Source organism: Rhodamnia argentea, chromosome 6, assembly GCF_020921035.1.
Source record: "Rhodamnia argentea isolate NSW1041297 chromosome 6, ASM2092103v1, whole genome shotgun sequence".
Lineage (NCBI taxonomy): Eukaryota > Viridiplantae > Streptophyta > Magnoliopsida > Myrtales > Myrtaceae > Rhodamnia > Rhodamnia argentea.
In genome coordinates, this window is record NC_063155.1 from 29,811,637 (window position 1) to 29,881,890 (window position 70,254).

General features: G+C 39.3%; 5 protein-coding genes, 1 long non-coding RNA gene and 1 pseudogene across 11 annotated transcripts in view; 4 read left to right on the forward strand and 3 right to left on the reverse strand.

Annotated features, from left to right (window-relative positions):
* Positions 1-7,208: 7,208 nt before the first annotated feature.
* Positions 7,209-8,952, forward strand: LOC115730949 (alpha carbonic anhydrase 7-like). The gene is made up of 7 exons (XM_048281363.1): positions 7,209-7,303; positions 7,424-7,641; positions 7,827-7,933; positions 8,054-8,156; positions 8,249-8,416; positions 8,516-8,569; positions 8,661-8,952. The coding sequence occupies exons 1-7, from the start codon at positions 7,228-7,230 to the stop codon at positions 8,757-8,759; spliced, it is 825 nt and encodes a 274-aa protein (XP_048137320.1). The 5' UTR covers positions 7,209-7,227; the 3' UTR covers positions 8,760-8,952.
* Positions 8,953-9,333: 381 nt separating this feature from the next.
* Positions 9,334-11,359, reverse strand: LOC115730950 (lysM domain receptor-like kinase 4). Its single transcript, XM_030661567.2, has one exon. The coding sequence runs from the start codon at positions 11,357-11,359 to the stop codon at positions 9,488-9,490; it is 1,872 nt and encodes a 623-aa protein (XP_030517427.2). The 3' UTR covers positions 9,334-9,487.
* A 7,137-nt stretch (positions 11,360-18,496) lies between these two features.
* Positions 18,497-58,000, forward strand: LOC115730951. The gene is made up of 14 exons (XM_048280775.1): positions 18,497-18,545; positions 21,236-21,772; positions 22,766-22,975; positions 23,079-23,241; positions 23,474-23,593; positions 23,790-25,089; positions 25,339-25,434; positions 25,577-25,696; positions 25,915-26,034; positions 26,600-26,719; positions 26,908-27,474; positions 27,584-27,809; positions 30,449-31,182; positions 57,731-58,000. Exons 1-13 carry the CDS (start codon positions 18,497-18,499, stop codon positions 31,087-31,089), a joined length of 4,269 nt encoding a protein of 1,422 aa, XP_048136732.1. The 3' UTR covers positions 31,090-31,182; positions 57,731-58,000.
* On the forward strand, positions 18,967-58,000 carry LOC115752193 (helicase protein MOM1-like). 5 transcript variants are annotated; one of them, XM_048281357.1, is made up of 25 exons: positions 36,794-36,875; positions 37,383-37,494; positions 39,183-39,719; positions 40,740-40,949; positions 41,137-41,215; positions 41,447-41,572; positions 42,477-42,670; positions 42,804-42,934; positions 43,071-43,358; positions 43,986-44,105; positions 44,721-44,975; positions 45,227-45,367; positions 45,443-45,748; positions 46,506-46,676; positions 48,082-49,000; positions 49,148-49,317; positions 49,976-50,080; positions 51,042-52,688; positions 52,925-53,020; positions 53,163-53,282; positions 53,503-53,622; positions 54,189-54,308; positions 54,497-55,063; positions 55,173-55,398; positions 57,004-58,000. In XM_048281357.1, exons 2-25 carry the CDS (start codon positions 37,476-37,478, stop codon positions 57,642-57,644), a joined length of 7,308 nt encoding a protein of 2,435 aa, XP_048137314.1. In that variant the 5' UTR covers positions 36,794-36,875; positions 37,383-37,475; the 3' UTR covers positions 57,645-58,000. The 5 variants fall into 5 exon arrangements, with proteins under 5 accessions (XP_048137315.1, XP_048137316.1, XP_048137314.1 ...); XM_048281358.1 differs by lacking the exons at positions 36,794-36,875; positions 37,383-37,494 and adding an exon at positions 18,967-19,040; XM_048281359.1 differs by lacking the exon at positions 37,383-37,494 and having other exon boundaries at positions 36,753-36,875.
* Positions 31,197-32,541, reverse strand: LOC115752268 (annotated as a pseudogene).
* An 8,900-nt stretch (positions 58,001-66,900) lies between the features above and the next one.
* The window catches only part of LOC115752186 (E3 ubiquitin-protein ligase WAV3), a 5,138-nt gene continuing 1,784 nt past the window's right edge, over positions 66,901-70,254 (forward strand). For both annotated transcript variants that reach the window (XM_030690241.2, XM_030690242.2), the window contains exons 1-2: positions 66,901-67,409; positions 69,094-70,254. The exon at positions 69,094-70,254 is cut by the window's right edge and continues 779 nt beyond it. In XM_030690241.2, the coding sequence (XP_030546101.1) occupies positions 67,167-67,409; positions 69,094-70,254 (1,404 nt within the window). In that variant the 5' untranslated portion in view covers positions 66,901-67,166. The remainder of the gene's footprint in view (positions 67,410-69,093) is intronic.
* LOC125315418 overlaps positions 67,797-70,254 on the reverse strand; it is a 5,190-nt gene continuing 2,732 nt past the window's right edge. The window contains exon 2 of the long non-coding RNA XR_007198670.1: positions 67,797-68,182. This is a non-coding gene — a long non-coding RNA (uncharacterized LOC125315418). The remainder of the gene's footprint in view (positions 68,183-70,254) is intronic.

The following is a 70,254-nucleotide window of genomic DNA, read 5'->3' on the forward strand; positions in this document are numbered from 1 at the left end:
AGTACTTTAACAAAATCGTAGACACTTCATCTAGTTATTTAAAAAGGGAAAAAATACCAAAAAAATCATAAAACTGTTGCACTTTTTGTCAATTCAATCTTAAACATTTCAATTGAGCTAATCAAGTCTTAAACATTTTCATGTTTTGCCAAGTAAGTCAATCCGGTCAATTTTGGCCAGAAATAGCTAAAGTGGACGCTGAACATCATACGTGGCTCGACCAACGCTGACTTGGACATTTTTAGTAATATTTTTAGAATTTTCGTTTCTTTTTTTCCCCCTTTTCCTTACGTTTTTTTGTTTGTTTTATAGTGAAGGTCGACAACATTTGCTGGATTTGGGCAAGGGCTACGACACCCTCGCCGGCCATTAGGCAAAGGCTCGTGTCGTGGCCCTCTCTGTGACCTGGCCAAGGCTTAGTGGCCCTTGTCGGCCAAAGTGAGGGCGCACGAGCCCCCTACTAGACACGGTTTGGGCCGAGGCCGGCCAAGCCCTCGTCTAGCCCAGATCTAGCGAGGGCTTGCATGCCCTCGCTTTGGCCGATGGGGGTGTCGACGCCTTCACCTAGAAACAAAAGAAAAAGGTCGGGAAAAGGGAAAAATCATTAAAAAAAAAAATTCAAAAAAGATTAAAATATTATTTTAAAATGTTTGCGTCAGCGTCAATCATGCCACACGGAACGGCCAACATTAATGTTAGCGATTTTCCGGCAAAAATTAGCCTAATGGAGTCAATTGGCAAAACGAAAAATGTTTAAAATTCAATTGGCACAATTAAAATGTTTCGACTAAATTGGTAAAAGTATAATAAATTTATGACTTTTTTGATAATTTTTCCATTTAAAAAGTGACAAGATACATTTCCTCATCAATAGCTCCCGTGGTTTCTTTTAATAAAGAGGTGCTAGCATAACAATCACCGATACTATTGAAAGTAACGATGGTATGTGGGCCACTAGTTGTAATGGAAGGGAGACAAATTTTGATCATCACGCTAGCGTAACACCGGTTGTCTTTTCTATGAAGCACATATTGTGACCTGCATCTCACCGCTACTAATGGAGGGGATAAGAAACATTGCCGGGCATCGGTCTAATCTTTTTCTTCACGGAAGCTCGATCCATCACCCTATTTACATAAACGCCTAAGTATAAATGTTGTGACCCTAGAAGCATTTGTGCGAAGAAAAATTCGAAAAAATTGTCCAAAAATTTATCAACCTATCATACTTTTGCCAATTCACTTCTAAACTTTTTAATTTTACTAGCTGAATTCAAAACATTTTCAAGTTTTTTCAATTGAGTCCATTCGAATAATTTTGGTTAGAAATTACTTAAGTAGACGCCGGCCGTCATATGTGCCATGGTCGCCGTTGTCTTGGATAACTTTTAATAATACTTTAATATTTTTTGAATATTTTAGTTTTTGTCTTTTCTTTGTCTTTTTACAATTGTAGTCTGCGATAGTTGTTGGCAAAACATTAAAAGGTTTAGAATCCAATTGGTAAAATTAAAAAGTTTAGAGCTTAATAGGTAAAAGTGCAAAACTGTTACCACGCCACAATACTGCCATAAACAAACATAACAATACTACAACTTTTATTTGTGCCAATTCAATTCTAAAACCTTTATTTTACCTAATTTAATCGTAAACCTTTAAACGATTTGTCAATTTAGTCCTTTCGACTAATTTTGATTGAAAATCTTTGATATGGATATCGACAATACAGTGTAGGATGACCAACACTAAAATTTGTATAATAGATATTATCAACAAGGATCATTTCTATGAGACTACCTCATTGCAGTGGCGGGGCTAAAATAAATATTCCTTTAAGATTATTTTCGCGAGGAATTGAAAGCTAAACATTATATACGTTATTAGATGTAATTGGGGCTTGAAAAACACTAAGAGTGTTTGAGTGACTCAAGTCTAGTTTGTAATCTCCGTGTATCACTTAATCTATAGTGAAATTCGTTGATGTTCTCCCTGTGGACGTAGGTCTCTACGACCGAATCACGTATATGTGGTGTCCGATTTATTTTCTTATTCTATCTATTTATTGATCGATCGCTTGGTTCCGCGCAACAAGGATCAAACTGGCAAAATTAAAAAATTTATGACTGACTTGGTATCCTTCCAATATATATATGATTGATTGGATAACTTTCCCCCATATTTAGTAAATGCCTATGAGTAAACACCTATTATACATAGTAGCGCTCAAATTAATATGTTCATTGAATTTAGTCATGAAATTCAACACGAAGCCTATGCGTAAACTAAGATGTAATTTAGTCAGAAACGCATATCTATCCCCACATGGTCTTCTCTTCCCACAAACTTAGGTGTGGATCAAGTTGAGTTTGATCCTCAGAAGCATTTATGAAGTGTTAGGCTAAATTTTCCAACATGAAGACTTCTTTTACATTCAATTTCGGTGAACCGTTCGCAAGAAATTAGTAAAGCTTAGGGGTGAATTTCCGGCCAATTATGGCCTGCGGATCTTCTAAAGCTCCATGTAACGATTCCTTTTAAGTTTAAAGTTGGTTTTCAATCAATCGGTCGAATTGCTCGTATCGTTTGCATTCCAATCGGCTTTTGTGTTGAATACTAAAATCTCTCGCTTCTTCTCCATGTGTTATTGTGGCGTGAGGCGATGCGAGCGGCGCGATTTATGAGTTTGACTAATGAACAAGTGAATGTCAAGTAAATTATTCTTGTTTTATTTTTTTGGTCGAAAAGTAAATTATTCTTGTCAGTGAAGTCCATTTTGGGTGGGTAGAGAATGAATACGCTGTAGTTGGGTAAATATCTAAGCACGTTTAAGTTATAATCAAAAGCATAATTATGATGATAATGACCTCATCAGAGCTTCCATTCCTCAAAATGATATTGCCCTTTTCTACAAAATGAAATATCGTGATGTAGGAAAATACATTCAACATCTAATGTGGTAAATTCAAACCAATTAAATGGTAAAACAAATGTGCAACGCCCGGGATGCACTAAATTCTTGATCGATTGATCGGGTCAAATTGAAATATGGTCTTGACCGAGGGAGTCAAATTGAATTACTTTTTGCACTAAACCCTCATTAAGATTTTACAGGTAAATGTGAAGATGGTGACTCGCATGGTGACTGGGCCACAAGGAAGTGGGTCCATATCTTTCGTTCTTAAATTAAGGTTTTCCTAAAGCTTGAAATTCCGCTCGGACTCGCGAGTTTTCTACGAAGTAGCCTTTTCTAGGCTATTGACATTTCCCATTACGCAATGACGGAGTAATACAGAAGTTTAATGAAGCAAAACAAATGCTCTCTTTTGGCATCTCATTCCCCAAAAAAATATAACAAATTTGTATAGGGTCTATCCAATCACTTACGATTTAAGAATTCATTTGTTTCATGGAAAATGAATGATTTAGAAAATATATTTTTAGAAATTGATCGATTATATCACTTGTAAAAATAAATGAACGAAAAAATATTTTCATCGTTCATGAAAATATTTAGACATAAAATTATTTTCAGATAATGAAAACATTTTTCATTAGCTAATTATTTTGAGCGATACAAGCAATTATTTTCAGGAATTTTTTTTTTCAAATAAGTCATTTTCCAAGTGTGAAAGAGTTCTAAAAAAACTCGTCAAACACATTGACTATCTTCTTCATCGTTTGCAGAGAGAAGCCAAACCTCCTTATGTGACTGTGAGATAATAGTGGCAGAGTATGAATAATTCATCGTAGATTGGCGAGTCAAATTTGCATGTCCTTCATTAATTTAAATTAGAGGCGTTTCTTTCAGATTCGCCACTCAACTATATGGGCATCGATGTGCGAAGAGACGATGCTAGTCTTGGCCCGCGCAAATCACGAATAGATATAACGAAACAAGAAATTTTCAGCTGTAAATTCCCTTCACAGAGTTCAGGTTTAGGCAAGTGCCTTCAACATCCCTTATTGTGTGTGATCCTCAAGTGCTTCTAACTCAATTTTGTACAAGAGGAGGAAAAACAAACACGATTTACGGCTGCGACGCTGCGTTTATTTGGGGGAAAATTTCATAAAAAAGGAAAATACTTCGGGGAATCATTTTTCAGAAAAATGGTTATTTTCTTTTGTTTGGTGATACTCGATCGAAAACATTTTACGGTGTTTGGATATCATTTGAAAAATAATTTCAATCTCATGACTTCGGTTTAGCTAAAGAAAATTCAAAATTTTAAATTTTTTTATTATTTTTTTTCTTTTTCCTTCTTGCTCCACGGGTCATCGGGCCTTGGCGACCATCCACATGAGGTCGAGCCTCACTCCTGGCGAGGCTTGCGAGCTCGAGCTCCGCTGTGATTTGGTAAGCTCAAGCCTCACCAATTAGTGGTGATCAATTCCCAGTCCAACCGAATTCACGAGCAATCCAATCATTAGTAATTAGTCCTGTCCGGTCGATCGTGTTCCCCCCGGAATCAGGAACCAAACTAATCGTAACCGGTTTCAATTTTATGAAATCGGGAATCGGATCGACCTAACGGGTCCAATCGGTTCCCAATTTGGTCAGTCCATTATACTCAGCCCTATCGTCGACCTCGAGCAAGCTCTAGCTCGCTAGATATGGCAAGGCTAGGCTCAACCTCATGTGGCTGTTGCCAAGGCCTGGTGACTAGCTGAGCAAGAAAGAAAAAAGAAAAATATAACATTAAAAAATTTGAGATTAGCAATTGCGGAAAGTGTTTTCATTTCTTTAGATTTAGCAATTCATTTATCTAATTTTATACTTTAATTTTTCATTGACTAAGTCATTTTCGGCGAACCAAATAAGAGAAAGTCCTCAAATATAATCCTAAAAGGCATTTTTATTACCAAAAAAATCCTAAAACAATTACAAATTTGTCAATTTAGTCCAAAATATTTTTTTTGTCAATGAGTCCTAAATCATTTTGTATTTGTGTCAATTCGGTGCATCCAATCAATTTTGGCCAAAAATCGTTGATGTGGCATGATCGGCATTGATATGAATAATTTTTAATAATATTTTGGTATTTTTTGAAAGGTTTACTCTTGTATTTTATATTATTCTATTTTTTTTGCTTTCTCTTTCTTTCTTTTTTCTTTTTTCTGGTGGAGGAAGAAGAAAGGAAAGAGAAAAATAAGAAAAGAAAAGAAAAAATACATAAAAAATACAAGAGAAAACAAAAAAATTATCAAAATATCATTAAAAATTATTTATGTCGGCATCGGTCATGCCACATTAGTGATTTCTGGTCAAAATTGATCAAATGGACAGAATTGGCATAAATGTAAAAGATTTAAAATTCAATTGATAAAAAATAAAACTGAATTGGCATAATTATTTATGTCGGCATCGGTCATGCCACATTAAAACTGAATTGGCATAATTATAATAAATTAAGTATTTGATGGATAATTTCCTCCAAACTGAGCGGCCCTACATTTGCATCTTCCGTATGATTGAAAAAAAAAATGTGTGGAGTTCTTGGCATTTTTATGTAGCGGGCCGTGGAAAGGGATCTCCTTTTCTTTGTCTGACACAACGTCACCTTACTCAAAGTCCTTTCTTTGACTTTGGTTGCCTGTTGAACACAGCATTTGACCCGAAGTTCAACGAGTCTCATCTTTGGCCTATTTACATGTTCAAACCGGCTGCTTTTGGGTAAGAAATCTGGGAAATTTTTTCTTGTCTTTACTGCTGATTCCAAAATGACCCGCGCCGCCTCGAGCCACATCACATGTTAGATTCATGTCCATATAGAAACTGAAATTCAGTTTAAGAATTCTAAGATGGGTCCGGTGAAATCGTGTGCTGTTAAACACGACCGATTTTCGCCACAAATTATGCACAACTTGTGTGTATTGGATGCTTGTAAGAAGAAAAAAGCAAGATGTCCCAAGAGAGAAGAATGAAATCTTTCATTGAAGTCGAGTCGATCTTGTTTGCCGACGGACTTTAACTGTGGACTCTCCAGTTTCTATTGATTCATTTGATTCTCCAAGTCGTAACTCTATTAGACCGGATTGTTTCACACTTTTATAACTCGACAGAGAATTCGATAAATGTAAAAATTCGAATCTGCACCATCAAATCTGACGAGATTCACGTAGAATTGACCTGGATTATCGCTTACCTGCACATGGATTGTTTCATCATTGTTCGCATTCTGCATCAATCCCTGTAAAATAATCGATCCAAAAAATGACAAGAAAGAAACAGGTTCCAATTAAATTAGAATAAGAACATTCGTATTCAGTTGCCCCTGAAGTCGTCACCAGAGACGTTATTGATCAGATGGACACATCCCCAGTACGTTCAAGAAGGAAAAAGAAGAAGAACAAGAAGCAACCTCAAATGCGTTCTCTTTTTCTCCTCCTCCTAAAAATCTTCATGGTGACGAAATGTTGACCGACAATTTCAACCGTCTCCTGCGCTCATCTGTGCATTCAGACCGCCAAGTCCTCTCAACGTCATATGTTCAAGGACTCCTTCCACCTAAACAGCCCCCTAACTTTAGGTTCAATCTCAATTTTACCCCAAATTTTCTTTGGCTCAAAAAAAAAAATTCGCAACTTTAGGTCAAGTCCTAAATTTGTCTGGAACCTTTTTTGTCTCAGAAAAAACTCCAAACTTTAGGTCTAATCTCGAATATACCCCTAACTTTTTTTGCTGTCCAAGAGAAAAATCACCAATTTTTGCTCTAATATCAAATTTCTCCCCATTGGCCTTTTGTCTAAAAATCATCGTTAGTCGTCCCTGATTTTCATATCCTAGCTCGGTTTCATTTTGGAGAATTTCAATAATTTTTATCGGGATGGATTTGTTATCCATGTGAAAATGCCGTATCGGTATGTACCTATCGCTTCATTAGTTTGCTAATGTGGATATTTTATCCAAGTGAAAATTCCACGTCAAGTTAGGCAAAAAAAAAAAAAAAAACCAATGGCAGTTTTGGGATTGGATCTAACGTTCATTTTTTTTTCTGAGATAAAAAAAATTGGGCGTAGATTGGGACTGAACCTAAGTCGAAGGCTTTTTGAGACCAGAAAAGATTGAGATAAAATTGGGATTGGAACTAGAGTCAGTTTTTTTTTTTATTTTATGGAATTCGTCCCCTTACGCTGTGACGAGTTTTCCATTTCACCCTTTTGAGTCCTATATAAAGAAGCATTACTCCCGCATCGGACGACACGCAGCATTACAAAAAGAAGAGAAAAGATGAAACTCTTGGTGCTTTGCGCTATCTCCCTCGTTCTTGCTCTTCATGCTGGTCTCGCAGCATCAGAAGAAGTTGGTGGGTGTCGGCCTGCAAAAGCGGGCGGAAACCTACTTAGGCTTCAACTCTTGCTCAGTTTTATGACTTGTGTAGCGTAATGCGGGTTTTAGTTACATTTGGTCTCTTTGATGTTTGCAGAGGACGAGAGCGAATTCAACTACGATGCGGGGAGCAAGAGAGGTCCGGCTAGGTGGGGAGACATCAGGAAGGAATGGGGGATGTGCAGGAATGGATCGATGCAGTCGCCAGTCGATCTCTCAAGCGAGAAGGTTCAAGTGGTGGCCCATTTGGGAAGACTGAACAGGAGCTATGAAGCCTCCAATGCCACGCTTAAGAACAGGGGACATGACATCATGGTAGGACTAGGCTCACTGTCACCATGTTCCATTTCTGTTTTGAGTTTGATCAAAGAGCAAGAAAGGCTTCGAAGCCTTTTTTGATCTGCAACCATAAAATGTTAATGTTATGGTGACATTCTTCAAAAGACAAGTTTCATGGATGGGACCATGATGAGCATGGCTTGTTCTGTGAGTTTATGCAGTTGAGGTGGGAAGGAGGTGCAGGATCCATTTATGTGAACGGAACCCAGTATTTGCTGAAGCAATGCCATTGGCACTCACCCTCCGAGCATGCCGTTAATGGCAGAAGGTGGTCTCTTCTCTTCTTTCTTCCACTAATTGGCCACTATTCCTTTACAAAGGTCAAAGACACCCATGATTGCATAACTGCGGAAAGTTCAAACTTTTTTCTCACTAACTCAATTCACAGGTTCGATCTTGAGCTACACATGGTTCACGAAAGCCCCAAAGGCGAAGTTGCTGTGATAGGAGCCATGTACAAGTTGGGCCAACCCGATACTTTCCTGTCATCAGTAGGCTCAGGATCTTCTTGTTGTCGAATTCAGTACTTGGTTTCGCGTTCAAAACAAAAAACAAACTCTTACCATAGTCTCTTAATATGTAGATGGCGAACCATGTAGAATGGATCTCTGGTACCCATGAAGTCCAGAGAGCCATCGGTATAGTGAACCCGAACCGCATAAAGATTGGATGCAGGAAGTACTACAGATACGTGGGCTCTCTTACGGTGCCTCCCTGCACTCAAAATGTTATCTGGACCATTGTTCAAAAGGTTTGCAGTTTCATTTTCTTTTACTCGAGATTTTGGTCCTTGGGGTGGAAATATTTATACATGTTCATAACATTTTCTTCTGTTTTGTTGTGTCATCAGGTGAGAACTGTTTCAAGAAAGCAAGTGAAGTTACTGCGTGAAGCTGTCCACGACGTGAGTTTCTTCTGTCTTCATCTAACTTTCCAAATATAAGCAACAAGGCTGAATTCTTGTGGAAGCAACGATTTATTTGTTGCTTTTGCAGGACTCTGAATTCAACGCCAGGCCATTGCAACCCATGAACAGGCGGCCAGTGCAGCTATTTAGTCCAACCGACAGCAAACTAGAAAGTGAGAATCCGTGATTTCGCTGTTTATGCCCTCACTAGTGGACGACGCAGAGCTTTGAGTGACAGCATGATGTAATTGACGGAGGATAAAATAGTTGCAGAAGTTGGTTAATGGATTCTTAATAATATATGAGAGTGACCGGAGATCTTGTTCCCCTAGTGTATGCTCATCGGTTTCTCGGTTTATCATTACCCCCATTTACCATGATCCGGATTATCACTCTGATTTCATGACAGTTATATGCTCTAGAGATAAGAAAAGAACCTGCAGGCTTCTACTGCAATGATGGAGCGAGAAAGAGTTAATTGAGGATTAAAATTTGGTAGCATACTAATGAAGATCCACACTAAATCGCCAGTCATGTGTTCTCCTGATTACATGGTAATCTCAATAGTTCTGATCCTAATACAGCATGAACAATTTAACTTCTACAGGGCAGGTTTAGACAAATAACCTGTACATGTACATAACCTTTGATAGACAGAACAGTGCAAGTACTTGAATGAAACATCAATGGAATCGCGAAACATCAGAAAACTAACTGCGTTTCGCGAAGAACAGAAATTGAACGCGGAGATGGTGCTTAACTACTTAACCTTAGTCAAGTCTCTAATATTGTACTTTATCTCCCAATTGACAATTTATACAGCACTTACAGTTAAACTTACTAATGAATATATCGTGCAAATGAGACATATTGCGCACCTGGACTTTAAGATCGGAATGTGCATGCTGTCTACGATCACACCATCCTCGCAAGCACTTTCATCACATCGTCCATGGACGGCCTATGCAGGGGGTCATCTTCCACACAAGCCTTGGCCAAAACTGCTAAGCACAAGGCCTCGGTGAGCGAATAATTGTCCTTCAGACACGGATCCATGAAGCCCCTCAGTTGCTCCAAACACCTGCCTTCGTTCCCTCCCCCTGCCAAAAACCTGATGGACTCCTTCAACTGTTTGCCGTCGATGTCCTCTAGACCCGAAATCAGCTCTAGCAAGACCACTCCAAAAGCAAAAACATCCACTTTCTCAGAGACCAATCCGTTTAGCATGTGCTCCGGTGCGATCCCTCCATTGAAACTGATCGAAGTGTCGCGGTCGTTTCCTTTCGAGGAGGCAATAGTAGTAGTCGGGGCTATATTCCCTATCTTCGCTCTCCAGTTGGACACAATGAAAATGTTCCTGCTATTGACATTCATGTGAAGATAAGAAGGAAATATGCAGTGCTGTAGATAATGAAGCCCTGTTGCGACGTCAAAAGCGATTTGGGTCCGGCGGTGCCAATGGAGAGTGTTTCCCTGCCGAGACAAGCAGTCCCTTAAGCTTCCATTGCTCAAGTACTCAAAGATTAGGTATGACTGAGAATCATCACTTGTTTCGTCGGAACAGATGCCGAGCAAAGTCAAGATATTGATGTGGTTGATCTTGGAGTGCACGTTGATGACCCGATGGGTCTCTTTGAGGTTGCTTCCTTTGATCATCACTTCGACAGTATCAATCAACCCCTTGTAGACTGATCTGTCTATCCTGGTGTCTTCACTAAAATTCCTGGTCGCCTTCCTGAGCTCCTCAATGCTGTATTGGTTCAATGAGTATTTGATCCCGACGAGAAGATCTGGGGACAAACAGGATGTCCTGGAGCTTCTACCCATTTGGGGCGACCTCGGAGAGCTTAGCGTGGACAAATACGAGAACTGCGAGCTTCTTGTTTTGAAAGACTGCAATTTCTGGCCTTTCCATCTCTTCAAGGCTTTCAAGTACAGACCGTAAGCAATCAATGCTACAAGTACTAATGACAGGCCAACCACGGATCCTGCAATATACAAGTTCCTGAGTTGCTCACTATCTGTTGCCTTCTCCACCGGAACCGTAGGAAGAAAACCTGGAGAGGGAGGTGGCGAATATGGTAATGTGAAAGTGAGAGACGGCTCTTTTGTTAAAGGGACAACAATCGTGGTGTTCGTATAAACTGTTGACCTGTAGTCTAGATGGTTAGCTGCCCAAATGTCACTAGCAGGAACGCCGAACTTCTGGGCGACTTTATTAATGTCGTCTCCTTCCATAATGGGGTATGTCGTCAGGGATTGTACTGTCCCATTGCTTAGGGAAAGATTACCAGGACAAGCGCATTTCAGGGGCACGACAAGCTCGGACCCGGCTTTCGTGAAATTCCCATGAAAGGGATAGTTATCTTCGACCAGTGTGATGGATTTCACTAGGCCTCCAAAGACTCCGCACGCAATCTCAGAGAACTCTGTGCTTCCACTGACGAGGTAAGTCACGTTTTTCTGGAATAACTGGTCAGCACAAGAGCAATGGATAGGAATGAGAATTTCTTTACCCGGTCGGAGATTCTCAGTGGGGAATCCGAGTTCATTCAAACTAAGTACCGCATCGAGATCAGCCCCAAACAGCTTGGTAATGTTGGAGATCGTTGGGTAGTCCCAGTTCGCCCGGTACAGCAAGAATGCCCCACAATTCTCTTGGGGATCAGCACAGCTGTATCTCGAGCCAGGATAAGTTTCTTCTGAAGAGCAGGTTGAGGGGTCATAGTATTGCTGGCCCTGGCTTGTGACAAAGAACGCCCAGATGAGAACCAACAGATGAATCATGGTTCACAGGATCAGACGCACAACGCTACTCATCTCCGCTCGAGTATTCCTAAACAGAAAAGTTAAGACTTCTTTAATCACTTGAATGGCTTGATCTGAGTCCTGAAGCAGCCAGCTAGAATATCAGTGTCATCAGGGACAAGCGACATATCCAACGACATTGAATATGATCAACATATATGCCGTCCGAGCGAAATCGACGGTCCGAAATGCAGCTGACACCATCTTGAGGGCCAGGAGAAAACGAAATGTGGTGCCGCGTTGAACTTGGAAACTTTAGAAAGCATCGATGGCCGGCCGAAGAGCGGATTGGCCCCAGAGATTCTACTGTCGACATTCTTTAGAATTGGTTTCCGTTTGTTATCTTGTGACTCGGAGCTTTTCAATAGACCCCACCAATTGTCACATTGCCAGATCATCTCCTACTAACCAGGCAAAACAAACAACAAATAAATAAATAGAAAACGACCCAAAATTTGTTACAATATGTAATGTAGTCCCGAGAAAGATTATCAAAAAAGTCATAAAGCTATTATATTTTTATCAATTCAGTCATAAACTTTTTAATCATGTGAATTGTATTCTAAATTTTCTTAAGGTTTGATAATTGAGTCTATCAAGCCAATTTTGGATGGAAATCGCCGACATGGATGCCGGGCATCCCATGTGGCACGATCGGCTCTGACGTGGATAATTTTTAATAATATTAAGTTGTTTTAAAATATTTTATTTATTTTGTCTTTTCTTTTTTCCTTTATGTTTCTTCTCTTTTACTTCTTTGCTTTGTTTTTTTTTTTTTTTTATCGTGGTCGCCGAGTCCTCACCAGTCACAAGCAAGGCTCGTCGGGCCCTCCCGGCCGCCGGCAAGGCCATTGCGGCCTCACCCACAGTAGCAATGGTCTAGGCAAGGCCAATCATGTCGACCGCGAGCAAGGCAGCCTTGCTCAAACCATCGAGGCTGCGGGCGAGGGACGTGACCCTCGCGGTCGTAGTAAAAAAAAAAAAAGAAATGAAGGAAAAGAGCATAAAAGAAAAAAAAAAGGAAAATTAACTATGTTTAAAAAATTAATAAAAAACATTCAAAAATTTTATTAAAAATTATCCACGTCAGCCTCGATAGTGCCACATGACGATCGGGGCCATGTTAGTGATTTTCAACCAAAATTAGTCGGATAGACACATTAGCACAATTAAAAGGTTTATGGCTGAATTGGCAAAAAGCAATAGGTTTTTGACTTTTTTGGTAATTTTCCTAGTCCCTAGACTTTTAATTTGTTCAAAATGGTCCATAAGCAATTAGTGAATGTTAAGTATCATCGTTCTCTTGACTCAAAATTCAAATGACAAATCAGACTTTATTTGATGACGTAGATTTTCATTTTTGAGTTAGATTGTTGAAAATAATGATGTCAATATGTCTATCTTTTCATCCATCTACTTTGGAAAAGGAAAAATAGTCATGGTATTAATACATCCATAGTTATTTTTTATGATATGAATTATTATATCGTGATTTGAGATGAATAGCTTACTTAGATAATCCTCATGTAATTTTTTTTTTGTTATCTACAGTTCCAACTTACAAATTGGGCCAATGAGGAGTCAAACGAGTTGATGAGACGCCCGAGCCTTGGACAGTTAAATTGATGAGGTCCCAAGTTCGACTCCCGGAGACCATGTCTTGGGGGACTTACTTGGTGGTACAGGCAAAAACCCCCCACCATCCCGAGGAATAGTCTATTGCACGTGGAAAACTTCGGTTATAAAAAAAAACTTACAAATTGGAGTAATATCAGTAAATTCCGTTAACTTGAATTTATGGGAGGACAACATTGATCATTTTCACATAGTTTAGCGACTAGATTGAACATTTATTAGTAGTTGAGGGACTATCTTGAGTAAATGAAAAGTTTAATGACGATATTGCATGTTTAATCGAAATGCAACGATGATTTGTGTTATTTTCTCGTTAATGAATGAAACGTTGCCCACCCATCTTGGAATTTAAGAGCTTGCTGAGCCTAGAGGAGTGTTTTGGCAGGGCTTGCTCGGCTCACTCATCAATGATAGGCCATCATAGACAAGCTTGGACGTAAGCTTTCAGCTCAATGTAGAGCCGGAAATGCTTCTCTAAAGCCCAACTTGAGCCTTGAGCCTGTTCGAGCCTCACCCATGCACGGGTTAGAGCCTACGTGGCAACGATTCTAATTCTCTGATTCCGTTCTCTAGAATAAAAAATAATGAGAATCTTGTTTGGTAACGTAGATAATTCTGATTCTGATTTTGCTTTCCGGAACAGTTTTGGACCATAAACAAGAACAAAAAAAATTTGATTTTGAAAAAAGAATCACTTTTGAGAATCATAAATCATAATGAAGTCCCATTGTCTCTCACTTTTTCTTTTCAATTCTCTCATCAATTTTCACTTGACTTAGAACATAACAAGGTCTCATTTTCAAAGAAAAATATATAATATAATAAAAAAATAAAAAATTCTAAAAAAATTCTAAAAAAATTCTAAAAAAATTCTGAAAATTAGAAAAATTTTAGAAAATCCCTAAAAATAGAAGAAACTTAGATTAGGCTAGTTTGACATTATTGTCATAAATTTGGGCCTAGATTCTCTAGATTTTATTCTTTTTTAGAAAAATCATAAATACATCTAAAATTAAACTTCAACCACATTTCTCTAAGCTCTTAAACCTTCATTAAGGTTTTATAATGCAATTTATCATTGTCTTGATTCCTTGACTCTACACTTGATTTCATTGGTTGTGAGTTGTCTAGGTTTAAGTACTTTAGACTTAGTCTAGTTTTAGAAAATTTGGAAAAAGACAAAAAATAACATACATGAACATTTAGCATTGGCTTACCTTATAAGTTTAAAAATAAATTAAAAATCTGCATGAAACACGTTTAGAAAACACTCAACTTTGGTGTCGGAATTGCATCGGTGGAAACACAAACGTAACCAAGTTCTCGGACCATAGATTTTTCTGGTTGCATAAAATCAAATGGTTTCTCCCGACCATTCAATAAGTTTCCCAATCTACCTTCTTTAAAGATTGGTGGCGACTCCATTTACATGTATAGATACATATGCCATTGATCACACTAAGATCGAATTTGGTATTCCTTCATTGCGATTTGGTATAGGCCTGCGATGGCCATAACTAATCTGAAATTACACACTAACCCAACATGTTCTATCATTTTTTAAGCTTAAAATGACTCGTTATGACATGACAATTAGACGGAATAACACGAAAAAATATTATATGTAATATGTCATATAAGAGAATCAATATGAATTAAAATATAATTAATTTGAAATGTAGGATGAAATTTCACAAAATAACTACGTAATTATTTGAATTAAATGACAAAAATTGAGAAGAGAAATTATTTTTGGGAACAAAAATTTGTGTGCAGTTACCAATCAAGTTTATGTTCTAGGAATAGAAATTTTGCACAGTTATCAAACATATTATAATTATCTAAAACTCATCCAGAGAGCAAAATCAGAAAAAATAATTCTAATCAGAATCACTTTTTCGAATCGGAATCGTTGCCATGCAGACCCTTAAATGTCCCATCCCACCCTCCAAACCTCTACGATCCTTCGAAAAATGAACTGCTAGAAATTTTAGAACATAATTTTAAGTACCTAAAACATGACTCGGTGATAACTATAACAAAAAGATCGCTAAATATTATCAATTTCTTATCACGCATGAAATTGTGATCGCTAGATTCTAATTGTTATAGTCACTTTCTTGACGTAATTAACTTAGTAAGCTCTTTCCTTACTTATTCCATTGAGTCGTGGTTTTCACTTGATCATATTTTTTATGTTGTCATGAGATGAGCTTAATCTCAGCAAATGTTGAATGCGTTAATTCTCAGCACTTAATTTAATAATGAAATAAGCCCCAAATATTCTTGAATTTCAATCTACCATGATACTTGGGTGCCCACCTGGTCAACAAGGTAGGGACAGCGACGCCAAGACTTTGATCCCCTCAAGTGCTTGGTGCATCTAGGTTAGGGTTGAAAAGACCAAAAAAAAAAAAATCAATGAAATAATTGAAGAATGCATAACAATTAAAGCGACCACCATGTCGCTGCCACTTGGGGGCCATTGACCACCGCCGTATTCCCTTGTGAGACCAAAATTAGAGATAAAGAGTTCGAAATTATTGCGAGTTTGCACGAAAAATTCAAAGGATGCCGACCTCTTGACTTTCACGCAACCACCTCTACTGCAGTGGTCATACGATCTCTAAAAATTTGAAAAGATACTCAAGTGACATTGGTGCTGCAGTCACCGACAGTGCCACCATCTACATCAACGATGGTGCAGATGTCGCGCAAAGGAGATGGATCCCAATGGGGGCGTTCTGTTTTTTCTTTTGCTATATTTAAAGAAAGATTCTTATCCATTTAGCATTTATCAAGTGGATTTTAGCACATACACATCCAAGGCATCATAACATAACATTAATAAAACTATCCGAATTACCAGTCAAGATATGATATGATATAATATAGAATCTATGAATTTTGCATTAACCTATTCACTGTTTGGTGAATTGCAATAATAATATTGGATATGTTTCGCATCATTTTATGTCCATTATTTGGTATTAATGGCACATATTTGTTTGAGTAAACTTAAAAATTGCACAAATAAAGATAGTAAGAATCTCTCGTAACATTCTTGCCTATTTCATCTTTACGTGCTTATATTTTTATCATTTATGCCTCTATTTTTTATTTCCTTTTTTCTCCTTCCATCATTCTCTAATAAAATTTTATTACATGGTAAACTATGCTAACATACCTAAATTATTAAATAGTAAACTTTGCTATGTAGTAAATATAAATACTAAAAATTATGTATTTATGTACTAAATTGATATTATATGATAAAAAAATCTTTGAAAATACAAATAAAAAATAAAATTAGAATGTGAATATTATTTTAATTTCAATAATTTAATAAGTTTGTTCTTCGAGAAAAACAATTTTTTGTATTATGAATATTAAAAATCGCATACACATTTATCTCACCTCCTCCGCTATGAGATAATTTTATTCGAGCTAATCCCTTTTATATATGACTTTTGTCGCAACCTTCTATTCCCCCCACCTAAAGAAAAACAGATTAAATCTTATCGTGACCGACAATATCAGGTGTCAACAACTTTATTCTATTTTGAGCACGCATCAAATGCACGGTTAGATGATTTTTATCTCGACTACAAAAGGTAGCCAAAAAGCATGTCAGAGATAAAAGATCCAATTGTTGAGTTGGCTTTTATTTGTTTGGACCTTGCGCTTAGCTACCTAGGGCGCGCATGACAATATTTCTACTTCAAAAATCAACTTCTTATCAGAAGTTGATTTTTCTACTTTTCTTCAAAAGCATAAGTTAATTTTTTTACTTCTGCTCAAGAAGTTGATTTCTGATAAGAGAAATTCATTTAACAAAAGTTGAAAATTTCTATTTTTGAAACATTATTAACACAAAATCTTTTATGAAAAATTATTATCCGCGGCCGAAAAATGTCTACTTCATTTATAGGCTTTTTAAATTTTTTTGAAAAATAATTTTTATTACTAAAGAATATTATTTACTTTTTACAAATAAAAATTTGTTATTTATTTTTTACTCCGGCGGCCGAAGACGGCAACTCGACCGGGCGATGGTGGTCGGCGGGGGTGGCGATCGGCGGTGGTTGACGATTGATGGTGGCCGGCGGAGGTCGGCAAGTAGCGGTGGCAACAGGGGGTGGTGGGCGGGTGGCTGCGGTCGACGGTCGGTGGAGGCCTGCCGTGGGTGGTAGCGGGTAATGGTCGACGGTTGGCGGTTGGCGGTGGTCACGGGCAGTGGCCAATGGAGGTCGGCGGCCCGCAGCGGTCAACAACGGCAGTGGTCCGCAAGTGGTGGTGGTCGCGGGCGATTGTGGGCGATGGGCAACAGCGAAAGTCGGTGGGAGGCGAGCGTGATCGAAAAGAGGGAGAGGGCGAGGACATAATGAAAAGTGGGTGAGGCGATAAATACTTCTTGAGTTGAGAAATAATTTTTTTTAACTTCTCAAATTGGGAGAAAAACAATTTCGAGAGTGAATTTTCACTTTAGAAGTGAAAATTTCTTTCATAAGTAAAAAGTTTCGACAAACGGATTTCTACTTAAGAAGTTAATTTTGCCAAATGGATTTCTGCTCCAAAAGTACTTTTGAAGTAGAAATCTACTTCCGTAAGTATTAGCATGCGCACCACTAAAATCCACAATTGTGTCAAGTCTCCCTAGAGCAATGGGCAACGGTGGGTGATGGTCGGCGGTGGTCGCGAGCATCAATAGGCAGAGACGAGGTCCACGATAGCGGTGGTCAATGGTAGGCGATGGGAAGTGGTGGGTGGCGGTGGTAGCGGGCGAAGGAAGTCGGCGAAGATGGGCGTGGTCGAAAAGAAGATGAGGGCGTAATGAAAAGAAGGTGAGATGAGAAGTACTTCTTAATTTTTTTTTTTGTCCCTAAAGTGCTTCTTGAATTGAGAAGTAATTTTTTTTTAACTTCTCAAATTAAGAAAAAACCAACTTAAAAAATGAAAATTCACTTCAGAAGTAGAAATTTTACTAAATGAATTTCTGCTTCGAAAGTTACATTATCATATGATTTTTACTTTAGAATTACTTCTTGAGCAGAAATTTACCTTTACCTCGAGAAGTTACTTTTTGGTCTGAGCGTCATTCATTTATCCTATTGTTAGGAAAGCAAAACGGTAGATATTCCACTCAAAACCGCCTTAATTCCAATCGAAGTTGAAATGACTTAGAGCGCACATGGTAACACTTCTGGTTTAGAAATTAACTTTTAGTCAGAAGTTCATTTTTTTACTTTTCCTTAAAATCAGAAGTTGATTTTTCTACTTTTACTCCACAAGTTATTTCTAATCGGAGAAATTCGTTTGGTGACGATTGAAAATTTCTACTTCTGAAATATTACTAACATAAAATATCGAATGAAAAATTATTATCGACGGCCAAAAAATTTCTAATTCATTTTTGAACTTTTTAAATTTCTTTAAAAATAATTTTTATTAATAAAAATTTATTATTTATTTTTTACTCCGATGGCCAGAGATGGCGACTCAATGGCGGTGGCCAACACGATGGTCCATGGTTGGCGGCCGGCCGAGCTCACTTGTGGGTTGGGATAGGCAATGATTGGCAATTGGCGATGGTCTTGGGCGGCGGCCAGTGGAGGATGGCGATGGGCGGCACCCGGCGACGGACGGCGGCACCCGGCGACGGACCGCGACGGTGGAGGTTGCGAATGTGGGTAAAAATAACTTCTCAAATTTGAAGAAGCTATTTTTGCGTAATAAAAAAAGAGTGAGGCCAGAAGTATTTCTTCAGTTGAAGAAGCTATTTTTTTACTTCTCAGATTGTGGGAAAAATAACTTCAAAAGTGAAAAAAAATTTTAGAAGTAAAAATTTTTAACAAACATTTCTATTTTAGAAATTAGTTACCAAATAAAATTTTGCTCTAAAAATAATTTTGAAAGCAGAAATTCACGTCCAAAAGTATTATCACGCGCACCCTTGGTCTCTCTCCCTCCTGAGCGCGCTCTCTTCCTCGTTCTGCAGCAGTCCCACTCCTTCTGTCTTATGCAGGTAATGCCACTCTCTCTCTCTCTCGTCGTTCCTCCATTGGGTCTGTGCATTGTAGCGTCGCAAGTCTGCGGGATCGCGGGGTGGGTTCGAATTTCTTCGCTGTGCTGCAATTAGGGTTGGGCCACGCCGCGGTCGCGGAGATGAATTTGGCTTGTGCATGTAGGTTTTTGTGGGTTGATGACGAATTTGGCGTGAGTTTCGACTGACATTGATGAATTGACGTGGGGATTTAGGGATTTTGTTGTGTTTTTTTTTTTCCCCTCGGTGAACTGATGGTTGTGACCGGAGATTCTTGCATGCAAATCTTTAAGTTTGTGTCTGACAGTTCCTTTAGAGAACACACTTTGGGTTGATTAACTCTTTCTTTTTATGCCCATAGATACTCTTGTCTCTTAGTGGATCCTGCGATTGCAATACCTTCGACCATCACGTTGCGAGTAAATTTTTTCATAGTTGATATAACTCCAAGGGAAGAAGTTAGTGGACGGATGATCAAAACACCTAGAGGTTCCTTTCATTCCTTCATTTCTTTGCTTTGAGTTGAGTAAGTGCATTATGTTTTTTTCTGATTACCTTGGCTCATGTGCTTTGTGTTTGTCTTTAACTGTCTAAAGTCCAATCCATGCCTTATCAAAGCACATGCAAGTCGACCTTGGACATGTTAACTGGTTGGAAGAGCAGCTGTACTTCCTTGTCTTTGAAACCAAAGCCTTGTTAAATCCCATGCTTTAAATATAGTGGGCATGAGGTTTTGATGCCGAAATAAATTTGAATGTCTCTTAGTATGACTGCTTATACCATCCGAGACCCTGCTTTTCAACCTTCAAACAATCAAGTTTTCTTTTCCTATCAAGACATGACCAAGCAGGAAGCAACAGAGGAAGCCTAATTACTTCAATTTCTGCAGTTGAATCCACAAGAAAGGCTTGTAAGTGGTCAAGCATTGCATATCTTGCTGTGTTTTCTCCCAGGATCTTACCTCCAAGGTTGATTTGTAAGCCAGGGTATGAATGATACCGTGTTCTTGTACCAATAGACTCCAGGTATTGCTTGATGTAAAACACAGCTCATTGGAGGCCTTTTCTCATTCGCAAAATCATCGTGTCCATATGTCCGTCCACATTTGCGTCAGTCCTATGTGACAAACTGAAAGAACTGAAAAGATTTGAGCGTCAAAATTCTTGGAAGTTGAACGGCTAGTTGCCACTTGATTACAAAATATCTCTCTTGCATCTGCTGCTGGTTTGGGTGGGATACTTTCCTTACTTTTAAACCAAGGGTGCGATTGTTCTGTCCTATTTAAAGCACTTTCCAAACAAAACTCTTGACTGTTATTAAACTCTACAAAATTATGCATAAAGCACATCGGAATCTACATGTTAATATTTGTATGTTTTGAAATGTTTCAGGTGTTCCATGCTAGATTAGAGTCAAATTGCACTAGCTGGAATTTTGAAAAGAATTATAAAGAAGGTCAAAAGTAAATAATAAAAGCTCACTCCAAACTGACCCTTTATTTGGATCTAAAAAGAATTTTTGCATGTGAAGGTTCAAGTTTTATCTGGGTATGTTTTTTATAGTAAAGGGTTTACAGCTGAATCTAGAGAATGCTTTTGTATGTGTCTATCATATCAGAAGTGACTGTGCCATATCATGCTTTTGGTAGCCTAGAGAATCAAGGAGAAAGAAAAGATAGCAGTGGATCTATATGTTTCCTTTTGTTGCCGGGGTGTGACAATTAAAACAAAAGAACAAGATTTTGAAAAGTGGGGAAGCTTTTGTGTTTCATGAAGCAGTATTGATTCTCTTGTTTTGACAGTACAAGTGTCACTGTTCAACTCTCTAGGGATTCGACCAAGAAAACTCTTTAGGGCTGCTTGTTTTTGAATTCACAGCTATATATGTTGTAAATATTCATGCAGCGGAGTCCAATACCATAAGAACAGTTAAGCTCTGTGTATATTCGGGGTTGTCTGTCTAATATACTTCCGTAGTTTGAACTTTGAGGCGCTCTTCATTGATTATCTTGGGGATTGGAAACTCTGTAATTAGCTATATGCTTTAGATAAAAACTTTCAAACAGTTTTCCTAAGGACATTGAAGCATCTATTACGCACAGATAATTTATGATAAGTGTTTGATCGAAGTTTTCGTGAAAGTATAAGAGGATTGTTGTGATGTCAGGTGATTTGCAGATAAAAATATGGTAAATCAAACTCGATCTAGTTGTAAAATTGGGGATGAATGTACAAACAAGTTGCATAGTGGTGGTAAGGGATCCAGTACATCAGACTCTGCATCAGATTCATATGGACTGAGAAGGTCAACCAGGGAGTCATCATCCAAGAAACCAATGATTCCAAGCTTTCCGACTAGTGTAAAGTCGGAGCGTCTTGAGAAGCAAATACCACCCACTTCAGTTTCTATGGATCCCAAGAAGGTCAAGAGACAAAGGACGCCAAGTCCAGTGAGGAGGTCCAAGAGATGCAAGAAGCTGCAGCATTCCTCAGATTCTGCAATATCAAATAAGTCTACTAGAAGGTCTGAGTCATCTGATAGGCAAAACCAAATGGACGAGAAAGAGAACAAGGCAAAACAATTGGAGGTGGAAGATAAGGAATCTAGCAAAAGTAATGAAGAAGAACCAGCCTCTACCCAGGTGAAGAGAGGGCAATTGAGTGCTCGTGCTTATAGAGCACAATTCTGGAAGGGAAACAAGGATAAAACATCAGGTAAATGATTATTTGTTTTGCTAAAATTTTCCCCTTCTGCTGGAAGTAGTAGATTTATGAATGCCTGCTAAATGAAAAAGGCAAGTTAATAGATCGTCGCGTGTTTTATGAAGGTTATATTTATGGATGTGGTGAGACTGTTAGAATACAATGACCCTGTGATACTATCTGTTTGAAGGTTTCTCATAGGTACTTTGGTTGGGGTCGTTATGCATGCTCAAATAATTTATTAAAATATTTTTTGGACAATCTGTTGAACAAGATCTTCTTGTTGTCATGCCACATTTCCTTCAATGACGTGCTAAATATTCATGAAATATTGTGCATTGGTCAACTTCCTATCATTTTTTTTAAAATCATAAAATTGTAAAATTTCTGAGAGTAGTCGTTGCGGGAATTATTGTAGGTTAAATGCCCTAAATTAGGCATTTCTTACATTTGTTACTTTTTATATGTTGAGCTTCAAAATTGGTGTATATGATCACAATGGGCAAGTTTTTCGAGTTCAGATTTCTCTTTTCCAGCGGGTCACGTTGCAGAAACTAACAGGGGTTGAGGACTTTTCTAGTTTAAACTTTACATTTGGCGCGGTACCGGTATCCAAAACCAGGGCACAATATCCTGTCGTTACCAAGCAAAGATTCGAATTTTCGAAGCAGATATGATGAATCGGTTGGAGTCTGGGGGAAACTCTTCGGCCTTAAAAAATTATTGGGAGGAGTGGGACATGAACTTCCTGCTCGAGACTACATCATCAGATCTTTCTTTGTCTCGAACCGCATGCCCCTATAATAATGGTAGAGTATGGTGGAATTTGCATTTCTCATTCTCAGCCTTGTTTAACTGGACAGATATTTCTTTTAAGAAGTAAGTTTAATTGTTTCGACATAGTTACCTGTGGAATGCATGTGCATGTGCAACAGTAGCGGTGTGTTTTATTTGTGCATCTATGGAACTTAATAATTTACTTGACCGTGATCATTGGGCTTGTAGATTGCCGTGAGGAGTTGAGTTGTCCAAATGAGTCCTTTCAGCAGGAACACAACAATTCTGGGGCTGGTCCAGAGGAAGTTGATGCAGTCAATGGATGTAGTGCTTGTAATCAAAAGATTAAAGAGGGTGTGGAGTCCATGACACAAACAGTGGAAAAACAAAATGAGGAAAACACTTGCCTCAAGCAAAACAACCATTCTACTCAACAAGGTAAGTAGTCTAAAGATGCAAACATGGTTTTCCTCCAGATCATGATGTCTCTGTATTTTCAACTCATAACTAGTATTGGCAGATGCAAATTATGTCTCTTTAGATGGTTATGTTTGTTTAGAAAATGGTCAAGAAGACGTCCATGATAAACGGAGCGACTCAGTTTACTTGATTTCGAATGTCTCAGCCATGGCAGGATGTCAAAATGTTACCTCTGCAAAGCGCAATTTCGTCCAAATAGATGGTATAAATTCAAAGAGAAAAAGGTATTGGAGTCCACTATATTTTACATCTGGTTCCTTTCCTTGGAGTAATAACATGATAAGCCTGCGGTATATCTGGGTTATCGCGACAAATCGCCTTTAAACTGTATCATTTCTGTTCTTTTCACCAAGTGGTTGTGTTGGTCTTTTGGCTGTTTTATCTATATATCTTCTCTAGATGTCAGTGACCTTGGCATGATGTATGCCTGTCTTTGTTAGTGTTATGTTAGGATAGTGGGGAGCCTGAAGCCACTGTTAACTTGGAACTTGGTGAAAAGCAGAACTTGCATGTGTTGGTAAATATTGATGAAGAAAGTGGACAGAGTACATGCTTTATCCGCAAGCTTGGCGGAAAACTCTCATGAGAAATCCTTTGCATTTTGCTATATTTTTTGCCCTTTCTTCCTAGTAATATTTGCCTACTGTGCATTTGGTAACAGAATCACTTTTCGCTGTTTCTTCTTTCGTGCTTCTCGTCCCTCTTCTTTAATGTCATGAGCTTGTTTTAGGTTATCTGGTTATACCCCCTGTATATCATGAGCTTGTTTTAGGTTATCTGTTCATGACCTTATTCTTTCTGAAAGAGGCAGAGAAATTCAGAACCAGAAACAGAAACTGCAGGAGCTAGAAGCAAGGAAGAACGGAATATATAGAGAATATGAGGCACAGAAGGTGTTGCTGGAGAGTAATCATAAATTGGAGGCTGCAATTGTCCGTTTGCATTATGGTGGTTCAACAAAAATGGACAGGATGAAGAGATTGGACAGGGAATACTCTACACAAATTGAAGAATGCTCACGTGCGATGGCCATGCACCTTAAAGAAATTGATGCTGAACATCTAGCCTTAGCAAGTGCAGTTCAGCAGGAGCCTTCTGTAGTAGAGGGAGACAGGCGCTCAACGCACACGCAATTGCTGAATAAGCTGCCTGAAGACAGGAGGGGCCAGGAAAGTTCCAATTGTCATGATCAGCTTGATAATGCGGACCCTTTCTCGAGGCCCTCGGTTGACCAAAGTGCTGATGCAATTGTCCATGCTGAAAAGGACTGCCTTCCAGTTAAGATTGGCAGTGACAAGGATGAGATGGGTATTGTGGCTTCAGGAACAGCTTCTACAGATGTGGGGCCATGTGCTAATGGAACACCAATAGACAACCAAGGGAATGCTGTTTCTCTCAATCCCTGTCCTAAGGAGAATCTTCCTTTTAATTCACAAGGTGATTTTATCAGTAACCATGCTCTAGAGAATGATAGCACTATGGATGCTTGCACATGGGTGGATCAGATTCCTGATGGTTCAAGAAAGGAAGCAATTGATAAGCTGGGTCCAGTGGAGGTGCAAGAGAGTGTTCATTTAACGAATATACTGGAGAGATCGAGTTCTCCAGATCCACAAGCATCAGAAACGGAACGACCTAATGGATCTGAATCTGGGGTGGTTGATAGTGAGGGACCTCATAAAGCTTCCTTGGTTAATCAATCAATATCAAGGATGCCTAATGGCAGAGACAAAGTCGGAGCTACTGATCATACTCTGGAGAATATTAGCTCTCTGAATGCTTGCTCCTTGGATGATCAGATTCGTGACGGTTCAAGAATGGAAGCACTTGATGAACTAGCTGCGGTGGAGGTGCAAGAGAATATTTGTATATCAGGTGAACCGGAGGAGATGATCTCTCCAGATCCACATATACCAGAAACGGAAATATGCAATGGATCTGAATCTGAAGTACTTGAGAATGTCCATCCCCGTGATGGACCTCGAGAAGTTGCCTTGGTTAATCAATCAAAGTCAACTACAGTGCTGCCATCACGGACCTTTGCTGAGGGAGCTACTGCATCATCTTACTGTGTATGTTTATCTATGCTCTCTACAGTGTTTATATCATCCTTGTTAAGAGTTAACTCAATTCTTGAAAACATTAGTCCATATGCCCCGTAAAGAGTAGAGTTGGCATAGGACAAATATTGTCTCCTAAATACTGGAGTGTAAATTGAAAATTGGTAAATGACATGATTTCTCGTTGAACAAATAGTGTCTCGCAAATGCTGGAGGGCACATGTAAATTTGGTAAATGACTTTTTCGTTTGATTGTTACAGACCCTACCTGACCAGGAGTTGAGAGACGATTGTAATGCCACATCTACCAGCAGGCAAGAGAGAAATGCACCCAATGAAGAGCAACATAATGATGAGGTTGCTTCTACGTCATCTCATCATGTTTGTTGTCTATGCTCTTGACAAAGTTGATAAACATCCTTGTTTCCTTTGTATGTCTGTTCTTGACATGAATAAATTCAGAACCATTATTGGACATTTTTCTATTTTATTATTGCAGACCCTACCTGAGGAGGAGTCAAGAGATGATTGTAATGTCACATCCATCAGCATGCAAGAAAAACATGCACCTGGGAAACAGCAGCATGATTCTGAGGTTGCTTCTATGACATCTCATCATGTATGTTAATCTATGCTCTTTTCAAAAGTGATATTCATCCTTCGTTCCTTGGCATGACAGTTCTTGATATGAATGCCTGAGAACCATGATGTGGACATATGCCTTTGCTGCATTATTAGTATGCATAAAGAGTGGAGTTTTCCCTCTTTTTTGGACTAGAAAATATTTTTTCTCCTAATTGCTGCAGTGTATAAATGACTCTTTTATGTCTATCATAGAGCGCGCCTCACCAGGATTTGAGAGATGATTGTAACCCCACACCAGCCATCATGCAAGAGGGAAATACACCTGATGAAGAGCAACAAAATGCTGAGGGTGCTTCCATGCCATCTTATCTTGTATGATTTTCTATGCTTCCGACCATGTTTATTACGCCCTACTTTGAATGCTTAATTCTTGTCATGAATGCCTGGAAAGTGGAAACAATTATTGGGTGTATGACGTCTCTGTTTTGTCAGCATTATAAAGGGCAGAGTAATTTTTCTCAGAACAAACATTTTCCCATAGAGGCTTGAGGGTATGTTAAAATTTGGCATATTCTATGATTTTCTATATATCTATGATGGAACTTACCAGGCCGGGAGTTGAGAGATGATTGTAATGTCGCATCCAGCGGCATGGAAGAGGCAAATGCACCCAATGAATAGCAGCTTAATGCTGAGGTTGCTTCTTATGTAGTCTCCTCATGTATTTTTATTAATGCTCTTGGCGATGTTAACATCCATCCTTTTTCCCTTTGAATACTCGATTCTCGATATGATTGCCTGAACACCAGGAGGTGAACACATGCCTTCTCTGCATCATCAGCATTCATAAAGAGCAGAACGTGTTCATTGTACAAACATTCTCTCTTTAAGGCATCAGGTAGAAATGACAAGACTTTTCTGTATCTCTCTATCACAGACCTTATCTGAAGAGGAGTTGAGAGTTAATTGTAAGGCAGCATCCACAGGCATGCAAGAGAGAAATGCACCCCAAGAAGAGCAGCATAATGCTGAGGGTGCTTCCATATCATCTTGTCATGTATGTCTTTCTATGATCTCCATAATGTCGATAGCCACCCTCCTTTACCTCTAAATACTCAAGTCTTCATATGAATGCATGGGAAACACGTTTGGATCTATGCCCTCTCTGCTTCATCAACATTTTTAAAGAGTAGAGGGATGCTGTAGTTTTATAAGTGTCACGATTTTACTTTTTGGTCATTACAGATGTTATCTGACCAGGAGGTGGGAGATGATTTTAATGCCCCGTTCAGCAGCATGCAAGAGAGAAATGCACCCAACGAAGAGCAGCATAATGCTTCTCAACAAACTGAATTTCTATCATCTAGTACTGGTAATGCTGCATCATCTTTCTCTGGAGCAGCAGATATGGAGCCTCCAGTGCTTCTGCAGCTACAAGATCAGCCTCTTAACCACAGTTCACATGATTTTGCTCTCGTCAGTGGAACGGCAACTCCACTCCAGGGGGTGGGAGGGACTTCTAATCTAACTGTTCGCTCTCAGTCAACACAACTTGCTGAAAACCCTGCTGTGCCTCCTAATCAAGCAATGTCGGAATCTGCAGTCAGCATTCCTCGTGGTGGGATGGTGGCACAGGTCTCAGGCAATTCAACTGCATCCATTTCTGTGGAAAGTAGCACTCAGCTATTACAGAGTCCCTTTCCAATGGCACAACCCAGAATGCCTTTGAAATTGCACTTGGACCCTCTTCAGAATGAGCTGGACAGAATACAAAGGGAAATGGAGCAGATGGACAAATCACATGAAGATGCGGTGAGTTACTTTTTGACATTATGTTTAGCTCATGAGAGATTCCGCTAGTCCTTTATGGAATTTAACATTTAATATTCTAATTATCGTAAATTCGCATTTCTTTGAGCAGAAATTGCTACTGGTATCTGATTGTGGGAAGGAGATAGAGGAAATTGTCGCACAAATTCGCCGGAAGTACGATTTGAAACTTAAGGAGATTGAGGCAGAATATCTTGCTAAAAACAAGGAACTCGACATGAATCAGGGCAAAGTTCTGATGAATAGGATGCTAGCTGAGGCATTCAAATCCAAGTGTTCCGATATCAGGGTGTCTGGCGCAAATGGAATCCAACAAGGTGCGTGGTCTTGGATACGTGTGCACACTTTGTCTTTCCATTTGCTAGTCGTCATGCTATTTAAGAGAGCTATTAGGTAAATACATGCCTTGCACTTGATAGATTTTTAGTACGTAAATGTACCTTTCATATTCACGAGCATGTTAGAAGCATCCCATTCTTGCTTGTCCGCTTCTTAGCACGTGCATACAAGCACGCCACACGTGCTATAGAATCATCTGATCTCTGGAAGAAATTTGCAATGACTTTATATGTTGCTCCCATCCTGTTGTATAAAAGGGGCAAGATCCTACTTGCTTTGGGAAATTGAGGTTTAGACATAAGTAATCCCCTGCTTCATTAAGTCTCACATCCCGCGAGGGAGACTTTTCAGCTTACTCTGCTACAGCGAACCGTTAGCAGGGTCCCACGCTTTTTTGTTTGCAGTATTAAATCATTGGCTAATAAAGAAATATCTATGCGGTATTCTGACCTTAAGAGCAAGTAATATGTTATGTAGTGACAATCACCATTAGATAAGGCTTAATTAACATAAGGATTTTGTTAACGAGTGCATCAGGGAACTTATTAATAATCTATAGAGAAAGTTTGATGTTTCCAATGCTCAATTTTTCTCGTGTTATATGTGATCAACGTATTGGGATTTGAACGATTCTTTATTTGGATAATAACAAAGAAAAGGCTTTACTTCTGTGAACATGTCAGATCAGTGTGGTCGCAGCCATAATAATTGATTTATATTTGATGTACGAGCTAACCAGAATTTCATGTAATATAATTAGATGAAACTAATGTTCCTATAAGCAATGCAAGGCCTGCATGTGCTTGATAGTTGCACTTGGAAAATGAATTACCTAATTATGAAGCAATCAAATTAATACTGTGCACCATGCGATCTTTAAAAAAATTGATGCAAGTAGAAAAAGATCCGAGTATATGAAAATCCAGATGATGTGAGAGTAATAGTGGGCTACTTCGTTGAGACTACATGTCTATCACTGAAGTGCTATTGGCACCAGAAGCATAGTTAATAATCATTTGCCCCTCCTTAATCTCTTCAAGCTTTTAATGGTTAGTGCTCACTGTGAATACTATATTATCTCGAACCCCAAGATTGTTGAATTTCGCCATTGGAGATCAAACAATTGTTACTTTGGTTGTTGAACCACATCAGATTTGTATGCGTCACATCAGGCAAGATCAGCATAGCAAATACCCATCTCTCTGACAAATTTTGGGTCTCTGACTGTCAAATTACATCTTAGTAATATGACCTAATTTATCTTCTGTTGGTCAAAGTGATTGGCTTTCTTTATGTGAAGGTGCGTGAGAAAATGAAAACATTTATAACAGAGTGCAGTTGTGATTGCAATGGCTGGGCAGCGAGAGCTAGATGAATTAACTACAGAAGTGTTTTAAAGTATTGCTAAACGAGGAGAAGTGAAGTGTTTATTAGTCTTATGTTGAGATAAATTGCACACGAAATTTAAGTACGGACTGAAAGCACTTTGAAATCTGGTCAAAACACAGTCTGATGAGTTTATATGTAGGCGTCAATGGGTTTTTAACTCGGATATTTAGAACAATCTGGTTTCATTATGTTCCGTCCTTTTCTTCCTTGCATTGAGAAACCAATATTTTTACAAAAATCGGAATGAAAATGTGACCTGTGGCAATGGGTTGGTTTTCTGCCAAATACTTTCAGCTCAGAGATCCATTACATTGTGGTTTGATTTTGCTGTCTCTTTCTACAGTGCATTGAGAAACAAGTATTTTGATATTTCATCCATTGGGAATTACTTTCTAATTTGTGAAACAAGAATTTCACGAATTATTGGCTGCATCTTCTAGGAAAATAAAGAAGTTGGTTTGGTTGACGTTACTTTTGCTTCAACCAGTTAAGTTTGGCTCGCTAGAGATTCCAACTTCGTTCACAGCATAAAAGTTCACATCTGCCTTGACCCTAAATACTTCTTGATAATAGTCAAAGGATTAATGTCTTTTGATGCTTGCAAATTGCCAGATATTTACTTTTCTGGAAGCACCTATCAAGTTTTGCCCTTCTGATTCGATAGTAGTGTGAGTTGCATCACATCATCCCATGAATGGTCTTTGATGATCTTTTCTGAAATTATTTGAACTAATTTTTTTCATTCACTAAGCCGTTTCATTGTTCCGTCTCTAGAAAATTGTGGCCTTATGATACATGGAACAGTAAAATACAACGTGAATACAACGTGGAACGCAATTTGCAATAATGCTTTAACAGATTGTTGTCCATATCAAGACTCAATGCCAAGTGAGAGCTGAATATGTATTCCAGCAGCTTTATTTCCCTCTATACTGTTGTGAACCAGATGCAATTTTCTCTATTGTGGCCTGTGTCACTGGTTCGTTTTGCAAAAATAGCCTTTTGGAAAAATCAGGGATAAGGCTGTGTGCATCAACCATTCCCACTGTGTGGGCAGCCTTGCACACTGGGACACTGGTTTTTGTGCAATTTCTCCGTAAAACTGCAAAATAGTCATCATCATGCATACTATCATCATATTAGCACTTCGGATTTTGAACATGTTGATAGGCCTGGGTTTGCGTTCACTTTTGATGCCAAATTGCTCATGGCAACCATTTTCATGCAGATGTAGCTTCTGGTTCCATGCAGCAGTTGCTACAGTTATCATCACAGCGTAATGCACATCAGCCTTTGCCAGTTCGTGGCCCTTCTGCTGGCCTTCAATCGGACGGGGTTCGCACTGTTGCCACTCCATTCACAGGCTCGGAGAATTTTCCTCCCAATGTGGCAAGCTTGCGGATTGTGGGCCCGTCTGGAGTTACCATCCTCGATAGTTTGGCTGTTTCCTCTTTTATAGCATCCAGAATGGCCCAGGTCAGCCTCAGCATGCTGCCACCATCTGCAAACATTCAAGCTCCCAGTGATCTTCGTTCTCCTGCCCCATATCTCCAAACTTTCAGACCGTCGATTGCATCTTCAGGCACCCCTTCGCTAGGCTTGCCTAATCAGCAGTCACCTAGCAGCCCACCTCCAACTTCTGCCCCTCTTCAGCAGCTTCCATTGGCAGCAGCACCACCTGCGGGCACAGTGGGTCCAAGTAGTTGGCATCATGGCAGAGGATCTGTGGGAGTTTTTCCACCTAATGAATGGGGGAGTGATCTGCTTAGGGATGTCTTTCATCCCCTAATTGCTGCTACTTCACAAAGGGATAATTTAACCTCCTCTGGTGCTCCCGCTGACGTTGTATGCTTATCTGATGACGACTAACCGCACACTTGAAGGTATTGATATCATATCCATTGGCCATTGGTCTAACAAGTAGGCATCCCATGAATCCTCGGCATTTTTTATTGCAGGAAGGTTTTGTAAATAAGTCAATAGTGATAAAGAAGCCCTGTTGCGACGTCAAAAGCGATTTGGGTCTGGCAGTGCCACCGGAGAGTATTTCCCAGCCGAGACAAGCAGTCCCTTGAGCTTCCACTGCTCAAGTACTGGAAAATTAGGTATGACTGAGATTCGTCACCTGTTTCGGTGTCGAGCAAAGTCAAGATATTGATGTGATTGATCTTGGAGTGCACGTCGATGACCTGATGGGTCTCTTTGGCATTGCTTCCTTTGATCATCACTTCGACAGTATCAATCAACCCCTTGTAGACTGATCTGTCTATCCTGGTGTCTTCACTAAAATTCCCAGTCGCCTTCCTGAGCTCCTCAATGCCGTATTGATTCAATGAGGATTTGATCCCAAGAAGAAGATCTGGGGACAAACGTGATGCCCTGGAGCTTCTACCCGTTTGGGGCAACCTCGGAAAGCTTAGCGTGGACAAATACGAGAACTGTGAGCTTCTTGTGTTGAAAGAGTGCAATTTCTGGCCTTTTCATCTGTTCAGGGCTTTCAAGTGCAGACCACAAGCAATCAACGCTACAAGTGCTAATGGCAGGCCAACCACGGATCCTGCAATATACAAGTTCCTAAGTTGCTCACTATATGTTGCCTTCTCCACGGGAACCGTAGGAAGAAAACCTGGAGACGGAGGCGGCGAATAGTGAGAGACGGTTCTTTTGTTAAAGGGACAACAATCGTGGTGTTCGTATAAACCGTTGACCTGTAGTCTAGATGGTTAGTTGCCCAAATGTCACTAGCGGGAAGGCCGAATTTCTGCGTGACTTTATTAATGTCGTCTCCTTCCATAATGGGGTATGTCACGAGGGACTGTACTGTCCCATTGCCTAGGGAAAGATTACCAGGACAAGTGCATTTCAGGGGCACAACAAGCTCGGACCTGGCTTTTGTGAAATTTCCATGGAAGGGATAGTTGTCTTCGACCAGTGTGACGGATTTCACTTGGCCTCCGAAGACACCACACGCAATCTCAGTGAACTCTGTGCTTGCGCTGACAAGGTAAGTCACTTTTTTCTGGAAAAACTGGTCAGCACAAGAGCAGCGGATCAGAATGAGAATTTCTTTACCCTGTTGGAGATTCTCAATGGGGAGTCCGAGCTCGTTCAAACTAAGTACCGCATCGAGATCAGCCCCGAACAGCTTGGTAATGTTGGAGATCGTCAGGTAGTAAATGCCCCACAATTCTCTTGGGAATCAGCACAGCTGTATCTTGAACCAGGATGAGTTGCTTCTGAAGGGCAGGTTGAGGGGTCATAGTGTTGCTGGCCCTGGCTTGAGACAAAGAACGCCCAGATGAGAAACAACAGATGAATCATGGTTCACAGGATCAGACACACGACGCTACTTATCTCCTCTCGAGTGTTCCTAAACAGAAAAGTTAAGTCTTCTTTAATCACTTGAATGTCATGATCTAAGTCCTGAAGCAGCCAGCTAGAATTTCAGTGTCATCAGGGGCAAGCGACAGATCCAATGACATTTTATATGATCGACCTGTATGCCGTCCGAGCGACATCGAGGGTCGAAATGCAGCTGACGTCATCTTGAGGACCAGGAGAAGATGAAATGTGGTGCCGCGTTGAACTTTGAAACTTTAGAAAGCATCAATGGCCGGCCGAAGAGCGGATTGGCCCCAGAGATTCTACTGTTGCCATCCTTGAGAATTGGTTTCCGTTTGTTATCTTGTGACTGGGAGCTTTTCAATAGACCCCACCAATTGTCACATTGCCGGATCATCTCCTACTAACCAAGCAAAACAAATAACAAATAAATAAATAGAATACGGCCCAAAACAATGGAGTCCCGAAAGAAATCATCAAAAAAATCATAAAGTTATTATATTTTTGTCAATTCAGTCATAAACTTTTTACTAAAGTGAATTATATTGTAAATTTTTTTAAGTTTTGACAATTGAGTTTATCATGCTAATTTTGGTCAGAAATTATTGATGTGGAAGTCGGACATTCCATGTGGCACGATCGGTTTTGATGTAAATAGTTTTTAATTATATTAAATTATTTTATTTATTTTGTCTTTTTTTTTCCTTTTTGTTTCTTCTCTTTTACTTCTTTACTTTTTTTTTTTTTTTTACTGTGGTCGCCAAGTCCTCGCCAACCACAAGCGAGGGTTGTCGGGCCTCTTGGCGGCCAGCAAGGCCTTCGCGGCCTCACCCATAGCAGCTTTGGTCTAGGCAAGGCCAACCTTGCCAATCGCGAGCAAGGCAGCCTTGCTCAAACTATTGTGGCTGTAGGCAAGGGATGTGACCCTTGTGGCCGCATAAAAAAGAAAAAAAGAAAAAAGAAATGACGGAAAAGAGAATCAATGGAAAAAAGGAAAATTAACTAAGTTTAAAAAAATCAATAAAAATATTCAAAAATATTATTAAAAATTATTCACGTCAGTCTCGATAGTGTCACGTGATGATTAGGTCTATGCCAATGATTTTCGGCCAAAATTATATGGATAAATTCATTGGCACAATTAAAAGGTTTCTGATTGAATTGGTAAAATGCAATTGGTTTAGAACTTTTTTGGTATTTTTTTCCTAGTCCCTGGACTTTTAATGACAAATCATACTTTATTTGATGACGTAGATTGTCATATTTTAGCCGGATTTTTGAAAATAATGATGTCAATATGTCTATCTTTTCATCCATCTACTTTGGAAAAGGAAAAATAGTCATGGCATTAATATATCCAAAGTTATTTTTTATGATATGAATTATTATATTCTGATTCGAGATTAACAGCTTACTTAGATAATCCTCACGTAATTTTTCCTTTTTTTTTTATTATCTACCGTTCCAACTTACAAATTGGAGTAATATTAGTAAATTCTGTTAACTTGAATTAACGGAATGACAACATTGATAATTTTCATGTAATTTAGCGATTAGATTGAATATTTATTAATAGTTTGCGACTATCTCGAGTAAATGAAAAATTCAATGACGATATTGCATGTTTAATCGAAATGCAACGATGAGTTGTGTTATTTTCTCATTAATGAATGAAACGTTATCCACCCATCATGGAATCTAAGAGCCAGCTGGGCCTAGAGGGTTGTTCAACGGGGCCTGCTCGGCTCACCCATCAATGATGGGCCATCATAAACAAGCTTGAACGTAAGCTTTTGGCCCAATGTAGAGCCTGAAATACTTCTCTAAGGCCCAACTTGAGCCTCGAGCCTGTCCGAGCCTGACCCATGCACGGGGTAACGTTCCATCCCACCCTCCAAGCCTTTACGGCCCTTCAAAAAAATGAACTGCTGGAAATTCTAGCACAGAATTTTGAGTATCGAAAGCATAACTCGATAATAACTATAACAAAAAGATCGCTGAATATTATCAATTTCTTGTCATGCATGAAATTGGGATCGCTATAGGTAGCTCTTTATAATATAATTGGAAAGGTTCTAATTGTTATAGTTACTTTCTATACGTAATTAACTTAGTAAACTCTTTTCTCACTTATTCCATTGAGTCGTCATTTTCACTTGATCAATTTTTTTTAAATCGTTATGAAACGAGCTTAATCTCATCAAATGATGAATGTGTTAAAGCTCGGCACTTAATTTCATAATCAAATAAATCCCGAGTATTCTTGAATTTCAATCTATCGTGATACTTGGGTGTCCACCTAGTTAACAAGGTAGGGCATTTTTTATGTTATTTCAACCTGTTGAAGTTGTTGTTGTCTTTGTGCGGTGATGATGCTAGCGACGCCGAACCCGAGCGTGCACCGCCTTTTGGCAAAGCCGTTGCTACAAAGAGGGACTTCTCGGTGTGTGCTCATCATTAATGATGATGCGAGATTCGGTGATTGATCGCTGGTTGTGCTTGGATGCAATGTCGGATCCATCCTTGAAGAAAGAGCAAGTTTCTACAAGCTGGACCAAGTTAATTTACTTGTTAGATTTACTTGCTTTGTGGGATTTTTATTTTTATTTTGAGGTGATGTATGTCTTTTTGATATGAAATAAAGATTTTTCTTTCGATTGAAAAAAAAAAAAAAACAAGGTAGGGATGGCGAAACAAAGACCGGGTATCGAGCTCTAGTGAAAAATAAGACCGCATTTGATTGAGAGAAAAGGAATTGGGATAAGATAAAGTAGAATACAAAATCTCTCGATTGTATGAATTAGCATGTTTGACCCCTCTCAAGTGCTTGGTGCATCTAGTCTAGGATTGAAAAGACCAAAAAAAAAAAAAAAAATCAATGAAATGATTGAAGAATGCATGGAAAGAGAGAAAATCTGCCTAAAAATTAAAGCGATCACCACGTCGCTGCCACCGTGGTGGCTACCGACCATCGCCATATTCCCCTGTGAGACAAAAATTAGAGATAAAGAGTTCGAGATTATCGTGCGTTGCCACAAAAAAATCAAAGGATGCCAGCTTCCTAACTTTCAAGCAACCACCTCTATTGCAGTGGTCACATGATCTTTAAGAATTTCAAAAGACACTCACGTGATATTTGCGTCGTAGTTACCAACGATGCCGCCATCTACATCGATGGTGGTGCGGATGTCGCGCAAAGGAGATGGACCCCGATGGAGGCGTTATTTTTTTTCTTCTACTATATTTAAAGAAAGATTCTTATCCATTTAGCATTTATCGAGCGGAGTTTAGTGCATGCACATCCAAAGCATCATAACATAATACTAATAAAGCTATCCGGATTACTAGTCATGATGTGATATGATATTGTACGATATGAAATTTATGAATTTTGCTATATCCTATCCATTATTAGGTAAATTGCAGCAATAAAATTGGATATTTTTCACATCAACTCATGTCCATTATATGGTATAGACACACATATCTATGCGAGTAAACCTAAAAATTACACAAATAGAGGTGGTGAGAATCTCTCGTAAGATTCTTGCCTACTTTGCCTTTATCTGATTATATTTTTACTATTTATTCCTCTATTATTTATTTCTTTTTTCTCCTCCCATCATTCTCCAGTAAAATGAAATTACGTATTTATGTACTAAATTGATATTATATGATAGAAAAAAAGAATCTTTGAATACAAAAAAAAAAAATAAGAATGCAAATATTATTTTAATCACATTTAATTTAATAAGTTTGTTCTTCGAGAAAAACAACATTTTATACTACGAATATTAGAAATCGCACACATCTTCATCTTAACTTCGCCTCCATGAGATAATTTTATTTGTGCTATATTCTTTTTATGTATGACTTTTGTCGCGAACTTCTTTTCTCCTTGTTAAAGAAAAAGAGATTAAATCTTATCGTGATCGACAGAATCAGATGTGAACGGCTTTATCCTGTTTTGAGCATGCAGAGTAAATGCAGGGTCAGATTTTATCCTCCCGACTCTCCGCAATCGTGTCAAGTCTCCCTGGCGCTCCCGACACGGTGAAAAAGACAGAAGGTAAAAAGCAAGAAGGTGGATATTCCAAATTTACCCCTCGTCCTCGTCCTCGTCCTTCATTTATTCGATTGCCGGAAAAGCAAGAAGGTCGATATTCCACGCGACGACGCCTTTAACTCCTACCGAAGTTGAAATTGACTTGAAGTCTCTCTCTCTCTCTCGCTCTCTCTCCCAAGTCCCACCTGAGCGCGCAGTCTTACTCTTCCTCGTTCCGCAGCAATCCTACTCCTTCTCTCTTTTGCAGGTAATGCATTTCTCTCTCTCTCTCTCGCTCTCTCTCTTGCTCTCGCTCTGGCTCTCGCTCGTCGTTCCTCCATCGGGTCCGTGCGTTGTAGCTTCGCTAGGCTTTTTTTGGGCCCCCTTAAGGCTTCTCGGCGGGAGCTCAGATTTTACCCCTGGCTTCGGACATCTTCTTGCATTGGTCTCGCGGTTAATGTTTTCCCTTTGAATGTGCGCTCGCGAATTTGCGGGATCGCGGGGTGGGTTCGAATTTCTTCCCTGTGCTGCAATTTGGGCTGGGTAGGTTTTTGTGGGTTGATAACGAATTTGGCGTGGGTTTCGAGGGACGTTGATGAATTAACGTGGGGATTTAGGGTTTTTTTTTGGGTTTTTTCCCTCGGTAAGCTGATGGTTGTGACCGGAGATTCTTGCATGCAAATCGTTAAGTTTGTGTCTGACAGTTCCTTTAGAGAACACACTTTGGGTTGATTAGCTCTGTCTTTTTATGTCCATAGATACTCTTGTCTCTTAGTGGATCCTGCGATTGCCATACCTTCGACCGTCACGTTGGGAGTAAATTTTTTCGATAGTTGATATAACTCCAAGGGAAGAAGTTAGTAGGTGGATGATCAAAAGACCTAGAGGTTCCTTTCATTCCTCCATTTCTTTGCTTTGAGTTGAGTAAGTGCATTATGTTTTTTTTCTTATTACCTTGGCTCATGTGCTTTGTGTATGTCTTTAACTGTCTAAAGTCCAATCCATGCCTTATCAAAGCACATGCAAGTCGACCTTGGGTATGGTAACTGGTTGGAAGAGCAGCTGTACTTCCTTGTCTTTGAAACCAAAACCTTATCAAATCCCATGCTTTAAATACAGTGGGCACGAGGCTTTGATGCTGAAATAAATTTGAATGTCTCTTAGTATGACTGCTTATACTATCCGAGACCCTGCTTTTCAACCTTCAAACAATCAAGTTTTCTTTTCCTATCAAGACATGACCAAGCAGGAAGCAACAGAGGAAGCCTAATTACTTCAATTTCTGCAGTTGAATCCACAAGAAAGACTTGTAAGTGGTCAAGCATTGCATATCTTGCTGTGTTTTCTCCCAGGATCTTACCTCCAAGGTTGATTGTAAGTCACGGTATGAATGATACCGTGTGCTTGTACCAATAGACTCCAGGTATTGCTTGATGTAGAACACAGCTCATTGGAGGCCTTTTCTCATTCGCAAAATCATTGTGTCCATATATCCGTCCACATTTGCGTCAGTCCTATGTGATAAACTGAAAGAACTGAAAAGATGTGAGCGTCAAATTCTTGGAAGTTGAATGGCGAGTTGCCACTTGATTACAAAATATCTCTGTTGCATCTATTGCTGGTTTGCGGTGGGATACTTTCCTTACTTTTAAACCAAGGGTGCGATTGTTCTGTCCTATTTAAAGCACTTTCCTAACGAAACTCTGACTGTTATTAAACTCTACAAAATTATGCATAAAGCACATCGGAACTACATGTTAATACTGGTATGTTTTGAAATGTTTCAGGTGTTCCGTGATAGATTAGAGTCAAATTGCATGGGCTGGAATTTTGAAAAGAATTATAAAGGAGGTCAAAAGTAAATAATAAAAGCTCACTCCAAACTGACCCTTTAGTTGGATCTAAAAAGAATTTTTGCATGTGAAGGTTCAGGTTTTATCTGGGCATGTTTGTGATAGTAAAGGGTTTACAGCTGAATCTAGAGAATGCTTTTGGATGTGTCTACCATATCAGAAGTGATTGTGCCATATCATGCTTTTGGTAGCCTAGAGAATCAAGGAGAAAGAAAACATAGCGGTGGATCTCTATGTTTCCTTTTGTTGCCGGGGTGTGACAATTAAAACAAAAGAACAAGATTTTGAAAAGTGGGGAAGCTTTTGTGTTTCATAAAGCAGTATTGATTCTCTTGTTTTAACAGTACAAGTGCCACTGTTCAACTCTCTGGGGTTTCGACCAAGAAAACTCTTTAGCGCTGCGTCTTATTGAATTCACAGTTATATAAGTTGTAAATATTCATGCGGCAGAGTCCAATACCATAAGAACAGTTAAGCTCTGTGTATATTCTGGGTTGTTTGTCTAGTATACTTCCGCAGTTTGAACTTTGAGGTGCTCTTCATTGATTATCTTGGGGATTGGAAACTCTGTAATTAGCTATATGTTTTAGATGGAAACTTTCAAACAGTTTTCCTAAGGACACATTGTAGCTTCTATTACGCACGGATAATTTATGATAAGTGTTTGATCGAAGTTTTCGTGAAAGGATAAGAGGATTGTTGTGATGTATGGTGATTTGCAGATAAAAATATGGTAAATCAAACTCGATCTGGTTGTAAAATTGGCGATGAATGTACAAACAAGGTGCATAGCGGTGGTAAGGGATCCAGTACATCAGACTTTGCATCAGATTCATATGGACTGAGAAGGTCAACCAGGGAGTCATCATCCAAGAAACCAATGATTCCAAGCTTTCCGAGTACTCGAAAGTCGGAGCGCCTTGAGAAGCAAACCCCACCTACTTCAGTTTCTAAGGATCCCAAGAAGGTCAAGAGACAAAGGACGCCAAGTCCAGTGAGGAGGTCCGAGAGATGCAAGAAGCTGCGGCATTCCTCAGATTCTGCAATATCAAAGAAGTCTGCTAGAAGGTCCGAGTCATCTGATAGGCAAAACCAAATGGACAAGAAAGAGACTAAGGCAAAACAATTGGAGGTGGAAGATAAGGAATCTAGCAAAAGTAATGAAGAAGAACCAGCTTCTACCCTGGTGAAGAGAGGGAAATTGAGTGCTCGTGCTTATAGAGCACTGTTCAGGAAGGGAAACAAGGATAAAGCATCAGGTAAATGATTTTTTGTTTTGCTAAATTTTTCCCCTTCTGCTGGAAGTAGTAGTTTTATGAATGCCTGATAAATGAAAGAGGCAAGTTAATAGATCGTCATGTGTTTTATGAAGGTTATATTTATGGATGCGGTGAAACTGTTAGAATGCAATGACCCTGTTTGAAGGTTTCTCATAGGTACTTTGGCTGGGGTCGTTATGCATGCTCAAATAATTTATTAAAATATTTTTTGGACAATCTGTTCAACAAGATCTTCTTGTTGTTATGCCACATTTCCTTCAATCACGTGCTAAATATTCATGAAATATTGTGCATTGGTCAACTTCCTGTCATTTTTTTTAAAATCATAAAATTGTAAAATTTCTGAGAGTAGTCGTTGCGGGAATTATTGTTGGATTAATACGTGTCATTTGTTCATAAATCTGTAGGTTAAATGCCCTGAATTAGTCATTTCTTACATTTGTTACTTTTTATATGTTGAGCTTCAAAATTGGTGTATATGATCACAATGGGCAAGTTTTTCGAGTTCAGTTTTCTCTTTTCTGGCGGGTCACGTTGCAGAAACTAACTGGGGTTGAGGACTTTTCTAGTTTAAACTTTACATTTGGCGCGGTATTGTTATCCGAAACAAGGGCATAATATCCTGTCGTTACCAAGCTAAATTCAAATTTTCGAAGCAAATATGATGAATCGGTTGGAGTCTGGGGGAAACTCTTCGGCCTTAAAAAATTATTGGGAGGAGTGGGACATGAACTTCCTGCTCGAGACTACATCATCAGATCTTTCTTTGTCTCGAACGCCATACCCCTATAATGGTAGAATATGATGGAATTCGCATTTCTCATTCTCAACCCTTTTTAACTGGACAGATATTTCTTTTAAGAAGTAAGTTTAATTGTTTTGACATAGTTACCTGTGGGATGCATGTGCATGTGCATGCAGAACAGTAGCAGTTTGTTTTATTTGTGCATCTATGGAACTTGCTTATAATTTACTTGACCGTGATCATCGGGCTTGTAGATTGCCGTGAGGAGTTGAGTTGTCCAAATGAGTCCTTTCAGCCGGAACACAGCAATTCTGTGGCTGGTCCAGAGGAAGTTGATGCAGTCAATGGTTGTAGTGATTGTAATCAAAAGATTAAAGAGGGTGTGGAATCCATGACAAAAACAGTGGAAAAACAAAATGAGGAAAACACTTGCCTCAAGCAAAACAACCATTCTACTCAACAAGGTAATTAGTCTAAAGATGCGGACATGGTTTTTCTCCGGATCTTGATGTCTCTGTATTTTCAACTCATAAGTAGTATTGGCAGATGCAAATTATGTCTCTTTAGATGGTTATGTATTTTTAGAAAATGGTCAAGAAGATGTCCGTGATAAACAGAGCGACTCAGTTTACTTGATTTCCATTGTCTCAGCCATGGCAGGATGTCAAAATGTTACCACTGCAGAGCGCAATTTCGTCCAAATAGATGGTATAAATTCAAAGAGAAAAAGGTATTAAAGTCCACTATATTTTGCATCTGTTTCCTTTCCTTGGAGCGATGATATGATAAGCTGCAGTATATCTGGGTTATCGCGACAAATCGCCTTTAACCTGTATCATTTCTGTTCTTTTCACCAAGTGGATGTGTTGGTCGTTTGGCTATTTTATCTATATGTCTGCTCTAGATGTCAGTGACCTTGGCATGATGTATGCTTGTCTTTGTTAATGTTATGTTAGGATAGTGGGGAGCCTGAAGCCACTGTTAACTTGGAACTTGGTGAAAAGCAGAACTTGCATGTGTTGGTAAAGATTGATGAAGAAAGTGGACAGAATACATGCTTTATCTGCAAGCTTGGCGGAAAACTCTTGTGAGAAATCCTTGACACTTTGCTATATTTTTTACCCTTTCTTCCTTGTAATATTTGCCTACTGTGCATTTGATAACATAATCATGTTTCCCTGTTTCTTCTTTAGTGCTTCTTGTTCCTCTGCTTTGATGTCATGAGCTTGTTTTAGGTTATCTGTTTATATTCCCTGTATACTGAGAATTATGCTCCTTCAGTCATACCTTATTCTTTCTATGTACTTTGAAAAACATTAAATCGAGATATGCGCAAATTTTGGGAGTTCTCTTCAGTTTTTTTATTTGTTTCTAAAGGATGAATGATGAACATAAACCGCTGGTGGTTAGACAAAGTTTTCATACAAGGAATGCTTGCTATGACTATTCTCTGTCAAAATATTCACTTAATGAAATTACCATGGCTTCACTTATTGCGTATGACTTTAAGGCTGCAGTCTTGTTTGCTTTCGTATTAACAGAGTCTGAAGTTGATTCATTTCCTTAGATTTGGTCAAGGGCTTTTCTCTTTGCATTGGTTTTGCTCTATTATAGTTTCTGAGGAGCTTTTGTCTTGAAGTATTGTAAAGTAATACATCTTTGGCAACACTTTTTAGTATATCTTTGAGATACATTTGGATAAGATGATTCATTCCTTACTGCCCATTGACACGAGCAAAAAAGCAGGCCGCTGAATTTGCCATTCTGTGGGCTGTGCTAATTGAAACCAGTGGTAGTTGTGAATTATTTTCCCGGGCTCTGATACATCTTTCACAATGTTCTATGATATTATCAGCTGTTGTTGTCTTCAAAATCTACTCTGTGAGCTTTTTTTGTAGTGTTATTCAAAATGCAACATAACGTGATTCCTACATTGGGATGGGCTTGTAGTTTGGCATGGTGCTTTCTGAAATAGTATGTGCAATTTTTAGGTACTGCGATGGAGCTGGATGCCAAAGACACTACCATCTTTCCTGTTTGGATCCTCCTCTTAATGATGTTCCCCTAGGAGTTTGGCACTGTCTTGCTTGTGTTAGGAAGATGATGAAGTATGGTGCCTATTCAGTTTCTGAAGGAGTAGAGTCCATTTGGGATTGCAGGGAAGTGGAAGTATCGAATCCTAATGGTATGGGGAGTACATCATTAGACATATTCATTTGCGTTGCTTAATTTATCTATTCTTTTGTATCTCTGTTGATCAATTTACTCCAGTTTCGTTTTGTATCCTTTGAATAATCTGGCTGTTGTTTCAATCTCAGGGTGGCAAATGCAGAAGCAATTTTTTGTTAAATACAAAGGACTCGCTCATTTTCACAATCGATGGTTACCAGAAGCTGAGGTGGCTGCTAAATGGCCATCTCTAGTTGCTAGTTTTCTTCAGAAGAAGCAGGTAAATGGTTCAATTATTTCTCCATTGATGATGCTTTTTAAATTGCTGAAGTGATCGTCCTAAATATGAAAGAATTCAGTATTTGTGTTTATCATTTTACCCTATTTGGCTATGCGGTATGTCTTTATCTCTTCAGGTGGTACCGTGGAAGTCAGAGTGGGCTTTACCAAGGCGTCTACTGCAGAAGCGATTAATAACTTCACCTCAATTTCATAGTGAACGTGACAGACAGGAGGAGGGTACTGACGTGTCAATGTGCCATTACCAATGGCTTGTAAAATGGTGTGGCCTTGATTATGAACATGCTTCATGGGAGCTAGAGAATGCTTCCCTGTTTCTCTCTTCAGAAACTCAGAGCCTCTTCAAACAGTATGAAAACCGTCTTGATAGAGCAACAGGAGCTTGTAATGTTGAAGTGACTAAGGTAATTATATTATTTTTGAGAAGTGGAAATACAGGCTTATGAACCTTCGGCACATCCTCTTTCTTTTGGATGTTTGCTGTGAGATTTTGGACGCTGCATACATTTTTTGATATACATCTTTCTTTAATTTAGTAATGAGCCTCTATCATTCTGCTCCAGTAGCGATAAATCTGTAAAAGATAATTTTGTATGACAGTCATGTTCTGTTTATGGAGCTTTTTCCAGCGCACATTTATTTATTTTTATGATATTAAAGAGGCGACGATAATCAATATTGAAAGAAAGTCTTTCTGAGCAAACATTGATATATTGTGTTAGTTCCCAAACTTATTCAGTTTTATTTTATTGAACTGTATCATAATTTGTGGCTAGAATTATAAGTAATGCTCCAAGAATGGTACTTGAAAAGTTTATAGTCAATTGTCAAAGCAAGATTTGGGTAAAAAACTGAAACTTGTAATACCTGGTGCATGAAAAGAAAAGCAAGATGGAGAAAGTGAATTTGATTCCTATGCTCTGTATATTTCCACTTTAGCTGATGCAATCAAATGCTCTTGTTTCATGGAATGCTGATTGTTTTGTGTTCTTTTATTAGTTGGCTGTTGACTTATTACCTGCTTTTGGCAGCTTCCAGAAAGGAAAAAAAGTTTGAGGAATGAATTGTCAGAGCTTCCAGCTAAAGTTATCCTGGGACCGGAGAACAATCATGCAGATCTCATTAATAGCCATATTATAGTAGATGACCAGGTGAGAATGTTTTGTTCTTCTGACCTGCTGGTGATCTCTGTGGTATGCACTAGGGCATAGTAAAACCTTTATAAAATTGCTGAGGAGGTGTCTAGAGTGTTATCCAATTTGGGGCAGCCTGTAGGATAAGATGGTATTAGGAAGGTAGAATGCGCTGAAAAAATCTTTCTTGTCTACTTAATTTTTTATTATTTGTCCCTCTCTCATTTTGTGTCTTGCCTTTCTTCTTTTTATTTCTATTTTGTCCCTTCCATCATTCCTGCAGCTTGCTGGGGAAAAGCTTACTTGATGTCCTCATTATCGTTTACTTTATTTCCTATGGCAATTCATGATGATTCAGAGATTACTCATTGTTCTTTCTGTCTTATAAAAGCTATGTGAGACCCATGGATTGTATCAATGAATCTGAAGTTCCATATGAGGAAAACAGAAAAAAAGGCACATAGATCAGTTAAAGAACTTGAGGAAAGGATGATATGTTAAAACATTTAGAAAAGGGATTTTATTGCATGCGATTTTGGACATGACTTGAAAATTTGCTGCTGTGGTGGACCTGGTGGTAGATCATAAACTAACATATGGTCATGGCTGATAAGGCTATTTTTTTCCCTGCAGGAACACATTTTGAAGGTCACATCATTTGTTTTATCGCTCGAACGTGATGGCTGTCTTCCTTTTCTTATCATTTCACCTTCTACCTCAGTTCATTCGTGGGATGCGGAGTTTTTTCGTCTGGCACCAACTCTTAATGTTGTGGTTTTCAATGGAAGCAAAGATGCTCGTAAATTTATTAGGAACCTGGAATTCTCCGAGGAAGGGGCTTCCTTAGCGTTTCAAGTGCTTATATCTCCTCCAGAGGCCATTGTCGAGGTGTTTATATTTTCTCTTTTGTGCTATGTCAGTAACTTTGAAATTGGCAATTATCTTCAGGGGCCAGGGCGATAGCAGTTATCTTTTCATTGAAACATCTTACCTCTGTTATTCTTCCTTCATTTTATCTCTCATGTCATTTGGACTCTATTCCCAATATACCTTGCAAATGGAAATCCCCTGCTGCATAGAATTTTGTTTACCTTTTCGTGAGTTGTCATGTCTCAGAACTGTCACCATTTTCTCTGCAGGATATGGATATTCTGACACAAATGGAATGGGAAGCAATAGTAGTTGATGAATGCCAACAACCCAGGACTTTATCCTTTTCTGAAGAATTTAAGAAGCTAAAGACCCAAAGCAGGCTTCTCCTCTTTAATGGGAATACAAAGGTTTGTAATTTAAGTGCACATATATTACAACCCAGTACCATCTGCTGTCGTACTTACTGATACCCATTTTTGCAGGAAAATGTCTCCGAGTACCGTACTCTGCTCTCCATGCTTGATGATCATGGTGAAATTATGAATGCATTGGCAGCCAATTCTCATGAGACTGTGCATAAACTCAAGGAGCGGCTGTTTAGCTATACTGCACTTGAGGGCAATACAGATTCGTCTAGATTTGTCGAGTACTGGGTTCCAGCACAAATATCAAATGTGCAGCTTGAACAGTATTGTGCTACTCTACTGTCAAACTCTTTGTCGCTCTGTTCATCATCAAAAGTTGACCCTGTTGGTGTGCTACGTGATATCCTTGTCTCTGCTCGGAAGGTTTGCGGGTCACATTTTTCCTTAATTGCATTATTACATGATTTCTGGATGATCGATGGTTATATTTATTCCATCAAGGCTTAGTATGTAATGTTAAACTTCAAACACCCGAAGTTCCCGTTTTCTGCAATTCGTTGTTTATTTCCCTTTTGGTTATTCAACTTCTTTTTATAGTTTTGAAACACTTTCTAAGAAAAGAACAGGAAAAAATAAAGCCGTTTCTTTTTTCTTTTTCTTTTTTCGATGCGGCTGAAACCTGTGTGTTGCGGAACACTCAGCTTTTTGCATAACATGATATGATGTGTCATTCAGTGCATGGCTAGGCTGCGGCCCTTCCGCACATATTGCATATAGCATTTGACATATCATTTAAGTTGGGTGAGAATATCTGCCTTACTTCCTCTCTCTATGAAGATCTTGTCAGTTTTAGTTCTATCTTACAGAATGCTGACATCTTATCCTTATTTTGGGATTTGAAGGACCAGTGTCCTAGACCTAGTTTATGTCATCATAGATTTTATGGTTATATCCGATCACTTAGTTTTTCTTTTGGACTATGGTTAGTGTTTTCTAATGAATCAGAACACTGAGGCCCTGATTTCATATTGCAACTTCAAAGAGTCTTTTGGTTTTGTTCCCCTTGTTTACTCAATTTTTAGTTGTTAGTTCTTTTTTATCCTGTTAAAGTGAGGCTGACATGTTGAAAGGACAAATGTGACGATTTTGCCTCCAGTGATTTTTTGTCCTTTTTTGACAGTGTTGTAATTATTCATACGATGTCGATCCATCTCTTCAAGGCCCATTGAGGAAAGATCTTCAGCCAATTGACTTGGATGTTGGAAGAAAAGCTAGCGGGAAACTTCAGCTTCTTGATCGGTTGCTTTCGGAGTCAAAGAAACAGCACCTGAAAGTTCTTATATTGTTTCAGGTGAGGATGTTGAGCTTCTCTGAACCCTGACAAAATCTTGAAATTCTGTTAACCCCACCCACCCTACACCATAAAATAGAACAAATGAAGTTGAATCCTGCTTTGCCGCTGCTTGAATGGAAGTTTTCCAATTATAGGAGTATGACAGGGTTTCCAGGAACTTGGGCTATTCAGACCTCAAGATGTCTTATTTTCTAGTGGCAGGATATCATAGTACATGGTGCTAGTAGGAAAAATATCGGCAAACTCTGCTGCTGCTAACTTTCAGAATAATAGGAAAAGATAAAAAGTCAATAAACCTCGTTCATTTTTTGACTTAACATCAATTGAATGAGATGTTAAGCGCAGGGGACTATTTAATGGCAGAACTTGATGTGTGGAAGAGGTACATACTTTTGGGAAGAGATATATGGTTCCCACACTATTCTTTTGGTGTTTGGAAGCCGATATTTTTCAGTCAAGCTGAGACGGGGGACCACGTGATGTTAAACTTTTCATTGCTTTATAGTGCGGTAAGTAGGGAACTTGTGGACCGTTAGAACCTTTTTTACCAATAAAAGCATTTATCTCGATGTGTTTTCGGGTCAGTGAGCATATCTGAATTGGTTTCATCCCTGGATGGATAATGTCGACTGGTCGTTGATAGGCTAGTGTTTGCAGGTCTGTAAATTAACATAGAGGATTGTTTCTAAAATGCAATCAGGAAGAGTATATACTTTACTGTTAGAAAGTTCAACCCAAAAGCTTAAGCTAATAGGTAAAGGGAGACTACATGAATATAAAGAGTATTTAGGATCCGTTGTCAAGTAATATGGGACAATACTTCAAAAACGCCTCTCATGTGCAAGCAGGATTATGAGCAGCATGTGAAATTTTTGACTAATGGAATTTTACCACACACATTCACGAAAGGATTAGCACTGGTTACGATACCATGTTAGAAAGTCCAACCCAAAAGCTTAAGTTAATAGGTGGAGCGAGACTACATAAATATAAAGAGCATTTAGGACCTGTTGTCAAGCAATGTGGGACAATACTTCAACATTTACCTTGTGCGGATTTCGCGGATTTCACTTATGCTTGCTCATGGAAAAAGGAGAATTTCTCGTAAATGGTATTCTGGTAACGGGATCCTGGAAAAGAGGCCAGGTATTGTACATCCTATTCAATCAGTTAATCTCATCAAAAGCAAGAATAATAGGACATTTAAAAAGGAGATTCCCCATATAAGTCGCAAAAACTGCAAAATTTTCCCCAAGAGCTTAACTCTGCCCTCCTTTGATCCTCTCTTTGTTGCATATTCTATTGAAAAACTGATAATCACCATTGGTTGTTTTTTTTTTTTTTTGGTAAGTAAACCATTGGTTGTTTGTGGTGACCATTTTCCTGTTTTCTTGGTTGGCAGTCCATTGGTGGTTCAGGAAGAGATTTGACTGGCGATGTTTTGGATGACTTTTTACGTCTGAGATTTGGGGCAGATTCATATGAACGTGTCGATGGTGGCATTCTCCCTTCTAAGAAACAGTCTGCTTTGACTAAGTTTAATGACAAGGAGCTGGGAAGATTTGTGTTTTTGTTGGAGAATCGAGCCTGTAATCCTAGCATCAAATTGTCATCAGTTGATATGGTGATTATATTCGATAGTGACTGGAATCCTGCTAGTGACTTAAGAAATTTGCAGAAATTGACAATTGAATCTCAAGTCCAAATAAAAGTGCTGCGCTTGTATTTATCTTGTACGGTTGAAGAAAAGGCATTGATATGTGCAAAACAAGGCATGCACCTTGAAAGCAAACTGCAAAATATAAGTCCAAGGACTAGCCACATGTTACTCATGTGGGGGGCGTCATTTCTTATGCGTAGATTGGACGAGTTCCATGGCAGCTCTAGTGTGTCTTCCATGGAATTGTCTGATCAATTGCTTGCAAACTCCGTGGTTCAGGAGTTTCTGGCTTTGATGCTACAGAATGAGAACAGTGTGAAGAGCAGATCTGTCATTGTCAAAGCGCAGCAAACTTCAGGAACTTACTGCACAGATTTTCCTTTGGTTGGTGAGTTGATGATTCAGTCCACTGCTGAAGACTTGCCGTATATTTTCTGGACAAAGTTATTGGAAGGAAAGCATCCTTGCTGGAAATATTGTTCTGGTTCAACCCCAAGGAGTAGAAAAAGGCTTCAATCATATGTCAATATATTTGAAGAAGTTGGGTCTGACAGTAATAAGCTGGCCAAGAAACGCAAGAAGTCGACATATAATAGCATATCTCCGTCCTCTAGGAAGCAGCGATTAGATGGGGAGAAAAAGGTTGCTGCTAACAAGGAAGGTAACTGATTGCAAAGGAGTACATCTAGTTACATTTTGTGGCACCTGCACGGGATTCTCTTCTCTTAAATGTTTCATGGATTAATATGTTTTGTTGGACAAACTTAGATTTCCCAGTCTCTTTACGTTTCCAAACATCATTTTTCAGGGACTTCCAGTCCATTTATTCAATCTCTTGGAGGAGAAGATTTGGCAGCTATACCTGAAGGTAAAATGGTTGACTCTGATGAGGGAAGAAAGTTGCGCGATGCACAGAGGAGCCTCTATCTTTTGCTGAAACCAGAAATCTTGAGACTTAGTGACTTGCTCAATTTATCGGTATGGTTTTTCTCTCTCTGGAAAAAGAAATCTTATAATGATGGGGAGCATATTAAGTGCTTCATTCTATTGTTAATGTGCCCGAAGTTTCAGATTGTTTGCTAGGCCGGATGTTTTTTTTCTTTTTATAATTTTATTTTCTGAAAGACTGGGTTACATAGTTATGCCCGCTGCTCGGGACAATTGGTTGTTTGGATGGTCTAAACATGATTCATTCTCACTGTATAATCCTGTAAAGGTGGAAAAAATTGTTTCATTCTCACTGTATAATCCTGTAAAGGTGGAAAACATTGTTCCAAGCATCCAATAAAATACTCTCGATTATGTCAATATTTGCGCTCTTCTGTGTCCAATCTTCGCAAACATCATAAATTATTTATTTTCATTATCGGTTTGTCCGATACTCATGTTGGTTGTAGACGGGTGCCGTTTCTCGTTGATGCTAAATGAATTGTGGCTAGCATCATCTGGTTCCATATTATACTAGTGTAGTACCATACTCTGTATTTTGGATCCGGAATTTTATGCTGTGAAATTGTGGGTGTCATTATAGTACCAAGCTGATTCCAAGTTTCCGAATATCAGTACCGCAGGTGTATCTTTTTTACCATTACCAAGTACTGCACTATACTAACTTCTAATACTTCTTTATATCCAGGACAATATCAAGGGTATGGTTAATAGCTTCCTTGATTATGTTATCACTAATCATCATGTCAGCCGGGAATCAGCGAGTATTCTACAAGCTTTCCAGTTGGCACTGGTTAGAATTTTTCTTTTTTTTTGCAAGTTCATTGGTTTCACTAATTATTAATTGTAAATTGGTGTAAGGTTAAAACATTTAGCGAAATTTAATATGAAGATGCTTTTGGTTTTGTTTACTCTTTGTTTTTGTGATGTCCTGTATGATCATTGAAACAAAGCCACATTCTCTTGAAAGTTCTTCAACTAGGTGTCTTATCAGTGATTTCATAGTCAACTGTGACTGACATGTGACTGTAACTAAAATGCCCTCATATTATTTTGAAAAAGAGCCGTGTTTTCCTCCAACCAAGGTTGGAAGAAAGTTCCCCAACCAGGCTTCAGATTAGTTAGTTAAAGTCCCGCTTCAGTGACAGTTGACTAGGTAACCACCAATGGGAGGCCTGGGCAGAGGAACTCTCTCTCCAACCCTGGAGAAAATAGTGACCCATCAGCTGCATGCCTCTTTCTTATCTGATTTTGCCATTTCTAGCTGATACCATGGTTTTTCAATGGATTTTATGGTTTTTTGTTTTTTGTTTAACCAAGTTACCTTTTGAATGTAGAATTACTACTTTTTTGGGCCGACCATTTGCTCCTTATCTGTGTGAGATCTTCTCTGTGGCGTAGATACTTTTGATAGCTGTATCTTTTGAATCTCATATCTTGTCTTAAAGGCTATGGCTGTTTTGTTACTTGAGAATGTCGTAGCTTGGATTTTGATCAAGACCTTTTGCCATTTTGCTTGTGATATCAGTAGAACATAAAGAAACTCCTTTATTTGCATATCAGATGAGTTCTTGGTGTTCAAATGTTGGAGAAAATCTTAGTTGGACTATAAATCCTCTACTTTAGGCCTGATTAAAATTTTCACTATCTATGCACTGGATAAAAACCATCCATTGTTAATATCGGCAGCTTTACTGCTATTGGGTGTACGTACATCTTTTAAGAAGTCTACTCACAAACTTGTTAAAATCCAGTGTTGGACTGCAGTTTCTTTATCAAAGGAAAAAATAGATCACACGGAATGTCTTGAGCTTGCGAAAAAGCATTTGAACTACCAGTGCAAGAAAGAAGAGGCAGATCATGTGTATTCAATGTTGCGAGATCTAAAGAAAAAGTTTCTCCAACTTAGAAAGAAGCCACCGGTCGATTCCTTGAAATATGGAGAATTGAAAGAGAAAGTCCTTCAGATGGAGCAATCTGGTTTGAAGTCGCCCCTGCCAGCTATGCCTTGCCTCCAACCTGTAAAAGTAGAGATTGAAGATTGTACCTTTCAAGGATCCTCCAGTAATGAGGTCATTTCTAGTCCTACATTGATGGATGAGTTTGGATTGACATTGGGAGACATTTCTGAAAGAGGCAGAGAAATTCAGGACCAGAAACAGAAACTGCAGGGGCTAGAAGCGAGGAAGGACGAAATATGTAGAGAATCTGAGGCACAGAAGGTGTTGCTGGAGAGTAATCATAAATTGGAGGCTGCAATTGTCCGTTTGCATTGTGGTGGTTCAACAAAAATAGACAGGATGAAGAGATTGGACAGGGAATACTCTACACAAATTGAAGAATGCTCACGTGAGATGGCCATGCACCTTAAAGAAATTGATGCTGAACATCTAGCCTCAGCAAATGGAGTTCAGCAGGAGCCTTCTGTAGTAGAGGGAGATGGGTGCTCAACGCACACGCAAGTGCTGAATAAGCTGCCTGAAGCCAGGCAGGGCCAGGAAAGTTCCAATTGTCATGATCAACTTGATAATGTGGACCCTTTCTTGAGGCCCTCGGTTGACCAAAGTGCTGATGTAATTGTCCATACTGAAAAGGACTGCCTTCCAGTTAAGATTGGCAGTGACAAGGATGAGATGAGTACCGTGGCTTCAGGAACAGTTTCTACTGAGGTGGGGCCATGTGCTAATGGAACACAAATAGACAACCAAGGGAATGCTGTTTCTCTCAATCCCTGCCCTCAGGAGAATCTTCCTGTTAATTCACAAGGTGATTTTTTCAGTAACCATGCTCTAGAGAATGATAGCACTATGGATGCTTGCACATGGGTGGATCAGATTCCTGATGGTTCAAGAAAGGAAGCAATTGATAAGTGGGGTCCAGTGGAGGTGCAAGAGAGTGTTCATTTAACGAATATACTGGAGAGATCGAGTTCTCCAGATCCACAAGCATCAGAAACGGAACGACCTAATGGATCTGAATCTGGGGTGGTTGATAGTGAGGGACCTCATAAAGCTTCCTTGGTTAATCAATCAATATCAAGGATGCCTAATGGCAGAGACAAAGTCGGAGCCACTGATCATACTCTGGAGAATATTAGCTCTCTGAATGCTTGCTCCTTGGATGATCAGATTCGTGACGGTTCAAGAATGGAAGCACTTGATGAACTAGCTGCGGTGGAGGTGCAAGAGAATATTTGTATATCAGGTGAACCGGAGGAGATGATCTCTCCAGATCCACATATACCAGAAACGGAAATATGCAATGGATCTGAATCTGAAGTACTTGAGAATGTCCATCCCCGCGATGGACCTCGAGAAGTTGCCTTGGTTAATCAATCAAAGTCAACTACAGTGCTGCCATCACGGGCCTTTGCTGAGGGAGCTTCTGTGTCATCTCACAGTGTATGTTTATCTATGCTCTCTACAGTGTTTATATCATCCTTGTTACAGTTAACTCAATTCTTGAAAACATTAGTTGACATGCCCCGTGAAGAGTAGGGTTGGCATACGACAAATATTGTCTCCTAAATACTGGAGTGTACATTGAAAAATGGTAAATGACATGATTTTTCATTGAAAAAATAGTGTCTCGTAAATGCTGGAGGGTACACATAAATTTGGTAAATGACTTATTACAGACCCTACCTGACCAGGAGTTGAGAGCCGATTGTAATGCCACATCTACCCGCGGGCAAGAGATAAATGCACCCAATCAAGAGCAACATAATGATGAGGTTGCTTCTACATCGTCTCATCATGTTTGTTGTCCATGCTCTTGACAAAGTTGATAACCATCCTTGTTTCCTTTGTATGTCTGTTCTTGACATGAATAAATTCAGAACCATTATTGGACATTTTTCTATTTTATTATTGCAGACTCTACCTGATGAGGAGTCGAGAGATGATTGTAATGTCACATCCATGAGCGTGCAAGAAAAAAATGCACCTGGGAAACAGCAGCATGATGCTGAGGTTGCTTCTACGACATCTCATCATGTATGTTAATCTATGCTCTTCACAAAGGTGATATTCATCCTTTGTTACTTGGCATAACAGTTCTTGATATGAATGCCGGAGAACCATGATGTGGACATATGCCTGTGCTGCATTATTAGCATGCATAAAGAGTGGAGTTTTCCCTCTTTTTCGAACTAGAAAACATGTTCTCTCTTAACTGCTGCAGTGTATATAAATGACTCTTTTATGTCTGTCGTAGAGTGCGCCTCACCAGGATTTGAGAGATGATTGTAACCCCGGACCAGCCATCACGCAAGAGGGAAATATACATGATGAAGTGCAGCAAAATGCTGAGGGTGCTTCCATGCCATCTTATCTTGTATGATTTACTACGCTTCCAACTATGTTTATTACACCCTACATTGAACGCTTAATTCTTGTCATGAATGCCTGGAAAGTGGAAACAATGATTGGGTGTATGCTGTCTCTGTTTTGTTGGCATTGTAAAGGGCAGAGTAATTTTTCTCAGAACAAACATTTTCCCATAGAGGCTTGAGGGTATGTTAGAATTTAACATATGCTATGATTTTCTATATATCTACGACAGACCTTACCTGGCCAAGAGTTGAGAGATGACTGTAATGCCGCATCCACCGGCATGGAAGAGAGAAATTTACCCAATGAAGAGCAGCTTAATGCTGAAGTTGCTTCTTATGTAGTCTCGTCATGTATTTTTATTAATGCTCTTGAAGATGTTGAAGTACATCCTTTTTCCCTTTGAATACTCGGTTCTCAATATGAATGCCTGAACACCAGGAGGTGAACAGATGCCTTCTCTGCATCATTAGCATTCATAAAGAGCAGAGCAGGTTCATTGTACAAGCATTTTCTCTTTAAGGCTTCAGAGTAGAAATGACAAGATTTTTCTGTATCTCTCTATCACAGACCTTACCTGAAGAGGAGTTGAGAGTTAATTGTAAGGCAGCATCCACCGGCATGCAGGAGAGAAATGCACCCGAAGAAGAGCAGCATAATGCTGAGGGTGCTTCCATATCATCTTGTCATGTATGTCTTTCCATGATCTCCATAATGTCGATGGCCACCCTCCTTTACCTCTAAATACTCAAGTCTTCATATGAATGCATGGGAAATACTTTTGGATCTATGCCCTCTCTGCTTCATCAACATTTTTAAAGAGTAGAGGGATGCTGTAGTTTTATAAATGTCACGATTTTACCTTTCGTCCATTACAGACCTTATCTGGCCAGGAGATGGGAGACGATTTTAATGCCCTGTCCAGCAGCATGCGAGAGAGAAATGCACCCAACGAAGAGCAGCATAATGCTTCTCAACAAACTGAATTTCTATCATCTAGTACTGGTAATGCTACATCATCTTTCTCTGGAGCAGCAGATATGGAGCCTCCAGTGCTTCTGCCGCCACAAGATCAGCCTCTTAACCACAGTTCACATGATTTAGCTCTCGTCAGTGGAACGGCAACTCCACTCCAGGGGGTGGGAGAGACTTCTAATCTAACTGTTCACTCTCAGTCAACACAAATTGCTGAAAACCCTGCTGTGCCTCCGAATCAAGCAATGTCGGAATCTGCAGTCAGCATTCCTCGTGGTGGGATGGTGGCACAGGTCTCAGGCAATTCAACTGCATCCATTTCTGTGGAAAGTAGCACTCAGCTATTACAGAGTCCCTTTCCAATGGCACAACCCAGAATGCCTTTGAAATTGCACTTGGACCCTCTTCAGAATGAGCTGGACAGAATACAAAGGGAAATGGAGCAGATGGACAAATCACATGAAGATGCGGTGAGTTACTTTTTGACATTATGTTTAGCTCATGAGAGATTCCGCTAGTCCTTTATGGAATTTAACATTTAATATTCTAATTATCGTAAATTCGCATTTCTTTGAGCAGAAATTGCTACTGGTATCTGATTGCGGGAAGGAGATAGAGGAAATTGTTGCACAAATTCGCCGGAAGTACGATTTGAAACTTAAGGAGATTGAGGCAGAATATCTTGCTAAAAAAAAGGAACTCGACATGAATCAGGGCAAAGTTCTGATGAACCGGATGCTAGCCGAGGCATTCAAATCCAAGTGTTCTGATATCAGGGCGTCTGGCGCCAATGGAATTCAACAAGGTGCGTAGTCTTGGATGCGTGTGCACACTTTGTCTTTCCATTTGCGAGTCAGCATAATATTTAAGAGAGCTATTAGGTAAATACATGCCTTGCACTTGAAAGATTTGTAGTACATAAATTTACCGTCCATATTCATCAGCATGTTAGAATCATCCTGTTCTTGCTTGTCCGCCTCTTAGCACGGGCATACACCACACGTGCTATATAATCATCTGATCTCTGGAAGAAATTTGCAATGACTTTATATGTTGCTCCCATCTTGTTGTATAAAATGGGCAAGATCCTACTTGCTTTGGGGAAATCGAGGTTTTTTTTGCAGTATTAAATCATTGGCAAGAAACACGTATGCTGTATTATGACCTTAAGAGCAAGTAATATGTTATGTGCTGACAATCACCATTAGATAAGGCTTAATTAACATAAGGATATTGTTAAGAAGTGCATCAGGGAACTTATTAATAATCTATAGAGAAAGTTTGATGTTTCCAATGCTCAATTATTTTATGTAAGCAGTACTCAATAATGATGTTATTTGATGAAAAGAACGATGTACATATACATACGAGGGTAAACTCCCAAATCCCCCAAACCCACAAAGACCATTCTACCCTTTTTACTCTTTAACACTCCCCGTCAAGCGGGAGCATGGATATCAAGCATGCCCAGCTTGTTACAGATATACTCAACCCTACTACTCCCTAGAGATTTCGTGAAAATATCAGCCAGTTGTTCACCGGTCCGTCGACGGTGGTGGAAATTAGTTCTAGGGTTTAGAGATTAATTTGGCTTTGATACCATGTAAGCTGTATTCAATAATGATGTTATTTGATGAAAAGAACGATGTACATGTACATACTAGGGTAAACTCCCAAAAGCCACAAACCCACAAAGACCATTCTACCCTTTCTCTTTAACATGTTATATGTGATCAACGTGTTGGGATTTGAACGATTCTTTATTTAGATAATAACAAAGAAAAGGCTTCACTTCTGTGAACATGTCAGATAAGTGTGGTCGCGGCCATAATAATTGATTTATATTTGGTGTACGAGCTAACCGGAATTTCATGAATGATCTTTTATGATTCTTTCTGAAACCATTTGAACTGATTTTTTTCATTCACTATGCCGTTTCATTGTTCCGTCTCTAGAAAATTGTGGCCTTATGATACATGGAACAGTAAAATACAATGTGGAACTCACTTTGCATTAATGTTTTCACAGATTGTTGTCCATATCAAGACTCAATGCCAAGTGAGACCTGAATATGTATTCCAGCAGCATTATTTCCCTTTATATTGTTGTGAACCAGATGCAGTTTTCTCTGTTGTGGCCTGTCACTGGTTCATTTTGCAAAAATGCCCTTTTGGAAAAATCAGGGATAAGGCTGTGTGCATCGACCGTTCCCCAGACCCGAGCTGTGTGGGCAGCCTTGTGCCCTGAGACACCGGTTTTTGTGCAATTTCTCTGTAAAACTGCAAAGTAAAATAGTCATCATCATGCATACTATCATCATATTAGCACTTCGGATTTTGAACATGTTGATAGGCCTGGGTGTGCGTTCACTTTTGATGCCAAATTGCTCATGGCAACCATTTTCATGCAGATGTAGCTTCTGGTTCCATGCAGCAGTTGCTACAGTTATCATCACAGCGTAATGCACATCAGCCTTTGCCAGTTCGTGGCCCTTCTGCTGGCCTTCAATCGAACGGGGTTCGCACTATTGCCACTCCATTCACAAGCTCAGAGAGTTTTCCTCCCAATGTGGCAAGCTTCCAGAATGTGGGCCCGTCTGGCGTTACCATTCTCGATAGTTCGGCTGTTTCCTCTGGTATAGCATCCAGACCGCCCCAGATCAGCCTCAGCATGCCGCCACCATCAGCAAACATTCAAGCTCCCAGCGATCTTCGTTCTCCTGCCCCACATCTCCAAGCTTTCAGACCTTCAATTGCATCTTCAGGCACCCCTTCGCAGGGCTTGCCTAATCAGCAGCCACCTAGCAACCCACCTACAACTTCTGCCCCTCTTCAGCAGCTTCCATTGGCAGCAGTGCCACCTGCGGGCGCAGCAGGTCCAAGTAGTCGGCATCATGGCGGAGGATCTGTAGGAGGGTTTCTACCTAATGAATTGGGGAGTGATCTGCTTAGGGATATCTTTCATCCCCTAATTATTGCTGCTTCACAAAGGGATAATTTAACCTCCTCTAGTGCGACCGCTGACGTTGTATGCTTATCTGATGACGACTGACCGCACACTCGAAGGTATCGATATCATATCCGTTGGTCTAACAAGTAGGCATCCCATGGATCCTCGGCAGTTTTGGTTGCAGGAAGGTTTTGTAAATAAGTCAATCGTGATAATTAAGTTTTATGTCTGTAGCATCATTCCTGTGAACTAACCCTAAGCTGAAGTAGGACCTTTTGATACCACCTAGTACAAAAAGCCCGGAAGAATATGTGGCCATGAGTTGGGAAAGTACGCAGAAGAGGGGTGTATCTCGGAATATTTGACATGGGTGCTCGCTCGTTTCTGTTTCCTGTAGCTTGTGCTTAGTTGTGACACTGGGCCTATTGGTGAAGGTAGAGTTTCATTTCACCCCGAAACGCCCCAACCTTTTGACTGTTGGTACTAGACAACCCCAAAACTCAAAAACCCTCTTGAAAAAAAAGAGGGAGGGGGAGGGGGAGGGGGGGGAGAGAATTCTCAGGAATGTTTACAATTCATTTGACATTCTTCATTGAATCTCGGAATATTTTCTGTACTCTTGCAATTCTGGAAAACCTATCTTTTGCCACCCGAGTTTTTTTTTTTTTTTTTGGGTGTTTTGGCCCGGTTTTAGGCTTTTTCCACATCAAACGGAAATTCATTAAAATTGGCCGATTGACGACTCACTGAACCAACCAGAGACATCGCCTCCCCCAAAAAAAAAAAAAAAAAGAGGCAGAGACAAGCTTGACGGACTCAGCCTTTTACCTTCTTTTTCTCCTTCCACGCATTTCTTTCTTCTTATTTTTATGTAGTCACTTAAGAATTGCAATTTTATAGGAGTTAGCAATTCTTGGCACAATGTGGCACGTTCCGTAAGCCCTCCCGGAGAACACAACTTGGTTTTTGTGTTAAGTTTAACGTGAGAATTTTTCTTTGGTACTTAATCTTACTTTCTCAGTTGTCATAAGTCTAAAATAATGTGAGTAACATAGTTGATCTTGACAAATTTCTTTCCATATTATATGCTTATAATATTTTTTTCCTTTTTGGTAAAGTTATAACAACTTGTGTATTTAGAAACTAATGGGCTGAAAGTCAATTTGAGCTGGCTGAACTAGTTAAATTTGTTTTGATAATAGAATAATCCCAAGCTAAGCTCTTTTAGGTACAAGGAGGCTTGAGATCTGCCCCTAAACTTGCCAAAAATATGACTCTACCGCATGACCATCAATTCATATTGTAAAGAGAAATTTGTGCTTTTGCTCAACTTTGCATCTTGCAAAGAGACGAGGGTATCTAAACCACGTGGTCGGGTGTTGAATAACCTGTGGAAAGATCGTTCAACTATCAAAGCTTTGACGGGTTAGGCCATCGAAGACTTTTGAGTTGAAAAGATAACTCAATTTTTTTTTATAAAAAAAAAAACTTATTATCGTAATTACAGATCAGGTCTCGCCATGGAGCTACTTCTTAACAAGCCTATAAGTTTGCTTAAACTAGTAAACATTAGCCGTTCAGATTGTGTGGTCTGACAGTGATCGACTAGATCTGGCTTCACGTACTTTCAGTTCAATTAGATTTAGAAAGCAACCATGTCTCTGATTATTAGCTTTTGACTCTAATAGTCAAACATCTATTTAACTTTATTGATGTCTCTGCTCCCCTCTCCCCAAGGAAAAAATAAGATAGAGAAGTCTTCAATCCTGTCATTCCTCTGTCATACATAATTTCTTGAGCTCCACAGAGTATCCAATGGTAAAGGGAAATGAAACACAGTCATGCAGCCCGAGAAATTGAAGAAATGTTTTATGATATGGTTTAATAGTGCATGAACATATTTGTATTATCGTGAGAAAACTTGGATGTATTTTCTTAGTAATTACTTTCTCAAGTTGGCGTCATTGACTTTTTGGCTTCTAATTTCTCATAAATGACGTGGTTGGTGCCTCTTGTCCCTCCCTTTTCTTTTGCCGAAGAGGACTAAAAAAAGAAAAGAACAGCCTTGTTCGATAAGACTAAATCAATCATGGAAAAAATTTTAAGTACTGAGTGTTTGAAGATAAAATTAAAAAGTTGATTGACGATAATTGAAATGTAATATATAAATTTCACTAATTGCTTACCGCGGATGAAACAATGACAATGATCGGTAGGTTTTACAAATATATATTGGCGAGATTTTTTTTTATTGCCACAGATGATTTTTTGCCAGTATGAATTAAATGAACCCCCCCGCTTACTCACCACACTGTGTGCATTTTTTCGCTTAATTGAGTTTAGTAGGTCAATGCTAATTAAGGTTATTGAGCAAGTTTAATCTCATTAAGTGCTAAATTTTCGATTGTCAACGTTAATTGGGTTACTAAAGTATTCCTTATGTGGTGAATTATTATTAGTTAGCAAAAATAGCAAACTATTCGCTGGGGATCCACCCAGGGGGCAAAGCCAACCAATTGAAATTTTCAACTTCTTTGCTCAAAGACCAATGCATGATGTACCGCACAGCCTGTCAGTGGATCCTCCCACAAAGGGCAGGCTACAAATTTTTTTTTTTTTAGGGCAGGCTACATGTTAGGTTTGATATTGTTGAAAGTATGAAAAAGAAGCAAAGCTGTCACATTACTCTCAAATTCCTATCCCTCACCAGTATGCTTCATTTTCCATTAACACTTGCATTTTGTGTACTGGCTGAAAGTCCACACAACCGCGCCTTTTGCCGGCCGAGGACTCCGGGATGTAGCATACTCGACTGAATGCGTGACGCTGTGTAAGCTTACCAAGTATGGATCTACAATTAAACGACCGACTTTCCTTTTAGTAGCAACGTAACATCTTCTCCGCGCAGGATGAATTCGTCCCGATGCTCGTACTCTGGAGAGAACCGTGAACGACGCATCCTGTCCTTTGGAATCCACTGTGTGATCGTTTCATGAGACATCCCAATTGCTCCCTTGACTGATGAATCCATGGTGGGCGGCGTTCGTTTTCTTCCCTCTGTTCTTTTGCTCGACATGGTGGGTGAAGAATTATGAAGGAAAGCATTTCCACTCCCTTTGTGGGTCTCCATCTTTCTCAATTTGCTGCTTTCTAGGGCAAGCCAAATGGAAAAAAGCCAAGAAGAAAAATCCTTCTTTCAGGGGAGACATCTCTTCAGCACAATGAGATGTCTCTGGGTGGATTTTCCTTCTTTTCTGGCCATAATGTCTCTCGGTGGATGACGACTCACTAGGCCCTTCATCATCATTCATGGATCAAGCATGAGAGGATATTGCGCCAATTCAGGCTCGAGGGGATGAATTACCAAAAAAAATTTCAAATTTATTGTAATTGTGATAATTCAATCTTTTTTTTTTTTGTCAAAATGAGAATTCAATCTTAAATATTTTTATTTTCACCAATTCAATCCTAAATATTTTGTATTTGTGCTAGTTCGGTCCAGTGGTGGCTGATGTGGACTTTTTTAAATGACATTTTAATATTATTTTAGAAATATTTTAAAAAAATTCTTCTATTCTTTTCTTTAGTTTTTTCCCCCCTCCACTTAGGGCCCGTGAGGGTCATCTGACCCTATGTCCTGGAAAAAAATAAAAAAACTAAAGAAAAGAATAGAAAAAAGAATAGAAGATTCTTTTAAAATATTCGAAATAATATTAAAATATCATTTATAAAAGTCCACATCAACGCCGGCCCGCCAAAATTGGTCGGATGGACTGAATTGGCGTAAATGCAAAAGGTTTATGACTGAATTGACAAAATAAAAATGTTTAAGACTGAATTTTCGCAAATATAATAAGTTTATGACTATTTTTAATAATTCTCCCGTTGTTTGTCCTAAGGTAGGATCCCAATGTCGAGTTAAATATATGATTAACATGAGATCTTTAATCCAGCTTGGTGTTATAATCGGTGAAAGCCCGATTACTGATTATTATAGCTTCCACTTAATTTATCATGGCGTGATTCTGCTTGCGTGCGCACACAACAATCTCCTTTTCCAGAATATGTTACGGTTTTTGGTCATTCAAAGATGTGCAAAGGCCATGAAGAGAAGTCAACGTTTGCCCTAGTGGCGTCCACTATATTGCCACATGAACCATTTGAGGTGGGTCTCTAGTCTTTTGCCTTATGTTACTAACCCTAGAAAAATAATAATGTCTGATTGAGACAATAAAGATAATGAAAACTACAAAAGAGGGCAAAAAAAAAAAAAAACGAGGAAACAAAGATGGAGAACCTAAAAGCATTGTATTCACCAAACACATAATCATGTCTTGACGATAGTACATCGAAATGGTGAGGTGACAAGATTAATCTGGGATTAGATGAGAATGCTCCGATTCTTGGTTTATGTGCATGCATGTAGAAGAATAAAATGTCACATCTGGGCGAGGGCCTGCACGCCTTCACTTGTGACCCGAGGCCTCGGCAACCGGCAGAGGGAAGAAGATGAACGGTAGAGAAGAAAAAAAATATGAAAAAAATAAAAAAGGATAAAAAATAAAAATATTCAATCATCCATGTTAGTTGTCGGCCATATCATGTAGGATAGCCGACATTGACTAAACCGCTTTAGGGATTTATGACCTTAATTGGCTGGATGCACTGTATTAAAAATTCATCAAAAGATTTAAGACTATATTCATAAAAAACAAAAAACTCAGCACTGAACTGGCGGTCATAATATATGCTTAGAACTTTTGGGACAATTTTCTCACCTATACAATGAAGCGGCATGCATCTTGCATAGGCAAATAAATATATAGAGACTCTTAAGTCTGTAAATATTATTATTAGGTTTGACCCATATCACTCCATTGGGCTCTCATAAATGCTAAGAGGGACATGAACCTGAGAATTAGGGTTTGGAGAGATGGGCATGTGCATCTTTAACATACCATTTACGTACCAATGAAGTGTAGTGGCTGTATCATTACGACATCTTGCTTGCTTCTAAAGCTTTGATGAGCAAACCAACTTGGTTTTGACTAGAGCATGTAGAACAAATTCTTGCTCGGCCACACTCGCCTGAAATTTAGGGTTTCCATTGAGTAGATTACACGATAGTTACAAGTCCTCTTTTGGTGCGATTCATATCATGATGAAAAAAGTGCAGTAAATAGAACGTTGTATAGTCTTAATGTAATTAGGCTTGGATTGGTGGAGGGTTTCTTTGTTCGAGAAAATCTCGAGATAGCAAATTTCAGGAGAACCGCCCAGTTAGTCACAACCCTTTTACGCAATTATCAATTCAATACTAAATTTTTCAAATTGACTAATATAATCCTAAACTTTTTGATGATTTTTCAATGTAATCTTTCCGGTCAATTTTGGACCGGAAAATGCTAACATGAAGGGTCAATCGGTGTCGGCCAACTTACGTGTCACGTCAGCATTTTCAGGCTAAAAATTGGCCGAAAGATCTACATTGCATTGGTCAAACTGAAAAGTTCGAATTGGTAGTCGTAAGATAAGTTTAGGACTGATTGGATTATCTCCCCCAAAAAAAAAATTCATGAAATAATGTGATGAGGCCCATTAAATGATGTAGATGAAGGACTTTACATTGTCATTATTATTTGTTACTATTGGCTAGCCGAAACAACGGAGGGACAACCCCCACCATTGATGAACGCCTCTCAATGATTCATGAAATGGGACCGGGTTGTGCCCTTTTTCTTCTCAATTATCATTGTTTAGTCAGAAACAAATAAAAAGAAGAAGCACCCACAGAATATTCAATAGCCAATTTTTTTTTCTTGATTTTACTTGTGGTGATTTTAGTGAGTGGGACTTCAATATGATCCTACTAAAAGTTGAATATACCTAATCCCTAATGAATATGTCTCCAAAAGTGCGTGTTGTCATCTTCCCATTCTTTTCTTTATCATTTTGCCAAAGTTGTGTATGAGGGTTAACGGGGGACCTAGTGCTAGTTTCTTCTTTCTTCTCTGTCATTTGTCTAATTTTTCTTTTCTTTTTTTTCTTGCCGATTCCAATTACTTCCGTTCATTTCGATAGTGGAGAATGGGGGTCATCGAGTTTTCTGAAGAAAGTTTTCGGTGACATTGAATTCAGTCTAGTCACTTCTTTTCGTAATACCGGACTTTACATGATCCGAGATCATCATATTGTATCGTACCTGCTCCCGGTGTTAAGATGTGATCGCAGGTGAAAGCGAAATCTAGATACGGTTTTCTTCAAACTCTTACATTTCGAGTAAGAATTTATGATGCTATGTGTCGAATACGTGGAACGATTTTTCTTTGTATTGGTGGTGCCAGATAGGGAGAGGAAGTCCAAATCGAGTTCCCATGCCTAGCAAAAGGGAAAAAGAAAACAATTCAACTCTTATGATAAAAACATCCAACTTCTAGTCATTCTAACTGTTCAATGACAAAGACCTAATAATAGTTTTCAAGAGCTAAAAAACGGAAACCAAATTAAAGAAAATGTAGAAATCGGAATGGCCCACTCAAAAAAATATCTAATGTGATTTAAGGAGATGTTGAAAGCGCTATCCGCCTTGATAAATACATTCCAATCTCGATTTTTCGATACTTCTAATATCGGTCGTCTCTTTTTGACGTCTCAGTCCTTGACGGAACTCAACACGAACCGTACACAAATTCACAAATAGGATATTATGAAAAGATCAATATCATAGTCGTAAGGGAAAAATGTACAAAATATCATAAACCTTTCAATTTTATCAATTGAGTAATAAACCTTTTGACAAAAATCAATTGAGTACACCCGGCTAATTTTAATTGAAAATCACCGACTTGGACGCCGATGACGCGCTTGGTAGAAAAAAGGAAAAGAAAGAAAGAAAAAACAAGAAAAGAATGAAAATTGAAAACAAATCATAATTTATTTAAATTAGTATAATAACTGTCCAAGTCACCGCCGATCGTGTCGCGTATGACTTTCAATATTCACGTTAGTGATTTATAGTTAAAATTGATATGATGAATTTAATTGGCAAAATGTCAAAAGATTTATGACTCAATGATAAAATTGAAAGATTTATAAATAAATTGATCAAAGTACAATAGATTTAAGACTTTATAGATAATTTTATGCGCGGTTGCGTAAGCATGAATAGATTAACGAGGTAGAAGGGCTCAGACCGCTCACGCAAACCCTAATTTCCGAATTCTTATCGTCCTCGAAGGCATGGGGAATAGCAAGGCATTGACTTGAAAAGAGAGTTTGGACATTAGAGAAAAGACAATGCAGTCTTCAATGCAATGCCCTTTTGATGTTAGCTGTCCAACCCCCAGCATTTGAATTTTTTTTTTTTAATCTTTTCCTCACTAAACTAGTGGGAGAAAACGTAAGAGCTGATTGGGCCCATCATTAAATAAATAAATAAATAATCATTACCCCGGTAAAAGCATAATAATATCCATGCGAAAATCCGCATTGACCATTATGACCTTTTCCCCCCCATTTTCATGAACAATATAAATGCAAGAAACCCACACAAAAAAAAAAAAAAGATGAACCCACGTCGCCATTTGCCATAAGAGAAATGGAGGTGCAACCGTTTCGCGAAAATCAACTTCTCTCTTCAACAAGCCGAAACGGGTTATCTCCGATCCGACTCGGCCCGAACCCATCAAACTTTTCCGCATGTTAATATATGTAAGTATAGCGAAAATCGAGTCCTAAATCATCGAAATCGGGGGATCGTAGTTCAAATAGGAGAAGGGTAATATTCGGGGTTCGAAATTCGAAGCGAAGGAGGAGAAGTACGACGGTGGTGGTCGCACACGAAAATAACGTGATGAGAGGTCAAAAACAATAGGAACGCATTTAAGTTTTGGCGTAACATAAAGGGAGTGGTCCACATTGCGTGAACCCAATGAGATTGTTGAGGCATTAAATGATACTACCTAACTGGACCCCTAAGTTTTATTGCTGGACTTGTACTTATAACTTGGATATTTATGGCGTTCTATTTGTAGGTGCATCATGCTGCACCCGAGCTAAGACGATGCCGTATTTTGAATTGTTCTCCTCATCGTTTGATAAGGTTTTTGATCTACCTTTCTCAAAAACTGGTATCAACTCTATTTGCATATACGCATACACATGCCATCGATCACACTAAGATCGAATTTGATATTCTTTCGTTGTGATTTGGTGTAGACTTACGAGAGCCCGAGCTAATCTAAGAGGGTGTCGATGGAAACACCGACGTAATCAAGTCCCTAGACCCTAGATTTCTTTGGTTGCGTAGAATCGAGTGGTTTCTCCCTACCGTTCGATAAGGTTCTCGATCTACCTTCATCAAATACTGGTGGCGACTCCATTTGCATGTACACATATACATGCCATCGATCACACTAAGATCGAGTTTGATATTCCTTCATTGCGATTTGGTATAGGCCTGCGGGGACTCGAATTAATCTGAAATCATACACTAACCCAATATGGTATATTTTTTTTTAAGCTTAAAATGGCTCGGTATGACATGACAATTAGACGGAATAACATAAAAAAATATTATATGCAATATGCATTATGTTAGACAAGAGAATCAATATAAATTAATCTTCAATTAATTCAAAATTTAGAATGAAATTTCACAAAGTAACTACATAATTATTTGACTTAAATGACAAAAATTGAGAAGTAAAATTATTTTCGAGAACAAAAATTTTGTGTAATTATCAAACGCGTTTCTGTTTTAGGAACAGAAATTTTATGCAGTTGTCAAACACATTTTGATTCTCTAAAACTCATCTCGGGAATAGAATCAGAAAAAAACAATTCTAATCAGAATCACTTTTTAGCATCGGAATCGTTGCCACGCAGGCCTTAAGCGAGAAATGGAGGGGCAATTGGGTAAAAACACGGACGGAGGGAAAATGCAATACTCTCCTCCGCATTGCACCGTCAGGTTCAGCATCAGCGCGTGCGATGTCAGATTGGCTCGGATGTTATATATTTAACTAACCGCGCTTGGCTTTTCTCCAAGTGGCACTCATAATCCCAACAAGGTCAAAAACCGCTTGCCAAATTCAATGTTATCAACAGACCCAAAAAATTTGACCCAAAAAAAAAAAAAAAAAAGAAGGAAAAATACAATATTATGAAAAAGGGAATTCAACAAATTCCAGAGTAACACCAAAAAAGAAAAGAAATTTTTTTTTTTTAAAATGCGTTCTATATTTTATTTTATTTTTGTAGAAATTCTTATATTTTATATTGAAAAAAAAAAGGAAAATTTGGAGTCGTAATCGATAAAGGAACATAAGATGATGGGATGGGGATGGGCAACAGCAGCAGCAAGCAATAGCGACAATTACGTTACTACTTTGGATATCAACCACCTCGCATCACCACCACCACCACCACCACCACCCACCATCGCTTCGTTTCTCTCTCTGCCCTGCCCTGCCCTGCTCTGTGCTGTGCTTTCGAAGGCCACATTCCTCCTCCTTCCCCTCCCATGGCTTCCTCTCCCGAGATCTGACGCTCTCCCCCGCTCCTCCCTTCGACCCATTTCCATTTCTCTCGCCCTAGATATCTCGCCCTTTCTCCTCTCCCCGAATGGGTAGCAAGTGGAGGAAACTCAAGCTCGCCCTCGGCTTGGACACCGCCTGCCTCTACGTCCCCCAGACCCTCGACGACCCCGCTCCTCCCCCTGCCTCCGACGCCGCCGCTGCAGCCAGGTTCTCCGACGCCGCCTCGCTCTCCCCGACCGACCGCTCCCTCTTCCGCCGCCCCAGGACACCCACCCCCTCGTCCTCCGGCCTCCGCTTCCCCAAATCGTCCTCCCCAAAATCCTCCAAGGTCTCTTTGGCTCTTTTCTTCTTTTTCGTCTCTTATCCTGGTTTTCCCTTTTAACCTCTATCATGCGTGCTTGTGTATGCGCTGTGCATGTCGACGTGAGTGAGGGAGTCTGTCGACAATTGAAGGAGCCACTGGTGATTTGGGGCTCCTTTTTTTTTTTTTGTGGATAAATTCTCTTTTTTGGAAATTTTTTACTGTGCCATTTGCTTCGTTTCCAGATAGATTTGATATATTTTGATTTATCGTTTGATCTATCCTTTTGAAGTGCCTGTTTCTTCTTCATCGGATCTGATCGGTAGATTCTTGATTCTGCATCGGGGCGTCCTTAATCTTCCTTTGGGATTTTTTTCAGTTCTCTACGGATCACTCTCTTTTCCCTGAAAATAGACCGATAAAAATGAATTTTTTTTTATTCACATTTCCTGTAGAGGCTATAGCCATCAACTCATGTGCGGCCACTTTGTTTTGTGCATATCTTGTTGCCGTCTATGGTCCACAAAGTGGGCTGGTTGTGACAAGTTGATGCAATATCTGAATTATGTCAAGCTGGTTGTTTGCTGCGGTGTTGTTTTCCGCCCTCCAATTTTCTTTTGTGGTGCGTATGTGTGGACTGTGGGGTGGGGTGGGGCTAAAGTGGACTAGTCCCTTCAAGGACCATTAGCATTTGGCATGTAGGAAAAAGGAATCGCTGCATTTCACCCTCCCTTTTCTTCTTCCTTTGAACTGGAAAGTGCTTTGTCTGGTCAGCACAAGTTACATCTCTCTCTCTCTCTCTGCTTTTGATGTAATTTTCAGGGAACACTATGGTCCCTTGGTTTTGAGCCTTCTTAAAATTATCTTCGAGATAAAGGTGTGCCTTTTGAGAACTATGATGAAGATTGAAAATCCTAGACTCACCTTTTCTGTTCCTTAATTATGATTTATGTTATTTGGTTTTCTGTTGGGTGAGAATCTAACCAACCATTTGTTTTTTTCCTTGGATGTTGCTTCTAAGTAAGTACTTCCTGCAGGATGGATACATATAATGACCGGAGTCATCTTAGACTGCACCTTTTTAACTGACTAGCGCCTGTTGCTTTCACTAAGTGATTTGTGAAGCCAGGATGAATACCAGTTGATTAACAGTGTACCACAATAATGAATTTTGTGAACGTGTCTTCTTAGCTCTCTCTGTGTTCTTCTGTCAATACATTGCTTTCAGTAATAGTTCATGTACTGCCGGACGAACATATACCAAAATCGCATAGGAACCTGGATTCTTTGAATAGTGTTTATGTAGCCTTCCTTGTAAAACCAGCATATTTTTGTCACTTATCAAGTCAAAAGGCTAGTTCAATTTCAATGGATTTTATTTATGGATTTTTAAATTACCAGGACCTAATGATCACTCTTTCAGCTCCCAATTAGATTCTCAGAGATCGCCCTAAATGTAAGGAGGAACCCATCTAAACAGCATTGTTTGTGAGACTGTGAAAGTGTTTCCATGATTGATTAAATTTGTTAAGTTCTTGTGCTTGCTTATGGAATATTCTTACTTTTGTGATTAATTGGATTTGGCAAATTCTGAGGTTGAGTGGGAGGCATTTGGTTCATCGATGTTGCAGTCGTAAATTATGAAGATGGTGCTCAATTTAGAGTCCAACATCCCTACCTTTCTTCTTACACTTGGACTTTCAATATGCAGAGGACCTGTGCAATATGCCTGAACACCATGAAACCAGGAGAGGGCCATGCTATTTTCACTGCAGAATGTTCCCACTCTTTCCACTTCCATTGCATTACCTCCAATGTGAAACATGGAAACCAACTGTGCCCCGTTTGTAGAGCAAAGTGGAAGGAAATTCCTCTTCAGAAACCTGCTTCTGGCCTTCCTCATGGAAGGGCAAGAATTGATCCACTAGGTCGGGCACAAGATGACGGATGGCTGACTGTTTTGCCCCGGATACATCAGGCCAGGTTAGATGGTGGTAGGCCAATCTCATCACATCCACATGGCCCTGAGCCTAGTCGTTTTGACGATGATGAACCATTGGATAGTGAACCAGATAACAGTGAGGAAAGTACATTGGGTACTCCTGATGTCTGTAACACTTCTTTTGGGATTGTGGAGGTCAAGATGTACCCAGAAGTTCCAGCTCTTTTGAGATCGACTTCTACTGATAAATTCAACGTGCTAATCCATATTAAAGCTCCCCAAGCCAATAAGAGAAAGGATATCAGTGAAACTCAGGCTGAATCCCTGCAAACTCAGAAGTCTCGAGCTCCTATCGACTTAGTAACTGTGCTTGATGTAAGCGGCAGCATGGCCGGTAGTAAACTTGCTCTGTTGAAACGGGCAATGGGGTTTGTAATACAAAACCTTGGCCCATCTGACCGTCTCTCAGTCATTGCATTCTCTTCCACGGCACGCCGTCTCTTTCCTCTGCAGAGGATGACAGATATCGGCCGGCAGCAGGCTCTACAGGCAGTTAATTCTCTGACTTCAAATGGTGGGACCAATATTGCCGAAGGCTTAAAGAAAGGTGCCAAGGTCTTATCAGACCGAAAGTGCAAGAATCCTGTAGGTAGCATCATTTTATTGTCTGACGGACAAGACACATATAGCGTCAGCAGTCCAGGTGCTTCGGCTGCTTCCCATTGTCGAGGAGCTCAGCAATCTCTCTTGCCCCTGGCAATGTTTCAGAAAGATGGCACAGGTTTGCAGATTCCTGTACACACATTTGGGTTTGGCACAGACCATGATGCTGCCATGATGCACTCTATTGCTGAAACATCTGGGGGCACATTCTCCTTCATAGAAGCCGAAGATGTCATCCAAGATGCATTTGCTCAATGCATAGGTGGA

Excerpts from the sequence above, each read along its gene's own strand:
- LOC115730949 (XM_048281363.1), top strand. The coding sequence starts at position 7,228 with ATGAAACTCTTGGTGCTTTGCGCTATCTCCCTCGTTCTTGCTCTTCAT. Across the intron at positions 7,642-7,826 it reads ACAGGGGACATGACATCATG|TTGAGGTGGGAAGGAGGTGC; the intron begins GTAGGACTAGGC and ends GAGTTTATGCAG. Across the intron at positions 8,417-8,515 it reads TCTGGACCATTGTTCAAAAG|GTGAGAACTGTTTCAAGAAA; the intron begins GTTTGCAGTTTC and ends TTGTGTCATCAG.
- LOC115730950 (XM_030661567.2), bottom strand. The coding sequence starts at position 11,359 with ATGATTCATCTGTTGGTTCTCATCTGGGCGTTCTTTGTCACAAGCCAG.
- LOC115730951 (XM_048280775.1), top strand. The coding sequence starts at position 18,497 with ATGGCCAGAGATGGCGACTCAATGGCGGTGGCCAACACGATGGTCCAT. Across the intron at positions 18,546-21,235 it reads GGCCAACACGATGGTCCATG|ATAAAAATATGGTAAATCAA; the intron begins GTTGGCGGCCGG and ends GGTGATTTGCAG. Across the intron at positions 27,810-30,448 it reads CGCAAATGGAATCCAACAAG|ATGTAGCTTCTGGTTCCATG; the intron begins GTGCGTGGTCTT and ends ATTTTCATGCAG.
- LOC115752193 (XM_048281357.1), top strand. Across the intron at positions 44,106-44,720 it reads ATATTATAGTAGATGACCAG|GAACACATTTTGAAGGTCAC; the intron begins GTGAGAATGTTT and ends TTTTCCCTGCAG. Across the intron at positions 49,318-49,975 it reads GTGACTTGCTCAATTTATCG|GACAATATCAAGGGTATGGT; the intron begins GTATGGTTTTTC and ends CTTTATATCCAG.